This window comes from Amblyomma maculatum, chromosome 1 (assembly GCF_055883805.1).
Source record: "Amblyomma maculatum isolate TAMU_Amacu chromosome 1, ASM5588380v1, whole genome shotgun sequence".
Taxonomy (NCBI): domain Eukaryota; kingdom Metazoa; phylum Arthropoda; class Arachnida; order Ixodida; family Ixodidae; genus Amblyomma; species Amblyomma maculatum.
The window spans coordinates 265,826,882-265,898,970 of NC_139344.1; the positions used below are offsets into that span (position 1 = coordinate 265,826,882).

At 46.5% G+C, this 72,089-nt stretch overlaps 1 protein-coding gene across 1 annotated transcript; it reads right to left on the minus strand.

Moving 5' to 3' along the window:
• Positions 1-1,068: 1,068 nt before the first annotated feature.
• Positions 1,069-34,036, minus strand: LOC146206457 (oxytocin-neurophysin 1-like). Its single transcript, XM_084587032.1, has 3 exons — positions 33,923-34,036; positions 17,749-17,956; positions 1,069-1,239 (listed from the first exon to the last, which is right to left on the minus strand). Exons 1-3 carry the CDS (start codon positions 34,034-34,036, stop codon positions 1,142-1,144), a joined length of 420 nt encoding a protein of 139 aa, XP_084443158.1. The 3' UTR covers positions 1,069-1,141.
• Between the last annotated feature and the right edge of the window lie 38,053 nt (positions 34,037-72,089).

Sequence of the window (72,089 nt, forward strand, 5' to 3'; positions counted from 1 at the left end):
AGGCCCCGATCGGCATTGTGTAAGTGGGGTTAAACACGAAGTGAATGTCAATAGTAATGGGCGAAACAACAAGCAATGCATACTTCGAAACCATAACAAAATTAAAAAAAATTGCAGATTTTATACATGGTTACACCGAACAGAATACGTGACAATGCATACAAAATATAAGGAACACAACAAAAGGCTAGCACTGTACTACAATGATGTCGAAGGATTATCTCAACAGCACACGCTAAGCGTGTGCTCACGTAATGCAGCAAGATCAGACAATGAGGCAATTGATTCGGGGTGGTCATACCAGAGGGATATGGCGCGAATTACGGATGATTTGAAAGCTTTTGTCCGTCCAACGATGTGCGAAAATCTGAAATGATTGTGGAGTACGAAGTGGCAGCGGCGAAGGCTTATACAAACTTGTGCAGCAGATACAGAAGGGAAACTGAGCGCCGACTATCTATAAGGAAGGAGGTGTTCTTTTTTCATTTCAGACGCACTGAATTGGCGGCAATAGTTGGGGAGATAAATCTGGCGGCTCTTTTCGTATTGATTCGAACTATGTTTGCAGATAATTCTAATATTGTGATCATAATGCAGACGAAAATTCCAGTTGGGGGCGTACATAGGTTATGTAAGCAAGTTTATGGACATGAAAATGCGCTTTTTTGAGGTTGCGATGGAGGCAACCAAGTGAGCGAGATGCTTCAGCACAGATAGAAGTGATGTGTTCTGACCAGGAAAGGTTTGATGTTAAATAAAAACCTAGGCATCTGTAGGATGAAGTCTCAGCCACAGGTACATTATTTAAGAGGCAAGTAAGAGAACTTGGAGTTGGTTCGTTTACGGCTGAAAGTCATTAGTTTACATTTGGTGGTGTTAAGCGTCACAAGCCAATTTTCACACCGCTTATAAATAAAACTGAGGTCCTGTTGAAGAACGAGATGATCATCAGTAGATTTTATTTTAGTATATCTGATGCAATCATCAGCAAACAAACGCACGCAGGAAAAAGTATTAGTGGGAAGGTCATTAATATCGAAGGGAGACAGAGACGTGGGAACGTGGGAACGTGATATTTTATTTCCAATCACTACTTAGTAGCGGATGTGTCGACGGCTCCGTTGCCACGCCATTCAGTCAGTTACCTTCTGGATACACTGTACTCCAACATGTCGACGCTCGTTCCGAACTGGTCAGCGCTTGAGTCATTTGAGCAGGACTCGTCCCTCGAGCACCCATCTGGAGAAGAAAATCATACGACACGTGATCCACACGGCCTACCTAACTTGCTCCCAGTAGAAACAAATCACGGAACTCAACCTCAGGAGAAGGTACAGGCAGTATATTAAAAAAAAAAAACGAAACGTTTTTTTCTTTAGGCATGTAGCCAATGGTTGGCTTAAAGCATGAGTAGGAAGCATATTCGTTTTCTAAAAAAATATATATATTTATTTGTTGGTGTAACCCCTCTAATGTCTTTTAATGTTCGATGTAGAAAGGAAAACTTCATTTCTTGAGTGCAAGTTCCCTTTGAAGTGGTTCGTACCCCATGCAGAGCTTCAGCAGGGACAGCGGGTAGTTACCACGCTAACCACCCAAGAGGGTAACTCCTCTGAGGGCATTCGCCCGGGGCGGTAACCTTTACACGGAGGGAAGAGGCAATGCGAGCCATGCCGACATCACTGAGATTCTAACAAGGCCTTTACATCACCTTCTCTCCCATCAGCGAACGTCACGACAAGCGGATGAGCGATAAGGTGTCAGCCACTGAATCTGCGCGTACAGGCTTGGGTAAAGGGGCGAGATGACATCATGTGACTAGACTCAGATTCGCGCTCGCACCTTCATTTGCTGGTACTTTATCGCCATCCGCCTGTCGTGACGTAGGCTGCTGGGGTGCGCAGGCCTTGTCAAGATCTCGGTGGTGTCGGACATGCGCGCGCGACTTCAGAGCCGAGGAGCAGCGATCCGACTCGCGCAGCAGGCTAGTGCCCATTGGCAACAGGAGGGAAAAGCTCTCGCCAACCGCCGCCGAAGACAGGATCCTGCCGTGCGTGCGACCACAGAAAAGAAGGCCAACCGACGCCGTGCGGAGACCGAGCACCGTGGGCAGATGAAGGCTGCGCTGCGCATGAATGGCGCAAGCGACAGCGGGGAGATGTGGGCTTGGCCATTTCCAGGCCTTCGACGAACAACTTGGGCGCATTGGGAAGCACAGCGCGCAATTTAACCGCTCGCTCCGAATAATGCGCCCTTCACCTAAGCTTCGCACGGCCGAATTTCCTACACCAAGTGCTCTTGTGCAAGTCCTACAAAATGAGAGTGGTTACACCGATGAAACGCTAGCAACGAATGTGACATATCTCTCTCTCAAAAAAAAAAAAAAAAAAAAAAAGAGAAAATAAAGAAAAACGAAAATTCGCACGCAATGGTAAAGAAAAAATGACAAACGATTTAGCGTAATTCATCGCGTATATCGCGCAGTAGCACCGCTTGCCCTGGTTAAGCATTCATTTGCTCTATTGAGCCATGACCTTACGATCTGTTTCCTCCCACTGTCGCCGTCGTCTTGCCCGCTGCTACTCTCTAGTGAAGCACGGCGATATACTCTGTTTCAGATAATCCGTGCGAGCCCAAATTAGCCTTCATAGTAATTCGAGAAAGCAGACACACCCTGTTCGGACACGTGTAGGCTGCGCTATGGCGCAGGTTTGTCCTTGGCAGCTATCGATACGGCAGGAAAATTGGGCGTTCGCAGAGAAAACTAGCGCGTGAGACCCCAACGTCTAGCTAATCAAGCAGCATCGGGAGATCACTTATCAAAAAAGAGCCATACATTCAAAATTAGTGCTGTTCATTCCGGTCTTTAGTGAAGCTTTTCCAGAGGAGATGAAAGCGATGAAGACGACGGCTTCCGAAGCGTAGCGTAAAAGTCTAGCAATTTAGCACGTGAATAGACAGGGTACTGAGATGACGCACTTCACCGACCGTGGTGCAAATAAGCTTTTTTTCCTCAACCATGGTTAAACAGGTAATGTACCACTGTGTAAAAGAAAGGAGAAAGTTTTGCTTACGATTGCACTGGCATCTTTTTAACTCTTTTTAAGACATCCTTACTTTCCCCTTCACAGTGTAATGAATGACACACAAGCACTGACAACATTACGTCAACCAAGTCCTTGTATAGATGTTTTTTGTGTTACAGCATTTAGGTACTCTAGTGAGAATCTCACTTTTAAAGTATTAAAAGAAGCCACCAGCTCTCGCAAAAAAAAAAAAAAAAAGAAAAGAATGAAAGATGGCTTAGCTCTGCTATGCTTGGATATACGTAGCGAAAAGCAGTGACTACCTCGGGATCAGAAGGAGTTAATTTCTCCAGTCTTCTGCGTTGTTTCCCAGCAGCTAAACTCTCCTTGGCTTCCATGTCGAGTGCGTCTAAGTTCACCGGAGTTCTATCATTCGTTTACAGGAAAGGAAAGGCGCAGCATCTGTCACTCGCGGAAGGCAAGAAGCGCCGCCCGGCGGCGTTGAAGCGCACTCGTTCCCGCTTGGTCCTCATAGCTGACGGCAGATGGGTGACGTCACATCCTTGACATCACCCTAATTGAGTGACTTAACCAATTTAGTCCTTGGTACTTTCAAATTGCTCGCCATTCGCAGTATCTGTCACTCGCGGAATCCCGCTGTCATTCTCACGGTAGACTAGCGAAATCATGAAGGGGCGTGGCACAATGGTGAAGCGCTCGGCTGGGGATCTAAGGGACGGAGGTTCGATTCCCGGATGGAGACTAATTTATTATTTTTTAATCACGGCATACGGCATACGCGAAGCTCGGCCCCGACCCTCGTAGTGAAACTTTTCGCTTCAACAACAAAAAAAAAAAAAAAAAAAGTACATTCAGCATTTAGCGCTTGATGTCTTTAAACGACACCGAAAATTCGGGTAAGCAACGGCACAGTGGAACTTAGAAAACCATATGCTGAAAAGGAGAAAAGTAGACCACTTGGTTTGGCATAAACCAGAAACCATATATAATATATTTCTCTTGGCTACTGCGATGCAGTATTTCTCTGGGATATCTTGCAGGCACTTTACGAAAGGACCTGTCAACCACGCCGTATATATGGTATACGGTTCTTGCCTGTCCATAATCAAGAGGATGTGCCATAAAACTTGTATTGCTTTGCCTCCACAGTGTGTGGAAAACGAGAATGGCTGTGAGACAAGCAGACGTGGATGTTCGCTCAGCGAGGGAGTATTTTATTGAAAGTATTATCTCAAAGCGAGCTATAATGTCCAAAGTGAGAAACCTGAATGGATGTCAGTTTTGATTAACATGGCTAACCTAAAACGTTTTTGAAACACTGTGCAGCCTTAGTTTTCACTGTTGCTCTTCGTGGTATTATAATTGGAGACTTCTATCTCTGTGTCCTTTATAGTGAACAGGAAACGAAGAAAAAAGGACTGAGGTGGCGCAGCGGTCTAACGCAGTGGCCTGAGAAGCCAAGCTTTCCGCCTCGGTATGGGTTAGAAACCTATACTGGCGGCGAAGAAGTTTGTTTATTTATTTGTCAGGATGAAATCGGCTTCAGAGCGAGATCGGTTTTTGCTGAAAAATCAACCTGTAGTATTGGCACGGAACTGAAACTTTAAACCGTGGGTCAAGTTTTCTTCGAACCCTTGTAAAATAGGGGTCCTGGGGATTCCACTTTATTGTAGGCGTAGATATAGGCCTACTGGCCGAGTATTCTCCGTTTGAACGACCGGCTTGGAAAACACAGTGCATTCATTTCAAGCATTCTTTCATTGGCCTTTTCCTGCTCGACCAGAAGTTCCGGCAAAGAGGCTACACCAGGTCGTTTGCATTTCTGCAGCACAAGAATTTGAGGGGAGGTAACAGCTACAATGCGCTCCACCGCATACGTGATGTGCATCATACAGAGCGAGTCGCTCCAGGAAGCAATTGTTATGCAATGAAACAGTTTCCTTTCCTTTCCCACTCGCACGCCCACCTTCTGAATAGCCAGCCCCGCGTTCAATATATCCGTGACAGGTAGAGCTAAGAGTGGGGATTTTGCAGTTCCGATTTTCAGTAACTTATGCGAATCCTTCTCATGCGTATCTCTTACTTGGAACCAGTAAGGGTTTTGAGCAAATCACAGCTGGAGAACCATACGTCGTTGAGCCTTCCCTTGACTGCACAGGTTCCGTTTCTCTCCTCACCTTTTCAAGATTCTTAAATGCCAGCAGTAGCTGTGAGTGCTATTGTAATATTGCACTCACAGATTGTGGCAAGCTCTCCAAGAGATGGGAGTTCCAATTCACCTCATCTGTCTCCTCAGGAACCTGTATGAAGGGCAAGAGGCCACAGTCAGAACTGGGCATGGTCTTACTGATTGGTTTCCGATCGAGAAAGGAGTGAGGCAAGGCTGCATACTGTCGCCCTGCCTATTTAACCTATATGCAGAGTGCATCATGAGGAAGGCCGGTCTGGACGAGTCTTCAGCTGGAGTGAAGATTGCTGCAAAACGTATTAACAACAAGCTTAGATATGCGGATAATACCACTTTAATGGCAGAAAGTGAAGTGGAACTCAAGAGACTTCTGATGCGCGTACAAGAAGAGAGTGAGAAGTTTGGGCTTAAACTGAACATTAAAAAGACAAAGATCATGGCGTCTTGCCCTATCAAGTCCTGGAGCATCAATGGACAAGAAGTGGAAGCTGTGACAGATTTTCTGTTATTGGGCTCCAAGATTACCTCGGAAGGAGACTGCAGCCATGAAATTAGGAGACGCCTTCTTCTGGGAAAGAGAGCAATGGTTAGCCTTGACCGCCTAGTAAAGAGCAGGAACATTAGTCTGCCAACCAAGATCCGTATAACTCGTGCTATGGTCTTTCTAGTTGTGATGTATGGATGCGAGAGTTGGACTGTGAAAAAGGCTGACCGCCGAAGAATTGACGCGTTTGAATTGTGGTGCTGGCGAAGACTCTTGAGAGTTCCTTGGACTGCCAGAAGATCAAATCAGTCGATATTTTCGACCATAAACCCTGACTGCTCATTGAAGGGTCAAATTCTAAAGCTAAAGCTCAGCTACTTTGGTCATCTGATGAGAAGAGAGGAGTCGCTGGAGAAAGATTTGATGTTGGGAAAGGTTGAGGGTCGCCGGAGAAGGGGTAGGCAGCGAACGCGATGGTTAGATGGCATCCTCGAGGCGCTGCAGATGAAGTGTGATGTTAGGAAGATAGTGAGAGACCGGAAAGCGTGGCGTGATAGGGTCCATAGGGTCACGAAGAGTCGGACACGACTGAACGACTGAACTGAATTGAAATATAAATAAAACAAAATTGGAGGGAGGATATAGGTGCATGCCGTGGAAGCGGCTACCCACCGTTTTAAAGATCTCATCTGCAGCCAGGTAAACAAGCCACAGTGAAGCAAAAAGAAGACACGAGAGGTATCCAGAAAGTTCTGGGCAAACTTGATGATATTGTTTTGCAAGTCATGTTGGGTCATAAAAACCAGTTCTGTTGCAGCTGAAAGCCGGTGTTCCGAGCCTTTTTTTTACAGAGCCCGCATCAGGGCGCTCTGGTCTAGCACAAGTGCTCGCGAGGAACTTCAAACAAAAACTAGCGCGTTATCATGCATTCCCTGCCGAAAGAAAAACACAACCGGATAGCCCAGCTAAAGTGGCGTTATGCTCGCAAGCTGCAAGGCTTCAAATGTTTCACCGACTCCATCGTTTCCTAAATTTTGTTTTTCAGTACTTTGCGCAGAGGCATACACGTGTATTATGCCACCTGCTGCGGAGCCTGAATCTGTTGCCGGCTGTTGCGAAAGACCGCAACAGTGACAGCACATAAAACCCTCCTTTTAGCAGCGAGCACAGGGGGGTGTCATCAACTAAGTGACGGCTACACCTGGAACTGAAAAAAAAAAAAAGTGTTTCCACCTGCGAACTAGGAAAAAAAATGACCCCAAATGGATGCCTCAAGCGTGCCATAAAGACAACGCAGTCAAGCGTGTACGATCAGATGAAAAATATAGGTAATCATGTCTGAATACTAACATGCGATAGCTTCGTTTTCGCTGCTGTCAACACGGAGAGAAACAGAAAATTAATGACGACCACTTCTTTCAACAAAGCAATAGAGACAACCGCATGAGCCGTATGCGCGCCCTCAAAGGCTGGAATAACTACAGCAGCAAAAATGCACGTGGAAGATTACGAAGCCATACCAAAGAAGCTGAGCTCTTTTCTCGGTAAAGAATGGGTGGTCAAGTGGCGCAGTTACTTCCAAGTGATGTTATTTTTCGTGATTCAATGATCTCTCGCGTCAGTTGATCTCGGCTTCTTCCTGTGACACGACGCTGATATAGTAACGGAGCATGGTCGCGATGCTTCTCGCAGTGAATGGCCAAGAAAGAACCAAACGAATTTCTTACATTATTTCTGTGCTCGCGGAGCTAGTCATTGAGACTGACTCCTTGCTACAAGGCTGTTGGACACGATAAGCGCGGGCATCTTCGCACGTATGATGTTCAATGTTTTATATCGCATTTTCGTTGAAAGGAGCATAGGGCTTCTTGAGCATGCAAACTTTACTAAGCTTGTGAGGAGCAGTGACACAACCTTCACGCCGGATCAGCAATAAAGACCAGCGGCGTTTTTTTTTTTTTTTTCTATCATGTTGTCTGCTCTCATTCCTGCGTAGTACCAAGTGGGTTATCGTTCAAGGCTCGAATGTACACTAGATTAGAAGGGAATCGTGATACAAAAGCTAGGGACAGGATAGATTCACGAGCTCTATGTACCAGCGCACAGCTGTACACCTAAGAAAACAGATGCTGGTTTGCTTAGGGGATTTAACGTCTAAAAGCGATTCAGGCCATGAGGGACACAGCAGTGGAGGGCTCTGGACAATTTCGACCATCTGGTATTCTTTAATGTGCAATTACATAGAAAAATGCACACGTGTCTTCAGTGAACCGAGGTCCTCTAATTCATAGTCGATCACCTCAACCACTGAACCACCACCGCAGGGCAGAAAGAAATGCGCAGAACATTGATTTATGTCCAGAGAGGGTCGCATGTCAATGCCAGTGCTTTGCACCTGGGGATTAGCTTTTTGGTCACGCTACTGCTAGCTTGCTAAGTGTATGGATCAGCGGACCTGCAGGAACAGTATCAAGGCGTAGACTGGCATTTCCCCGAGGTGAGCTACAACTTCGTATGCAAGCGATTCCACTTGTCGGCATAGTGACTAAACAACTAGCAAATGTGGAACGTGGAGCGCCTTAAAAAAAAAAAAAAGAAGAAAAAAAAACCTATGGCGACGGAACGGGTTTGGCCGATGAAAAAGGCGTCTTTGAAGATTTTTTCAGTTCGACCAATTCACCGGCTAAAGTGTTTTTGTGACATTTTGAGTGATCTAGCGCTGCAAAACACTTCGCACCTACATTTTATTTATTTATTATTATTTTTTTTGTGTGAGAGTCAGGAAAAGGGTTGGGTTGGGTTGGGTTTTTTGGCACATATATGGCAACTATGACCATCATGCGCCAAACACTAGGTTGCTGAGCTTCTTTATGAGTGAAAATGAAAAGTTTAGAAAATTACAGCTGATTTAGAATCCGTAACTCTTTAAGTAAACTAAAAACAGATGAAATTTCAACAAGCGGGTTGTCTCCTAATAGTAAACAGGGGTGGAATGGGATGCGTTCATTATAGAATGGAGTAAAATATTTTTTCCTTAACTGTTCAAGTTCTGTGCACGAGATCAAAATGTGGTTCACGGTGAACTCACCTCCACATTCTTCGCATAATGGTTTTTGCTCTTTTCTCAGTAAGAAATTGTGTGTCAAGTGTGCATGTCCGATTCGAAGACGGCACAAAATCACCTCACAGAAGCGTTTGTTCTGTGTACATGATTTTCATTCTCCTACTATGGGTTTTACTGTGTGTAGTTTATTTTGCTCTTCGTTATTCCATTTTTTCTGCCATTTATCTATCAGGCTTCTTTTTACTAACTTAATACAATCTTTGTAGGGAATTGGTATTTCTTTTATTTCCTTAGTTCGAGCTTGTGCAGCACATGAGTCGGCTACTTCGTTACCATCTATCCCGACATGGCTAGGAACGCAGCAAAAGATTATGGTTTGGCCTTGCGTTGTGATTTTTTCTATGCCGTGAATGATGTTCCCTACTATAGGCTCAACTGCATTTTTAGAATGTAATGCCGTAAGCACACTTAAAGAATCGGTATAGATTATGCTCTTTACACAGTTCTGTTGCATAATTTTATTTACAGCTACATAGACAGCGTAACATTCTGCAGTAAATATTGAGACACTGTTAGGTAGCATTGTCCAATAAAGAGTGCAATTCTTGTTCGTTCTTGAGCAGATTTTCGTTTTGGTCATTTTTTTTTTTCGGGATGCCACTTCCTCAAGGGCCTTTTTTCCGCTAAGTGTTCACTCGGGGGCCGTATCTTCCGATGTCGTTTCCTTCTCTCTCTCTCTCTCTCTCTCTCTCTCTCTCTCTCTCTCTCTCTCTCTCTCTCTCTCTCTCTCTCTCTCTCTCTCTCTCTCTCTCTCTCTCTCTCTCTCTCTCTCTCTCTCTCTCTCTCTCTCTCTCTCTCTCTCTCTCTCCTCGCGCGCGCGCGCGCGGTCGTTTTTTCCTGCATTAACCTGCAGGGCGGCGGCAGGGAAAAGCTATGCGCCGTGGCTTTACATGTATCTGTATTCTTGCTTCTCTGCAAGTTATGGAACACTATAAGTTTTTTTGTGAGCCTTTAAGCCTCTTCGAACATATGAAATAATGAAATGAGCAAGATCACAAGCAAAACTGAGCCAGTTCGATCTGTTTCAGAGCGTTTGCTATAATGCGCTTATTCCTCAGTTTCTCGCCATCATTGTCGTCTGCTTCTGCTGCGCACCTGCAAGGTTAGCAGGTGGCAAAGCGGATAGAGAGAGAGAAAGAGAGAGCAACGTCTTTTTTCAATTCTGGGGAGATGAGGAAGAGTGAAGTGGGAATGGGAAGAGGTAGATATGGAGGGAAGCACCGAGTAGCTTGAGAGACTGTAGGCAACCTTCGCAAGTTTGCTCCATCGACCTTATCGCCGCAACACACAGTCTAATACAAGTAGTTTCGGTGCACTGTTCGTACTTTTTCATGCCACCTATTTGTGCTTATAGGCACGATGCTCCGCTCGCCTCTAATAGGACTGAAAGTGCCCTCGAATTTGTTGCGACTGAAACAGCTGGCGGCAGCAGTTTCCATGGACGCACTAGAGTATTTTCATCGCCGTCATGGCCCTGCAGGTTGCCTATGGGGAGAGCGGAAGAATGCACAACCGGGAGGTGGCTGCCGTAAGCAGAACTCGAAGGGCGACTACCATGGAAGGGAGGTCGGAGGAAAGCGCAACCGGAGGGTTGCATCACGGGAAGAACGCAGAGGTTGTCTTTTGTGGAAAAAAGGTGGTTATAGCGTGGGCGGAGGAATGAGCAGTTCGAGGAGAGAGATATAGAGAATTTTAGGATTCCAGTAGATGTTTGCATGACTGTTAACATGAGGATGAAAGAGTATAATATGAAGCGAAATTTAAGCATACATAGCACTGGAGAACTTACAAACACAACAAGATTGACAAAGGTGTGTATCAAACCCATGTTCATATGTACATTAGCCGAGCTTTTGTCCCACGCGCAATCGGAGTCGAATCACACCAGGGTCCAACAGCACGCTCCAAGCACAGGGCATTGCGCTTGCCCTAAAGTAGCTTGTAATGCCTTGCGGTGTGTATTAAAACTCAGGCAGCAGCAAACCAAGTGTCCAATCTCTTTGCGCAAACCACATGCCTGGCTGCTGGATACACCAATTTTGTTATTGTACAGGAAACGTCCACCGAATCCGGCGCAGTTAGTGACGGTAACGCCTATCTATACTGCGCAACTAGACGGTATTCGCTAGGGAACAACCATGGGGTTCGCTACCATAGAAAGAAAAGGTTTTGGCGAGAGTGAAGTACGGAGCACTCGTCCACCAGCCCGTTTAAACTGGTGTATATGATAACAGTCGCTGCTGTAAGCAATCTTTCTGTAGAGTTCTTTTCAGTGTATTACTCCAATCTTGGGCAAGTCCGGATTCGGGCTGTTTCACTTTGCGAGAGAGAGAGAGAAAAAAATGACCAGAACATATCTGAAAAATTATTTGCTGTCACAGCACAGCTAAAGCTCAAACATTCGCGTTAGGCACTCCGAATACTCCTGCGATTTTTTATAAGATAAATAAAAGGGCCGCATAAAGTTCTCTTTTTCTGTAAGACAGAAACCTTCGTGATTGGGCCGGCCACTGTCCGAGACCATCACTCCAATCATCATCATCATCATCATTAGCCGGATTATGCAGACTACAGGGCGAAGGCCTCTCCCATATTCCTCCAATTAATCCCCTTCAATAGTAACCACTGATGTAAATGGTTTGATGCGACTGTGTAAGGCGCTCGATCATTCCAGAGCAGCCGAGTCTGTGTGTAAACGCCTTCCGTGTCCTTGGGTAATGGATGCATGTGACACTTCGAGCAAGAAATAAAAAAGAAAGATAGGGGAACGCTTAAGTTTCGCCTCAAGAGTGGAACGCGAAGCAGCTTTTCACTGCGTGAATTTTTGAAATTTTTTCTTGCTTAAATTATTTCAATTTTAGCATTACTATTACTGTAACATGAATGTTCATCCCAAACACCCGTTAGTAAGTCATGCGCACCACTAGGCGTTCACAAGGTGTGCCTCTAACACGCAGGGGTAACAACGACCCTTCGTGGCCTATGCGCTGCGTGCCCGTCTGTGATGCAGAAAAGGCCTGGATTCGCACCCGAATGACGACAGATTTATTGCATTGAATTATTTTTAATTTCTGAAATACCTAAATTAGAGGAACCCCATCGCCAATTTTGGCTTCATTTGGACCCTTCCCCAATGCGGTATATAGCGGTAATTGGAATGTGGGCTGTTTGAAATTCCCGCACGAGGTCGTGCGATTGTGACGTACGTCATGGCCCTGTCCACCAATCAAGATTTTTCCGCACGAATATCTCCGCCACGCGATGCCGACTCCGCCGATGGATTTTTGGCCGAACGAGCTGCATTCGCTTCGCGTAAAAGTAATACGATCTTTTGACTTTCATGCAGTTGAAGAGACAATGAGTAAAAATCGCAGTTAGCTCATACCGACAATTGCTCTCATGGTAACTCAGCTTTTGTAAACTATGAACTACCAAAAAACGAAACACAAGTGTCGTCACCGGCAGGTTTGGCAACTGCCGTGCGTCGACAGTTGTATATAGAGTTCTTTTTTGTGCGGATCACATAGGTCATGCTGCATCACTTCAGAACGGCTCATTCCAAACAGTGATCCCTAATTCATTTTCAGTTCAGACGACAATAGTCTCAGTTTAGAAGCGCAAAATTTTAAATTAAATTTTAGGATTTAATAATCGCGCCTTTCGGTGCCGGACAAACGTGAACGTTGCCACAAAGCGCCATTGAGGCGACTTTTATCAGCAATAAAAATTGCAGTTGCCCTCATCGTCCTTTTAAGCTTTTCAAAACCAGGTTTTGGAGCGCAGCAGAGAGTCCGGTGAATTGCAGCGTTGGCATGCTGGGGGACCCCTTAACATGCAACATTGCGTCCTGCGCTTAAAGGCGAAGCTTAAGTGCACCCGGGATAGGGCGCCCCGGGTAGTCACCCTGTAGCAAGTATTGCAAGCTATTGCAGGCATTGTGAACAGTACTGCTGTGGCGCCTGGAGTGGGCGGAAGAGGGGAAGGTGGAAGAGTAAGGGGGAAAGCAGAGGAGGAGAAGGAGGTTAGAGCGTTGGCAGCTGGCAAGGATTGCAGGCATAGGGGTGATATAGAAAGCTGTCGGATGGGAAGGTGACATGAGAATCTAACCCAGGAATATTGGACCTCGAGTCGGACATTCAGCCCCGAGGACACGCAGGGGTGTTCGGAAGGCTTGATTAAAGCGGGGCTTTGTAACTGCGTCGGGTGGGTATCGCATAATGTGATAGCCGACGACTATAAGCTATGTATGTACGTTTGAGGCGACGTCTGACATAACAGGGGCACCAATTAAGACAGTACATTTTAGCGAGTATCGAAGTGCATGAACGCGAACGTAGTCGGAGGGTGGAACCGAGACGGGGGCCGACAACGCGGTCGCATCAAGGCGAAGCTCATAGGATATGCACATCACCCAATACGTTTGCACTGAAGATAAACCCACCTACGTCGCCCACGGACCGCTCGGGACGAAGCCGTCGGAACATGGCGGGAAGATAGCGCTCCTGTATGACAATCGAGAACTGGGAAAGGATTGAGAGCTAATTAAAGGATGGTTATGGGGGACAATATAGAGCAGGCTCAAAATGATATACAAATAAATTTCTCCCAAATTGTTTCCCTTAGTATATTGCAAAAAAAATTACAGGATTGCACTTAGCCTTTGCTTAAGAGCTTAATGGCGAGAGCCTTTCTTTCTTTCTTCCTTTTCTTTTTTTTTTTTTTTTTTTTTTTGCTGGAGGCCAAGCGCGGGAAGACAGGACAACAGAAACACTGAAAACAAGACAGGACACAGCGCTACTAACAACGCCTGTCCTGTCTTCTTTTCAGTGTTTCTGTCTTCTCGTCTTCCCGCGCTTAGCCTCCAGCAAGATCCATGCACCAACTAGCCTGCAAGAATGTTCTGTCTTTCTTCCTTCTTCTCTTCTATCTCTTCTCTCTACCTATTTTTCTATTTTCTTTTTCCCTTATCTTACGCGTTCGTGTACATGTCCTCATTTCATTGCTTTCTTTTCTTTGGCTTCGTCGTCGGCGACATCGGACTCTCAGGACTGCTCTCCTCGACACGTGTGAGGATCCTTGGTAGAACGGAAAAAAGAAGACGGCTGCAAAGTATGAAAGAGCACTGAACAGGGGTTGAGAGTTAGCCTCAATTCGCAAGCCAAGCCAAAGTTTTGACAAGGGGTTACACGTGAACCTACGGGACTTTTTATAGGAATTAAGCCTATAACTGCCCGAAGGGGGAAATTACGGCGACGTCAGAACCTATTGCGACATCTGGCGGTCACATATCGCGGAATCTCGCCAACACATTTTGCAAAAAAATCTCGCGGAATCTCGCGGACAAGAGATTTTCACTATGAACCTAAAAGGGCGTCCGAGGCTGAGTTCCGTCTTAAACATCATATAACTTGGAAGGCTGTGCGCAAATTTCGCATTACCGAATATTGCCGTCATCGACCAACTTTTTTTTTTAATTATAGAGGGACGAATAAAAATCGCCTACACTTTTCGTTCAACAAGTTAATGAGTAGTTAATCAGACTAGTTGTGCACCACCTATTTTCTATGCACTTCGTTATTCGGCCACTAGATTGCGTATTCCTTCGTTTGTTTGGTGGCGAAGCCATGTTTACATCACTTTCCGCGGGTCTGTAGGTGCACCTCGCGAAGCATCCTTGAACGGCCGAAATATATGAAAATCGGAGGGAGCGAGATCCGGACAGCAGGAATGTGTTGTTCCAGTGCGATATAAGTCTATGATGGATTTCAGTCCCTTCACATCTTTCGACCAGACATTGGATCACTGTTTGCTGTTCCTCATCGGTGATGGAGCGGGCATGTTTACTCAGTGACACTTGAAAGTAATGCGATCGAGATAAAAGTGAGCGGGCATGGATGGATGGATGGATGGATGGATGGATGGATGGATGGATGGATGGATGGATGGATGGAATATAGGAGCGTCCCCTTTGAAACGGGGTGGTAGCAGTAGCTATCATGCTCATTTTTCTCCCTATATCTTAATTATTGATTTAGAATGGTTAACTAAACCATCATTCTATTCATTAAATTTTGCTCCTACATTACTAACATTATGTCACCTCTCTGCTTTTAAGCCACCAATCTTCCAGCCGTCTTTTGCTAGTTTCCACCGCCAGTTTATTCACCCGGCCACTGTTATCTCTAAACCCCAGAGCTTCAGTAACAGTGATTGCGCCTGCATCAACTTCCGGATGGATACCATTGCATTCGAGTATAATATGGTCAATTGTTTCACTGGAGTTTCCACATACAGCACATGCGTCATCTCCATTGTTAAACTTCTTTTTGTAGCTGCGTGTTCTAAGGCACCCTGATCTAGCTTCAAAAAGTAGGGCACTGCCTCTTGAGTTATCAAAGAAATCTTCCTTCCTGATCTGCATTTTCCACTTTCGGTACAATTCCACACTCTGTTTTTTTTTTTTTTTTTTTTTTCCATCGAATTTATCCACGGCGACGGCGCGTTACAGAGACGTGCGGGTAGTGGCACAAAAAATGGCTTCACAACCGACCGAAACGCCCTCTTCGAAGGGATGCGCAAGCTTGTCGCCAGAGGCTCATATGAATTGAAATGGGAGGAAACCACATAAAAAAATAATAATAATGTGCATGTTGGGCACCTGCCATTGTGTTGTGTTGTGTTGCCTTTGTGTTGTAAATTTTAAATGAGTAGTATAGATCATTTTAGTCTTATACAACCCTCGTAGATGTTCGAAAGAAGTTTGTAGAATCGCACGCTAAAAACGACGATTTTTCACAAATATTTCCGGGCACAAAATGTGCGACTAGAAAAAAAAAAAAGCTTAAGGCTCCTTAACATTCGTCTCGGGAAAAGTTATCCTGCAATCATAAAAAACAGAGAGCAAAAACACTTTATTGAGCGAGATGACGCGTTTACAACATTTGCTGCTCTGATTTTGTGAACCAGGCGTGATTGCAAAGCAAGCTGAGCACATTTCCTATCATTCGTACTCGAAAGGGTTCATCAAAGGAAACTTAGCTGGGGGCGCAGTTTATTTGTCATGATGGCTTTTCGCTTTTTCTCAGCATAAGTAGTTTGCCGGAAGCCTCTGGGGTAGGCTCAGCAGATCAAGGACAGAGCAGGCGATCATAGGCCAATTATGTGGGCCTGCGTCTTTTACCTTGTTTTCTCACGACGAGCCCAGGAAAACGCACGCACGCACGTGCACTCACACGTCCAAAAATAAATAAAAAGGCCTCTGCGATGGAATTTTACTTTCAATTCCTCGAATAGAGCATCCTGACACCTTCGCGCGCCTTGAAGTATATGTGATGATGGAGTGAAATAAACCCACTTTCTGGCGAACATAGGTGCTGCAAAAGGACTCCCTTTAAAATGTTGCTCTGATCTATGCGAGTCACAATGGCTTATAACGGCTATTACATTCGATTAATGAGCCCCAAAACGTGGGACCGAATCTTGGCCGCTGCGGTCACATTTCGATGGCAGTGAAACGGAAAGCACCACAGTGTGCTTTGCGGCGTCAGTGTATGTTAAATGACCCACATGGTCGGCATTGATCTGGAATCCTCCACTGCAGCGTCCCCTCATGGCCCATGTACAGCTTTTGGGCCTTAAATCTTGCATGAGATAGCTGTACAAGGACTCAACCTTTGTTTCGAATGCCAGCGATAAACTCTTCTTTCCCTTTTCCTTTCTTTTCGAGTCTACGTGCCGCGTTTCTGTCGAACGCAAATCGTGTGTGACCCTCAGTTGCTGGCCTTGGTTTCTCGTCTGCATACCGCTCTTTTCGAGGTAGATCAGACCTTCAGTGGACGTATGCAAGCAAGGTAAGACGTGCGCCGTGGCCATCATCGTTCTATTTAGGGTCAAGGTGGACAAAACAAAGCTCGACATACACCTTCACAGCTTAAAGTCAGATTCCCTTGCCCCCTCTCCGACTGACCATCTGCGGCGGCACTATCCAGCGACGACAGTTGCAGCGCAGCTAACATTTTCGATTCGGTTTTAGGATAAGAAAACAGCTGAAGGTTTGGGTTGAGGGAGAAAGGCGGTGTTACTAATTGTTATCATGAATATAATAAATTTCCTTGGTCGTGCTCTCTGCAGACCGTAGTAGACAATCAGATGTTTCTAGTTTTGAGAAACCAACTATACTAGATGGAATAACCTGCGCATTAAAAGCTTATGGCCAACTAAACAGGCTTACCAAAGCGCATTTCCGACGCTAGATGTTTCGAACCCCAATGTGCATTCAGAAAACTCAAAAACTGCTCTCGACTTCACAGTTGACGGCCTTCAACTTCGCTTTATAATCTCGCGCCTTAAAACCAAAATGGATAAATTGATTAGGTCCCTCTTGATCAGCTTTATCAAGTACAAAATGTACGCTTTGCTGGCAGCTCGCGCGTACAGATCGCACCGGCGTATTAATTAATACTTCTAAAACAATTAGTAACAATTAAATATAGGTCCCCTGATATATTAATTTAAGCCAGTCCGTAATACGCTGTGCACAGTTTTTGTCAAAATTTCATTGCACACTACGATAAGGGCAGGGCGGTCGGCAGGGACCTGGCTGCGCTCGCTAATAAGGCCGCTCGCTCTCCTTACACTAAACCTCTCCAGCAGCAAAAGTACGAGAGCGAGAGAGACCTGACTCATGGTTAGCGTACCTTCGTGACGGCAAGCGACAACCGCGACGACGCTCGGCAATGCTTCGACCACCCTCCCGGTGGGCTTAGAAATTCCAAAAACGAAAGGGCTACATGTTGCGTCAAGATGACCGTTCTTGGTTTCTAAGTATAGCGGGCTGGGTGGGAGCAAAGCGTCGTTGAAATCCCTCTGCTGGCGCAGCGAGGGTGGGACGTGTTGAGGTATATACCTGCTCCGCAGCAGAATCCCCGCATTGCGCAGCGTCCCTGTGCGGCGGCCCCGCAGCGTTTTCCGGGGACCTGGCAGGCGTGGCTGTGCAGGCTCTCGGCTCGGCACGGCAGCGCCAGGAGAGGGTCGTTGATGACGCACGCGCTGCTCGTGCAGCACACGTCCGCGCTGTAGCACACCCCTCGGCCTCCGGGACCGCAACGGGGACACTGTGCATGTAGGATATATCAGATTGGAGGCTGGGGCTTTGTAACAGGAGCACTTGCAAAACCACTGAGGGTTATCCCGACCCCTCATTCCTCCGCACAAAATGAACATCAATTCTGAAACTTTCCTACGTCTGAAAGCATTAAAAATTTTGATGTGTTTCTAGATATCCATCATGATTTTGAGCAGAAAAGAAGGATTTGGTTTGGTTTGGTTTATGGGATCTGACGTCCCAAAGTGACACAGGCTATTAAAGTGGAAGGCTCCGGAAATTTCGAATGCCTAGGGCTCTTTAACGTGCACTGACATCGCACAGCATACGGGAGCCTTGCTTTTCGCCTCCATCGAAAAGCGACCACGGGATTCGATCCCGTATCCTTGGGCACAGTAGTCGAGCGCTTTACCATTGCACCCCCGCGGCGGGCAGAAGAAAGAGAATGAGCAAAAAAGATCCCGGTAAAAGGCGGGTGTTATGCCACGTGGAGTTCAACGCCCAGAAACGACACACGTGACTGTGCGGAATGCCGTAGGGGAGGGGTCCGGAATAATTTAGACTACGTGGGGTTCTTTAACATGCGCTCACCTATCGCACAGCGCGCAAATACTTTTGCGTTTCTTATCTATCGAAATCTCCCCAGCGCAGGAGGGATTAGACTTTAGGATCAGTAGCTGAGTCCCATAGCCACTGAACCGTGCAAAAAAGCGGGTGGGAAGGGTGGGGAAATAAATAAAAAGCGATAAGACACCAAAATGGCTTCAGTGCGTATTTCCTGCAGGCACTGTTGGTATAGCATTGTGCATACAGATGACTTTCTACAAGCGAGCACAAAAATGTGCTGTATAGAGATAAGCAGCAAACGTGCCGTTCAGCCCATCAGTACAAATGCTTAATTTCGGTGCTTTCCGACTGAATCGTTCTTTTTTTTTTTTTCTTACAGGTGCCAACAGCCAACAGGAAGTCATAACAACTGGACTCTACGAACATATCTTACGAGATAATTAGTGCACTCCGGGCAAAGCCAAAGTAAACGCCTCTAATCAGATCTGCAAAAAGGCCAATACACTTTCAAGTCTGCGAACAATATATGCCCTTATGACCAGCACAGTAACTAGGCATTTTGCTACTGAGCCAAAGTACCTCGGTGTTATACCCGCGTGCGAAACGCAAAGGGTGTCCGTGTTCTGTGCAATGTCAGTGTAAGTTAAAGATCCCCAGGTGGTCGAATTGATACGGGGTCCTCCATTACAGCGTCCTCCAAGGCCGATGTTGCTTCGGAACGTTAAACCCCTAAATTACTTAATAAATATAATGCCGTGCCAAATACTCAAACCACCCACAGTTATTTTATCCCAGAGTGCTCACAGTTTTCATTAAGATGGTTATGAGCACTTGTAGCTATTTAAATAGGCTGTTTAAACACTGTTATAACTAGTATTATGTCCTGGTTGTGAAAGCACAAACCCATCGCACTGTTATCGCTCATTTTGGCTAATATTTGCTCGGTGTTTCTTAGTTGTTTTAACACTAAGTGTTACGAAAGGAAGCACTATTTATTTTCTTTCTCTACCATACCACGGCGGCTCAATGGTGAGGCACTCGCCAACTGAGCGCGAGGACTCGAGTGCACCTGACTATCACAATCGCTTATCCTTAAAAAAAAAAAAAAAATCTAGAGGGCACTTTGGGTTATTAAGTGTGATGAGGTGAAAACCATTACAGCGCAGTGGATCGCAGCCCTCCACTACGGCACCTCTACCTCCCTCTCTTCTTTCATTCCCACCTTCCTCCCTTCCTTTGCGGCGCGGTTCAGGTGTCCGCGGAACAAGTGTGATAGATACTACGCCTTTTAAGGCGCAAGCCTTTCTAGGCTCATGAAACGAAATCCCGCGAGCGAGAGTTCTGCACGAGATTTGTGCGCGAGATCTGTCAAATTCCGCGTGGTTCCTCAAGATGTGTTCTTGTCTGGCGTTCTTGCCATCTGCAGACCTACACTTGAACGTGAGCCAAGGAACGCCACGCGACAGGAACGATATTGTCCCGTCAAAAGTCCCATTTGCCGGAGAAAGCGTGACAGATACAGCGCCTTTCCTTTCCTGTAAACCAATTATAATGATATGTAGCACTGCAACTAACGGAAATAAGAGGCAAACGAGGGGAAACAGATGATAGGAGAGGAGGGGTAGGCTTTCGCCAGTCTCCTCGATCTTAAGAGACATTTAAGAGACACTCTAATTTTTTTCCTATCTGTAAACCAATTTGAAACACCGCTGATGCCTGTACTGGGTCTGCTTCTGTTTGCTGTGTGGTGCTGCATTCGAGGAAGCGCCAAATTAAAGGCGCCGCGCGGACGCCTGAATAGGACGCCCGGCGAAACCAGCTTCGTATATGCGTGAATCGTCTGGTGGCGTCATGACCAGTCGTGCCAGTACATCGCGCGCCCCTTGTCGAACACAATCAGCCTTCCGCTGAACGCATCAAGGTTCAACGGCGTTGTATGATTGGTTTACAGGAAAGAAGAGGCCCAGTGTCTCACTCGCTCAATTCCGCTGCTATCATCCTCATGGTAGACAAGCAGAATCATGATGCATGTTCCACGATCTCGGGCGTGGCGCAGTTGGTCAAAACGCTCGGCTGGAGACCCGAGAGATGAAGGTTCGATTCCCGGTGGAGACACGATTTGTTTATTTTTATTTAACTGTGGAAATTAGCGGAAATTAAGAAGAAGAAATGGGCATGGGCAGGACATGTAGTGCGAAGAGAGGATAACCGATGGTCGCTTAGGGTAACAAACTGGATTCCAAGGGAAGGAAAAGCAGGGGGCGGCAGAAAGTTAGGTGGGCGGATGAGGTTAAGAAGTTCGCAGGGGTCAAGTGGATGCAGCTAGCACAGAACCGGTTTAACTGGAGAAATATGGGAGAGGCCTTCGCCCTGCAGTGGGTATAATCAGGCTGATGATGATAATGATGATGATGATGATGATGATGATGATGATTTAACTATATTCCTCATGATAAACAAGGAGAATTGTGATGTGCATTTCACAATCCCGAGCTTCATGGCCGATGACGTCACAATCTCGCGGTATCCGGCGGAATCTCGCAAAGAAGTATGACACTTCTGGTGGCCGGACGGACAGGGTCGTGGCCGCGAGTATGAGTCATTGAAGGTTTTCACCTTAAAAAACGCATACTTGAAGATGAAAGAGAAGCTGCGTTGTTAGCCGCCTCCTGTTTATGGCAACTGACGTCCATCTGAACTTACGGCAGAATAGGGGACTCTGTGTCTCTTATCATTTCTGCAAATATCGCATGCCGTCTAAGGGTCAGGCCTTTTAGTTGATGTTAGTCGGGAAATTACTGTGGTGGTGAAGTTGATACATGAAGCTGATTTCGTTACAAAGGCTGAAATTTTCTGAGGCGGCGGGCCGCACCGCATAGCTCCGGGGTCTCGGCTCACGTGCCGCGTGTTTGAAACTCTTACTAAAAAAAAAAAAACAAAAACAAACAACTTCCTTTCTCTGTTTTTCCTGTTTTACATTTCAACCTGGTAGGAAATTATAAAAGAGTAAAAGGTAATAAATGCTTGCCTCTGACTCTGCTGCAGTTCTCTGATCGATTCATTGCCATGGTGGAGCACCTCTGTCTACCTTGACGCCATAATGCAGCTCTAAGAATGTTGCACAGTCTTCTTGCGTGGCCCCGGGAAAGGATGGATCCCGGATGAAGTTATCGCACTCTTCGGACCAGTCAAGCCTTCCTGGGGCCACGCAAGAAGAGTGCAAGATTCTTAGAGCTGAATTATGGCGTCAAGGTAGACTTTTTCAGGACTGGTAGCGTTCGTGTTTGTGTCCCTTCCTTCGTGCTCGCCCTTTTTGCGCTACCTTTTATTCTAAGAATGTATCACCTCTGTCACTCTTCCCCTCCATCCGAGGAAAAATAACTCTTGCGTGAAAGTCCCAACGCAGTCACCTTGGTGAGCTCTCCTCAAAGGTCTTTGCATTCCAACGACGAGGATGAGCTTCTGCATAAGGTAACGCAGGCAGGAAATATTGCAAATTCCTTAAACATGAAATCGCATGCGGTGCGAGATTGATTAAACGCATACCGAACAGAAGACGAGACGTAATGAAATAATTTTTTTTCGTCTATTTCTTGACTCTCTCTTTACATCTTGCTTCTGCCTTTTCTCCACTGTTTATCGTGCTCGAAATCAATTTTTACTATTCTTTTTTAAAAAGCAGGAGCGGTACACAAAGCCCGTTTTTTTAAAATGAGTTATGCGGTCAGGTGAACACGAGCTGTGGCAAAACGTTTCATCATGAACTCAGTAATTAACTAAAATTCAAGAAAAAGAATTTTAATCGCAGTAGCTAGCATGCATGTTTAAAATGAAAACTTAAATGCCGTGGCATTCGATACTTATTCTACTTAGTACAGTTTTATCAACGCGCCGGTCTACTCAGGAATGCACGTCTAAAATTTCATCCGCTGCCGTCTAATTACGCATCCAATAATATGGCACTCGACAGAATATACAAAGATTATATAGTACATAGCTCTTCGTCTGACGGGAATAATAATAATAATAATTGGTTCACAGGAAGGGAAAGGCGCAGTATCTGTCACACTTGTTTCTGTGGACACCTGAACCGCGCCGTAAGGGAAGCGAGGGATGTGGGAGGGAAAGTGAAAAGAGAGAAATAGGAGCCGTAGTGGAGGGCTACGGAGTAATTTCGACCACCTGGGGATCTTTAACGTGCGCTGACATCGCACAGCACACGGGCACCTTTTCGTTTCGTCTCCATCGAAACACAGCCGCCGAGGTCGGGATCGCACCCGGGTATTCCGGCACAGGCGTTAGGGTAGCTACATTTGACGGTGATAACTTCTCGTTCTTGACGGGCGAAACTGAAAAACCTTGGGGCGAGCGTGACTTCGCGTGAAGTCAAGCGTAGCCATTCCATACCGCTGGTGAACAGTGAAAAAGTTATCGTCGTCTGTGACTCCACGTACCCAGAACAGCGGCGAAACGATGGCAACACAAGAGAGAAACACAACACCAGCGCTCACTACCAACCGTAATACAAACAACGGAACCTGAACTTCCTCTTTCACACCCAAGCACAACTTCCACCTCTACACTCAAGCCCATCACACTAGCACACCTCGTTGCGATGCTGTTCTAGGTATCATGCACCAACTCGCCCCGCAAGCTGTTATTCTGTGACTTCGCATTCTTCTCAGGCGAAGCCCCATACGCAACAGTTGGGTCACATCAGGGACGAGATTCAAGCCGAGTGCCGTAGACTCGTTCTCGGAAATGGAAAATTTAGATGTGCATATCTCAGTACACACGCGCATTACTGACATCTTATAATATTGAATGGTCTTCGAATTTAACTGCTTCTAATATTTCATTATAAACATGCACACTGAGTGCTGTGAGAAAAATGGTAATTCCTAATTTTTATTATTTGCACAGTTCAGAATGAACGTTTTTCTCGAAGTTTTGTGTCTGTCTGGTCGCATAACTCTTTTATAAAAATGCATATTGTGTACTGCTCTTCGTATACGAAAACAAAAAATCAGAAACGTTAATTTTGATTTGTATATGACATGTGGATTTCTAAATTCTACAATATTTCGTCATTTTCCAGGTATTAGTCAGTCGTTAATTTTTATTTTGAAGTTGTTGAGGAAATCACGGCAGAAAAAAAAAAAAAAGGCAAGAAGCATATGGCAACATGTCGGTGCGATGAAAGAAAACAAAGACCCTATGGACAGTACGAAGTAGGAGTTTTACCGTACTGTCTAAAATGGAGTTCTAAGTTGATGCTGCCGGTGTGCGAGTGATAATTACCGTCTAAGAACACTATGAACTACACGTAACATGCAGCAGAGAATCCGAGTTCAGAACCTGATATTAGCCGTACGATGAACAACGCTGTGAAGTCTAGGAATCCGCGCTTACTTTCGGGCTCCCTTGCGACTAGTCTCTCAAAACCGTACTGACTTGAGCCTAAAGCCTCAAGAAGCTACGGCTACGTACGAGAGGGACTGTTGTTCGTAGTTCCATTTGACTGCGACTGCGTACGAGAGGGACTGTTGTTCGTAGTTCCATTTGACTGCGAGAAAAAGAAATCTAGAATGTGTGTTGGGCCCCAGGCCGGCCCAGTCTCCTTAGGAAACCTTTTCGAGCGCATCGGGCACCGACCACCCGCAGCCTTCGCAAGAGCAACGCACTCGCAGCTCTCGCAGACCTCGGAATCAATGAGCGGTGGATAAGAGCTATTTTCAGGCTCCCCCGTCCTTGAAAGCCGCGTCCTCGCTGGCCTCCCTCGGCTGTTGCCGCGCGTGCCCGCGTCCTGATTGCGTATGCAGCGGGCCGGCTGCGATCATCGCCTCGCCGGCAAGGAGCCTACGCGCCACGACGCATATACGTGGCACACACTTCGGGCGAACGACGCGTAATGAGAACGCAAGCTCGGATGCACTCAGAGAGCCGTTTCCTCGTTTTCGCCCGCGCGGTGCGTTGCTGGCGCGTCTCCACACGCAGCAGGAAAGCTGCTATGTAATGAAGCGCAAGTACCTGGCTGTGTTACTAAGCAGGCTTGACCCGTTTCAGTCTCCGAGCAGTGCGCTAGTACAATTGCCACTTGCATCAGCTATACGCATTGGACATGACCGGTAAACTGCATTTCTAGTGCGAAAACATTTCTTGCCTCAAGAGTGCGCGAGCACGCGGGTTGCCACCACGTCATCTCGTAAGGAAACATCAGCGAAGTGAGTGAATTGTGTTCACGCCAGGACTCGAACTGCTATCCTTTCGTTCCCCAGCCGAGCGCTCAAATCACTGCTCTGCGCCAAGTTCCTTTGTACCAGTCCACAATTCTCCTTTCTTGCCAATTAAAGGACGCCGGAGGGCGCCGAGGAAGAAACGAACAGCGTCAGTAAATGAAAGAAGATACAAACGGGCTAAAATGAAAGAAACAATACTAAAAAGAAAACAAAAGAAACAAAAATGAAGATAAAAAGAAATAAATACTGATGAAACAAGTAAAGTAGCTAAAATAATTAAGCAATGCAAAAGTAATTTCGTTGACGTCGGAAAAGCGACAACACACAGAACGATCTGATAACAGAACTTGCATTGCTTTCGCGTTTCCGTACGTAAGCAGACTTCGTTAAGTGCATTCTTGTAATTTTTTTTTCTCCCCATTTGAGGAGTCTAGGAGAGAAACGAGAGGAGCCATTTTTTTCCCAGAATCCGCAAGCGTCCCTTCGGCTGACAGTATAGCGCAATGTAACTCCTCATCGGCTCATTTGGCTGGTACGGCCGAAAGCGGGGATGGCGGCTTGGGACTCAATTCACAAAACTGTCGGCATGTAAGATTGGCTGGAGATTGGCCAGCGCACTTTGCTTCCTTGGCTGTCAAGCACTGCGAAATCACGAACGCGACTCACTTACGAAGAGTGTTGTGAGTCTGAGATCAAGAAAGGGGCCAGCGCTTCGGTGAGGGAAAATGCCATGGTCGGGGGAGGAGAGGGCTTTCTCGGTTAAAACGCAATGGCGCCGTCTCTGGAGGCTGCACTTGCGGTTTTCGCTACCTAGAGGGGAAGCCTCCAGTAATACATCATGGTGGCATTACATAATGGAGGACTCCTCCTGCAGGCACCCTACTACGCTTGTTTTGAAATTTCTTGATTGCTTGCGCTTGCTTGTCAATGGTGGTGATCTGGTGTGAGCCAGGCTCTCGTTGTCTATAGGCCTAGGGTATCAAGACCCCAATAAACGAAAGACAAAAAATCAATCAAAACGAACAAGTGAATGACGAAGCTAGAAACGCAATTTTCTGTCTTTATCATTATGTGCAAGCACAACGCAGCGGATGCAAGCGACTTGTTTTACGCTTGCACTGTAAGCAAGCTAGAGAGGTTTTCCAGTCACTGTCGCTATAGAGCTTCAACCGATGATTGAAAGCGTCCTTTGCGTTCATTCACGGTCGTTAACTTATTTAACAACGTGCTGCTTTTTACGTTTCTGAACATGAGCACAGATGGAAAGCAGGAACAATGAAGTCGCGTTTTCCGCGCTCTATTTTGTAAGCGGTAGATGTGATTTAAGGCCCCCACACGACACAATTCTTTTCGTTCCATTTCATTTGATGCTTGCCTTCACCTCCTTTTAGTGGCCAATTCCAGCAACAGCGAGGGAACTTGACTACAACAAAGATTGATGCTTAATTGCAGTTAAATCGTCCATATCACACCCCTCCCCCCTCTCCTTTTTTTTAAAGTAGATAAAACACATTACCATCATACACACGTGATGTAATAAGGACTACTACTGCAGTAACAGCCGTGCGCGACACTGTTCGCGCTTGGCTGAACAATATGCTCCATAAATTTACGTATGCGCTTCTAGTTCACGCAAACCGCTTTTTTTTTTTTTTTCTTTCTATAGAAGTACAGGCACAATGTACCTGGTGAGAACTACACCGTCATGATCGTGAAACCGTTCTATAACATGCGGCGGAAAAAAATATCGGGGACACTGAAAGGTATAACGCGACCGCGTATGCTATACCACCCCACATAATAAAGCCCCGCTTTAACCAAGCCATATGAACGTGCCTGCAGTGTCTAGGGGTGAGGTGAAGGCTTATTCTGACGTCATCCTCCCCTATCAAAGGTGAGCCTCGAGTCGGCAGCTCCTGCCAGGCGTATAATGGCGGGAGACCCCACGTCCAGTGCTCAGCCATGTCAGCTGCCAGCTGTTGCTTCCCTATTCCATGTTCGCGATTTTTCGCTCGAAAAGCCAACGCCGACGGATGGCCGCCGACGCCGAACTACGACGCTGAATTTTCAATTTTCGGTGAATGGTGACTTTAACTCTATCGCGTTAAAATATGTGGCTCCCATGCTTTCTTCCGGTATTGCAAGTAGCTGAAAAGTTATGCAATGACATTTAGCGACTCTTTTATCTAGTTAGCGGGCGAATGTTAGCTGTAGCAGTTGTCCTAGATATATATTTATAGGAAAACTGGGACAGTAACGTCCGTCTCTGCTGGTGAAGTGATCACAAATGAGTAAACGTTGTTCCGCCGATCCTAGATTAGTGCGCGGTACCGCCACAGTGTGGCATGTACGTCGTGAAAATCGCCAATATTTCTAACTCGAGTGGCAGGAAGAAACGTAAACCCACTTGCACGGGGCTCATCACCGACGAGGCGAAAAGTCTCGAGTATCGAAGCTTAACCAGAGTCACGCTCGAAAATTCCAGATAAGCACATTCTTTCAAGGAGCAGTGACAATTAGTTTACCTGCAGATCTATCCTCCCTCGGTACACGGGGAGTTTTCCTGTTTTCTATTATAAAAATGACCCCAGGTGGTTTACCATAGCATCTTACTACTCGGTGAAAGTGCAGGGCCAAGTTTTAAAGTAATTAAGACTTTCAGACTCATGGAAGGGTCAGTACATTTTTATCAATATGTTAATAAATTTACCTTACAATATTCCACAGCTCCTCACAATTAAAGGCGACATCATAAAAAGCTGAACTTCTTTCTTTCTTTCTATACTGGTGGCGCGATGTATCTGTGACTTACAGGGATTTCAGAAGCGCAGTAGGCCGCAGGACGACGCTGTTCATTTATAGAAACTGTTGCAGCAATTGTTGGGGTGTAACCATAAGCATGGCTAACAATCTACTCGTCCATGTTGCTGAAAAAAACCTTCGAAGCTTAATTAGGTGATGTAGCCAGAAGAACTGTATCGAGCAGTTAACGATACCTTTGCATGCCACGTGGTCAGTGAGTTTCAGCTTTGTGCCCCGTGTTCTTTCGAATCGCACTCCCTCTATTCACACTTTCTTGCTCTTAGTCTTGACGGAGACTAATGTTAGGGTGTTTTCTATTGTTGTCGTTTGTTCCTCATTAGGCAACTTCTTTTTTACATCAGGCGGAATTGCAGAAAATCGAGTTGTGTTTAGTGGATTTTAGTGGTGATTTAACGGAGCAGAACAAAATTAAGCACCAATTTTTAAAATGATTATTCTGGCATATTCATAATGCTGCCATGCCATTACACTGTCGGTATGGTTAGGCCGACGAGGTGGCAGGTGGCGTGGGACGAGCTCCTCCATCTCCCCCAGTGCCCAAGGACAGTGGGACGTAGGATTATGTAGATACGCAGGGACATTCAGGCGGACGCAAGACTGAGGTTTTTGATTATCGAGCCAGGCCTATACCGAGCACTCCTTCCGCGCCAACAGCCGCTTCATCGTCGTTACGGTTCAGCACTTATATAACCGCGTGGTGCTAGGCATCTAGCAGTGTAACATTCTTAAACTCAGAAATAAAAAGTTGGTTTCTAATTTTATTTAATTAAACGGCTAAATTACACTCTATAGCGTGCATAATGCCCGTCTTGCTGTACAACCCATCTACATAGATGCGCATCTGGAAACAGTAAAAAGAAAAAAAGGCGGCATATTGCAATCGGTGTATAATCTCGGCTTCCAGTTCCAACATTTTTAAAATCTTGGTGTGCAAAATACTTCCAAACTACTCGGCGCACGAGAGCCGCAAGTCAAGCAAACAAAAAGAATGGAATACGCAGGTAATTAATAGATTAAAAGCTTTAGAAAAGCCGTTCGAACCTTCCGCTCTAGATTCAGAAGACCTATTTTCTGAAAGGCAACGGCCAGCGCGCTAGTTCTAGCCTATCAGACTGACCAAGAGGACGCCACTGATCAATAGCAGATTACTAATACAAGAGTAGAGGTATACCTGATTAGCCCGTCACTTTTACAAATGTTCTCTCGAATACGAGCTCCGCTAGCTTGATGCACGTGCGAGCATGATAGCCAACGATGCATGCGCCGGACAATCACGAAATGCACTTCCGCAATGGATTGCAATCCATGAGCGTCGATCAGGGCTGCATTGATGCGATAGCGTTAAAAGTTCCGTTACACTGAAAGCGGGCTTCGGCGTGGCGAGCGATAAAACACGGCGATAGCGCTGACAGGTGGTAGCTGACAGCAGACACGGCCGAGCACTGATTCCTCGAAGGTATGTGCGACTGAACGAGACCACGTGACATCAGAAATTTGGGAGGAACTGGGGTTGCTCGTTTGAGGTGGGAAGGTGGAATAACAATCAACCTTTCAGTGCTCTTGTGTGCCGAGTCAGGCACGTTACCCCTATAGGCCACGAAGGCATGTTCGTGTCATTATGCCCTTAAAGGCAGAGCTTAAGTGTTCCTCATTTTAAGGCGAAAGCCTTTAATACCTCATTCTTGTCGACAGAAGGTTGTCAGCTGAGGTGTCACACTTTCGATAATGAGAGTTAAAAAAAATTAATAAACCTTGTCTCCACCTCCATTCTTTGGATCCCCAGCCCAGCGCTTTACCAATTGCGCCACGCCCCGGATCGTGAAACACTCTTCATAATTCCCCTTGTCTACCGTGAGGATGATAGCGGGATTCCGCGAGTGATAGATACTGCGCCTTTGCTTTCCTGTAGACGAATTATAGAACGCCGGTGAACTTTGATGCCTTCAATGAAATGATGGTTGTGTTCGATTCATGCATATACGAAGCTGACCCCACCGGACGTCCGATCCAGACCTCCGTGCGGCGCTTTTCATTTGCCGCTTCCTCGAACGCCGCACCACAGACCCAGATGTCTGGGAGGCGTTGGTACAGCAGGCATCAGTGGCGTTTTAAATTGATTTACAGGATAGGAAAGGCGCAGTATCTGTCACAATTCTCCGCCGACACATGTACCTCGCCGTAAAGGAAGGGGGGCAGGTGGGAGTGAAAGAAGAGAGGGATATAGAGGTGCCGTAGTGGAAGGCTACGATCCACCGCGCTATAATGGCTTTCGCCTCATCGCACTTTAGTGGTCCAAAGAGCCTTCTAGATTTTTTTTTTGTAATGTCTAGTTTTGTTTTCGCTTGAAGTAACAGGAAGTGAGGAAGGAAACGACTGATCACAAGCTCAACAGTTCTGGTAGCGGCACCTACCACATACTGCCGCCGCATCGGCTTTGGTCAACCGCAGCACAATTCCTCCCTCCCGGTGGATGTATATAGCGTTGAAAAAACTCGTCAGGAGCTGCAGAGGTATTGTCGTATATTTACCTCCGTCGTATACTTCGTTATTCGTCAGAGTTCGCGTGTTTCCGCTTGTGCGACGTGAGCATGGGACGCATTTATGCAGTGAAATAGACAGCATGTGTTTCCGACACGATCAGCGTGACTCCAGCCTTCACAGGCTAAGTCACCAGGAGCAACGACCATTCACAGGAGGTCAAACAAAAGTAGTACAAAGCGAAACTTTACACTGGACGTAAAACTATGGGCCGCATTGTATCCCTGATTGGCAGGTTAACTTCAGCGGTTCGTTCGTTCCGGGAAAACGGTCAACCGTGGTGGGCTTCAGAATTAAGCCCCTCGCCTACGAAGACTGCGCCTGATTCACTTGAATTTTTTTAACATTATTGACAAGGCCCATTTGGGGCGCTGATTTAGGTATAAGAAGTCGAAGAATAACTAGTGGATAAAATGTAACAACTGGTGGAAGAAAAAAAAATATCAGCGTTTCAACTGAAGTTCAACCAAGTTAGATGTGCGGAAGCCCGGTTTACTTCGGTTTAGCTGTTGGTCGGCGTTTCTTTTTTTTTTTTTTTTTTGCTCTTAGCTTCGATTTGGTTACGCTCTAGGATAAACATAATACATTAGGCAACGTGTTCACGTTTAAGGCGTCTTTTCTCCCCTTCCAAATCAGCCCGCCCGACACGGCGCGCTTCATCGGCCGAGGCAGTAGAAGGGTCCGGCTCGCTCCCCATCCTGGCGTTGTCTGACGGGCTAAGAAATTGCGCACTACTCTCCGGAGTTCCCGGGTTCGAACCCGACCACGGCGGCTGCGTTTCGATGAAGGCGAAATGAAGTGGCGTCCGTGTGCTGTGCGATGTCAGCGCACGTTAAAGATCCCCAGCTGGTCGAAATTACTCCGTAGCCCTCCACTACGGCTACTCTTTCTCTCTTTCCACTTTCGCTCCCACCTTCATCCCTTCCCTTACGGCGCGGTTCAGGTGTCCACATAGCAAGTGTGACAGATACTGCGCCTTTCCCTTCCTGTGAACCAATTATAATTAAGAAATTGCGCGATGCGCCTATGCAGGTAACCATGGCGCGCAGCAAGATGCTATTAAAGGGAAAGCTTTACTAGACCCATTACACGAAAACCGGTCGACGGCGTGTGGATCGATGGTATACCCCAAAACGACTTCAGGTGTCCGCAGAAACAAGTGTGACAGTTACTGCGCCTTCGCCTTCCTGTGAATCAATTATTAAGGCGAAATCTATTCTTGGCTCATGGTGAAGATCTCGTGTCGGTGAGATTTGTTCGCGAGATGTGCGAAACCAATTATGATTTCAACTAAAAGCTCCTCTCAGATGCGCAAAAATTTGGGGTGGCCTCTATTGCAAGACAGACGCGAATACCATAGACTTAAGCTATTTTACAATATTTTTATAGGCGCAACAGGTTTGTCTAAAGATTCATACATAAAAGCTCCCAGCTATATATCCTCCCGTTTAGATCATTCTTTAAAGGTTCAAGAATACCAGTGCCGTATAAATGTCTTTAAAACTTTTTTTTTTTCTAAAACAGTGCATGACTGGAATAAATTGCCAGAAGAAGTTGTCTTAGCCCCGCAATCTTCATTTGAAAATGCTCTGTCGCGCCTTTTGTTGAATTAACCTTTATTTTTTTTTTATGTGCTATGCTGCTGTGCGTTTTCTAATGTTTTTTTGTATACGATTGCTTAATGTTACAATATGCCATTTTTTACTTCTTTCTTGCTTACATGATTGTTCAATTTTGGAATGCGTTGTTTTTATTGTTTTTTTTTTGTTTTTTTTTGTTTTTTTTTTTTTGCAAGTTGTCACCTGCAGGACGATGTATGCTTTGATATTGTATTTCCCCTATAAAAATGCCCTCAACGGGCGCTGTAGGTGCATGAATAAATATATAAATAGAATGCCGGTGAACTTCGATGCGTTCAACGGAACACTGGTTGTGTTCCACAAGGAGCGCGCGATATACCGTGTGTAACAGCAACGCTCAGGCTTACGCATTTCTCCGCGGCAGATTCCGCAGTGCTCTCGGAAGTTCTTTATTTATTTTTGTTGTTATTTTAAATTTTTATTATATACATTTATCCCTCCAATTATCATGAATTATTATTTTATTAGTATTTGTAATTAATTACCAGCATCATTATTTAAATTTTTGCATGCCCTACTAATGATTTCATTAGTAATTGATTTACAGGAAAAGAAAGGAGCAGTATCTGTCACGCACATCCTGAAGGCCCGGTTAGACCGTGAAAAAGTGCATTCGCACAAAAAGAGAAGAGCGCGAACCAGGCCAGAAGGGACAAATGACCACGCCTGAATCCCCAAAACACACCACAGAAGCCACGCATACACAGATTTTGAAGCACGAAACAATGAGCTTATCCTGTAGTGTTATATATGATGCAAAAACTGAGCTCTAACGATTAAAAACTATTTTGATTAGGTTCGGGCCTGAGGTAAGTTTGTCGCTAAGAAGCATCCGGACGAAGCCACCAGTTCTTCATGGTGGCTTCATATATTCCCCAAAGATTACGCGAGAATGAGTGCAGAGAAACCTGTTTAGCAGATAAGCCCGACACGCCTTGACTGTAGCGGGTGTATGCTTCTCAACAAAAGGTTATTGCGCTCTGGGCTCGCTCTCAGTGTCACCTACCCCTACAATGTATTTTTATCATCCTCCAGGAACGTCATGAGAACGTGCTTCTACCGAAATACCTCTTCGCGTTGTTTCTGGTGTACGGGCCTCTCAGCAGGTTTAACTCGTTTTGACCTCGGCTCTTCAAAATCCTATCCCAACTACCTTCCTTCCTTAGCACCATATTCCGAACGCAGAACTCGTTGAGTGTGCTAAACTCATTCCAGCGGTGCTGATGGCAATCATACATCTGGCTAAGAACTTTTGCTTTGCTTCTTGTGCTGTCCGTGTTCATTTCAGTATCCAACGTCTGCCTGCAAGCACGAGCATTGACAAAGCATGGAGGATTGCAAACCATTCACCTGTAAGCAATTCGTGAATGCACTTGGCAGACAAGCAGCCCACTAGGTTACTTTGACTGTTTGCAATCCTAACTGTATTCTTTTTTCTAGCACCTGCAATAATTCACAATGCGAGATCGACTCCCGGCCACGGCGGCCGCTTTGCGATGGAGGCGAAAAGCAAGGCGCCCGTGTGTTGTGTCAGTGCACGTCAAAAAACATCACGTGATCGAAGTTAGCAACCACTTCGTTTCTCATAGCCTGTGTCATTTTAAGAAGTTAATCCCCATAAACCAAACCTTTATCGAAGATATTCGCCTGATAAAAACCTTGCAGAAACTACGTAAAAAAGCGCGGGCGTTTTCAAGCACACATTTATCGCGCGGAAACGCCTTACGCGACGAGCTGGTCGAGTCTATGCACTGCTCCGAATTGCTTGCGCGCCTGTGCCGTTGCTCCAGGTAGTCAAAAGCTGTTTGTCTGCAAACACCCTATCGTCACCTTTTAGACCAATGAATTTCCTTTTTCCTCTCCAATAAACAACCCCTTAATACGCACTGACACTTATGTAATGTGTGTTTGACCGGTTGAAATGTTATAGTCAGCTGGGGTTTGTACACAATGAGGCTTAACTTCGCGCAAGCGAGTGTTGCGGCGGGATCAAATTGCCGTAACGTGTACGCATCCTATTACAAATTTAATCACTGACGATTGACAGAGCAAGCTAGTTAGCTGCGCTGTCAAAACACCAGAGAGAGTAAGCGAAAAGCAGGAACTTCGCGCTTGTGCAGGTGGCCGCACCAGCGGGAAATCCCTAACCTCTGGAGAGGTGCCACTCACCATTCTGACTGCCGACGGTTCGGACGATCGCTTGCCTCCTGGAGGGCAGTTTGTGATGAAGCACGCGCTGGTGACACCCACCACACTCAGCAGGAAAATGCCCAAAGGTGCCATCTGCACAAGAAATTCAATGCACAGGCAGGTTTAAGAAGCAGAGGTGGATAGTACCCACTGGTTGCAAAATGGCCTGGAACGCAGTCCACACCAGGAAAATAGCGGCGGTTTAGCCACAGCTGTGCGCAAGTTTTAGGAAACCTACAAGTGCTTTCAAATTAGTGGGCTTAGTTAGGTCAATTATGCTTAGCTAAGCCTCAATTACCAAGTTTAAACAGGATTAGGAAAGCGTAATTACGGTCAGTGTGTGTCCAGACAGCATTGTACTAGTTTAAAGCGATCTTAGAGACCTTAGAGGCCTTGGTAGACTAAAATAAGGCTAACACGCTCATTTGGACTTAATTACGACTTAATTTCATAACGTGTGCTTCCCACAGGTTTCACTGGTGTTTATTAGGCCTACTTAGATTTGACGCTGACGTCGACCTTCGTCGTGGTACTCATGGTTTTCATGATCACTCATAGCAAGTCATAATACAACTGTACAGCAAAGCTAGACTAGGTTGTCGTCATAGCAACCCTCAGTTAGGCGGACGGAAACTAGAATCCGGAAATCGGCGATATCCATCAGGCTAGGCTAAATCTACTTGCGCACTAAAAGCGGCTATAGTCGGATACAATTCACGTCATCACACAAAATTCCTCTATGAGAGATTGGAGTCCGCTGTTAAAGCTTTTATGTCGTCGGGCTGCATATGCTCTCAATACAAAGCCAGCCTTAAAACGCTCACAACGATCCACACTACTTGGTCGCTCTGTCCACCGTTAAGGGCCGACGAATAGGAGCGGTGCATTGTGAGCTTTTCGAGATTAGGTTTGCACTCACAGTGGGACATAATCCTGTCGGTGGTTACCCAGATAACAATTAAAACATCTGACCAAATTATAAGCGCATGAATGCATGCCTCTGGCTTGTTTTATTTGAACCAAATATAAAACGATTTTGTTTGCTGTTCAGCTTAGTAATACACTCGCCACATACTGTGGCTCAGAGTTTAAAGCTGATTTTTTTTTTTTTTTCAATTGTATCCTACTATAGTGGTCCACCGTGCAGGCAACGAAAGTGCTCTCGTGTCACTGTGGAGTCAAGTCGCTCGAGTTCTGCCATGTAGGTAACTGCGTCGAGAGCGAGCTCCGTAGAGAGAAGCTAGCTAACAAGGCTTCGGGGTATGGCTCTTCATTATGGTTTGATAGCGCCACCTCAAAGTTGGCACAAACGTCAACGAAGTCAAAAATAAATGTGCACATTTTCGAGCTGCCATTGTTGGGTGCTACATCAGTTAAAATTACCACCGTATTCTGAAAGCCTCGCACAATTGGTGCTACTCTGCCGCACGCACAAAAAAAATATGAACCTGTCAACAGCTAACGTACGAAAAAGAAGTTTTTAAGAACTCAAGAAACTGCGTGCTCTGCCATTCAGCCATTTTTCCGCAGAACTTGTGCAGAGGCCGAACGTGAGTCGGCGGTTTGCGGAAAATAACTGTAGCTACAAAACGAAGAAAACCACAGTCTTTACGAACACGGTTTAGACTTCAGTAAGAGTTTTAGTTCGTGGGCTAGTTGGTATTCTTGATTTAATCTACCGTGCTACAGCTGCATACAGTGCTTGCAGGCAGTCTAGTGTTTTCGCTGCAGCCATGGGCGCACCTATAGGCAGGCCTCAATGCGGCATGAGCATAAGTGTTCATCGAGAGAGCCCAGCTGTATCATCTACTTCGATCGACTGCTCAGCCTGCGTGCAGTTCGCCAAGGCAGCTTGGTTGTAAATCTCAAGTATAACAAGGGAACTGCCCAGTCTGGAAATAGCTCCGCCGTGGTCCCTACGCACTTTAGAGAGCGTCGTCACCGAGGCATCTGTCTTCCTCGCACGCGAAAGAAATTATCGCCACGTGTTCATCCTTGAAGAAGAACAACACCACACACGCACTTCGGGGCCACGCGCTGCTGCGTTGCATCGCGGAAGGGTCACTTCTCTCGGAATACCCACTTCGCGTCCATCTAAGCCGGTTGGCGTTATTTTGCTTTCCTTATTTCGTGCTCAATCTACCTCGATGGCGGTATAATCGCCCAGTGGCTATCACCCGCCACTATTACTAATAAATTTGCAATATGAAAGGATCGAAACTAGAATTATGCGAAGATCAAGCTAACATGAGTCGTTTTGGTACACTTTACTTTCGCGGGATCAAAGCGCCACATGTAATAAATTGCAAATTGAATTAAGCGAAATGAAGCTAGCGAGATTTGGCTGTATAAATGGAGGCATGCCGTATGGGTAACGCGCATGTGTGGTGATTACTTTAATTATCTCTCTTCGTTTCGAACCATCTTTTCCCCAGTGCAGCGTAGACATCCGAAACAACCATCGTGGTTAACTTCCCTGCCTTCTTGTTCATCTCTTGTAGGGTTAAAACCGCTGAGAGAGTGCGCATCATCTAAGGGCAATTATTCGGCAAAAGCGCGAGCTAGGGTTTAAAAGAGATAATGGAGTCGAGCATGGAGGGCGACTGCATCCTTGGCGAAACGGCTTACGGCCTTCCAGAGCCGATGCTGGGCCGTGCAGCGCTGTTGGTGTCGTACACTGAGTGCACCAAATTTCCGGAGGGCATCAGCTCTCATCCTCGCTGCTTCGGAGCTAGAGGACCTCCGCAGAAGCTCCACTACGCGTTCAAACAGGAAACCGAGTCCGAAGAACGTTTGAACAATACTGCACGGATCTTTTTCCTTCATGCTGGCTTCGGAATCGCAAAGTTCGACTTCTTGAGGCTAAGGTCTGTGCATTGTCTCTTCTTCGAGTTACATGAAAGGAATTTGATCGCAATTTTCGACATTCGCTGGCTGCGGGCGTCCGCAATGACCTGGTCACGTGGCTTGTTAGAGGAACACTGAACGATAAATGAGTGTAAAGCAGCGCCAACCGGACGCCCCACCAAGTTTCGCATACGGAAATAAGAGGACGGTTGCGTCTGCTATTTTTCCTTAGCGCACCTCGTGTCGACCGCACGGCGTCGCCGCTTACCTCGGAGAGCAGCGTCGGTTGCACGTGTGTCCCCTCGCGAGCGGAGGACGTTCCTGGTCGAGAGGCTGGACGGGACGCCGGAGCCGGCGCCTTTATACGAGAGCCTTAGCCGCGAAATCCCATCGGGAGCATCCATCAGGGGAGAGCGTCTGAATCGGGCCCGGTGCGAGTGACAAGTGCACAAGGAAACCCTTCCTTTTCACCTCACTTCGCAGCACTACAAGTGGGGGACATTTTTTGCCGACAACCGAGTTTACGGTTTTCCCACTTGGCGAAACCGTCACAGTGAAAAATTGAATGCGCCTTCCCACTGTGCGCTGTGCGTTGGCCATGCTTGTCGAGTGATTGATTTCGTCGCGTCGGCATTTCGAGCCGTTTATCCCCCGCAGAGCGCGCAGCACTCGGATTAGGACAGCGAGTGCTCCCGCTTCCTTTTCTTTCCCTTTTCGCTCCTATTTTTTATTTTTTGAGTTCGCGGCTGGCTCTTCATTGCGCTTTGGCACAGTGCGGAAAACAGCACGTTCTTCGATCTTCGCCCCTTCAACCGTTCTTGGTCGAGACGGCAGATCAACTGAGAGAAAAATCTGGCATTCACATCCTCCCACATCCTCCCACATCCTCCCACAAACGCACACTGTTTTTCTTGGTGAAAAAAAAAGGTGAAAATAAAATAAAAGAAACGCCAGTGCTCCAGCGACTACCGATAACGCTATTTCATCTCCCCGTTTCATTTATTCTCAATATAACTTGGTTCACAAACGCTGCGCCCGAGCGCTTGGTGGGAGGAGTTTTCAAATATTCACGAATTCCAACGTTACCGGCATGGCATTCGACGTACGCCGTTCAACCCTTCCTTCTCGCGACGCTCGCGAATCTCATGTTGCTCAGGCAGCGTGCAACTGAAAATTTATCCAATGATATTGAAGTCATCCTGCGGTGACATAACCGAGGTTCAGAATGACGTGCGGACATACCCGATGGATGGGGAGAAAATTGACACACTTGTCTTACAGAGCTACAGAGAACATGCCAATAATTTATTTACACTGTAAGAAAGGAACAGAGCACATCCTGTCGTTAAAGTGACAACACCGCGGCCTTTGATCGAAGACACATTTAAATGCTGGCATACCTGTCTGAATCCGCTGTGCCGGCCTTTAAAAAAAAATGAAAAAACGTGAGCATTTGGAACATTACTGAAACGTAGAAGATTGCAATATTTTTTTTTTCTTTCTAAAGCCTCCGATCTGTCAGAGGCCCGTAACGCTTACCACTTGTGTCAAGTCAAATTTCAAACTTCTGGCTATAATTTGTCTTTGAAGCTCGTGGAATGTTAGAGGTTCATATTTACGCTTAAAAAAAAAAAAAAAAAAAAAAAACGCACTCGAGTCAATATCTGGTTGACCTCAAAAGTACATTCCGGAACCATCTATACATATGTAAGATATATAGAGGGATGGCGTGAAAAAGTGTTCCGTTTGGCTATCCAGCCCTGGAAAAGATAGACGAGTAGAAGTAGAAAGGGAAAGGAAAAAATCGGTTGAGACATTTAAGACTGCTTAGGTGTGACAATGCGAAAGGATTACTGCTGCTTGTCGTTGTCTCAATTCTTCGTCCTCCTCACGTTTGCGACATTTCGCCTCTGCCTCTGGTTGCCGCTCCTTTGAGATTTGCTGGCGCTTACGTCATATCGTCTCGGCCTCTCGTAGTCGAAGCTCTTTGTTGGCATGTCAACGGGCCCGTTGAAGGCTCGCATTTCCGCCGGCTGTGTCACATCCGCACGCACGTTCGCTTCTGTACTAGTTTATCTCCACACTTATGGCACAACCGACCGTGTGCTTGTCTTCACTGGCCTCTCGTGCTAAACTGATTATTTTATTTCTCTTTCCTTTTTGTCTCCCGCGCGAACTAATAATAGTTCTTTCAAACCAACGTGTACAGTTGTGCGTCGTGCAATGCGAACAAGGTTTGCAGGATTCATGTTTTTAATTTAATTATTGCGATGCTCTCTTAGCCTTATGTTGAGGTATACGTGCCAGTTCCGCCTTTGTAACCCACACTGCATCATGAGGGACTATTATAAACAGTGTGATGGCTAAATTGCCTGTGCCGGAACTTGGGATAGGGGTTGCGCGGAGTTCCGGGAAACCTCGACCTCTCCACAATTTTTCCTGCTCATGTCGTCTTTGGTCCGAAAACCGAATACGAAGAAGGGTCGCTGAACGACACGCTGGAATGCGGGGACGACGCGCTAATGACTGCTACACGTGCGCTGTTGCGGGGATAGCGAGGGTTCCGGGAACGGGAAGAAAGGACCCGAGGTGACAAGGCAAGCAGCAGAAGGACGGTGGGGCAGAGATGAACGAGAGACGCTCTAAAGCCGGGCAACCCAGCCTCGTCTCCCGAGGGACGACTGCTATTCCTAGAACCAATGCCATAGTCACCTATTGCCTGGTCTCCTGCCTGCTTTTTCCCTACCTTGGCATTGAAGTCGTCCATTAGTACAGTATACTGCGCCTTTACTTTTCCCATTGCCGTTTCTACATCTTCGTAGAAGCTTTCAACTGCCTGGTCATCATAACTACATGCCTGAAGATACGGAGACGGCCCGCTAGTCCTGGCGGTGCGTATATTGAGCTCGCCGTGTAAACCGTCACCATCAACGCTGCCTGCAGCTATGGCCATCATCTCCCACCTCAAGCATCGGATCACCGCATTGGCGTCCAGACGCAGCCTCAAGACGAGCGGGGGCATCCAGCTCTGATTAAATCTGTTACTAGCCCTATTTAGTGTGTGATTCCTGATCTCCACCCCGAAAAGATCCCTATAACCGGGACTTCACAACAATATCTGTATCGCAGTGCACAGATTTGTCTCGGTGAGTAATTTCACAAGAATTAATTCTTTTCTTCATGCCTTTGATGTTTTATAGCAGAGCCTCAGCACATTTCTGGTTGCGGTTAACACCAGTGGAACGTCATACCTACTTGTTACTTTTTTAAGGCTTGGGAAACATTATCTTCAATCATGTTGTTGTTTGTGGGGTTTAAAGTCCCAAAGCAATTTAGGCTATGAGAATTTGAGAAACGCCGTAGTGGAGGACTTTGTCATGAGCAAAAGTGATATACAACATGCAGCCGGTAGTGGGGCTTAGATGGATGGACGAACGGACGGACGGACGGACAGACGGACGTATGTATGTATGTATGTATGTATGTATGTATGTATGTATGTATGTATGTATGTATGTATGTATGTATGTATGTATGTATGTATGTATGTATGTATGTATGTATGTATGTATGTATGTATGTATGTATGTATGTATGTATGTATGTATGTATGTATGTATGTATGTATGTATGTATGTATGTATGTATGTATGTATGTATGTATGTATGTATGTATGTATGTATGTATGTATGTATGTATGTACGGTTTGTGGAGTTTAACATCCCAAAGCGACTAAGGCTATGAAAGACGCTGTAGTGGAGGGTTAGACCACCTGGGGCTCTTTAACGTTCACTGACATCGCACAGCACACGGGCGCCTTGCTTGTCGCCTTCATCGAAAAGCGGCCACCGAGGTCGGGATTCGATATTGCGTCCTTGGGCACAGTAGTCGTATGTATGTAAGTATGTATGTATGTATGTATGTATGTATGTATGTATGTATGTATGTATGTATGTATGTATGTATGTATGTATGTATGTATGTATGTATGTATGTATGTATGTATGTATGTATGTATGTATGTATGTATGTATGTATGTATGTATGTATGTATGTATGTATGTATGTATGTTAGGAGCGTTCCCTTTGAAACCATTGCATCTAAACGCCATCTAGCGACAGGGACAGCGGCAGCAACGCATGCATGTCAGTAAAATGGAGCACCGCCTCGATTATCTCGATCCCGGATAGCTGTTGTTAAATGACGTTTAGATTCAGTTTTCCTGAGCTCCATCACCTACTGCGTGTTGTATACCACTCTTGCCCCTGACTGTACATATGGGATGACGACCCCACCTGTAGCCTGCCTTTGCAAGATTTTAAGGGCTGAAAGTTGAAGGAAAATCCGGCTCTTTGGGCTAGCAATCAAGTGCCCTGAAGCACGTTTCCGAACCATGAAAGACGATCGAGCATCCCGTCTCAATACTTAATTGATATGGCAGAGTCGCTGGGAGAAGACCTATAGAAGACCGCGTTCTCACGCCCACCAAGCAAAAGACAGCGCACGATAGCAGACGACCATCTGAACTTGTCTGGACTGCAACCACCAATGAAGGTGAGAATTATAGGCGCGACAAAGGGCCAAAATTCGCTACTCCCATTCCGCCCTCGACAGAACAACATTTGAGTACGGCACATGTAATTACGGCTAAGTTTCCACAGCAACAGAAAGCTGCATGTGAGCTCAAGGTGTGCGGTGTGTCATGAGGTACCCTCGTCTAAAACAAGAGAGTATGCCCGCTGGATTTTCTGGAGAGCAACTTAGTGTTACTACTGTTGAACAAACCGGAGGGGCTGGTGGTGATGAAAGATGGTGACTGGAAAGGCATGTCGCTAATAGCGCTGGGCAAGACTTTTGCCAAGACAAAAACTTCAAGAAAATATACTGAAACGATGAAGGCAGCCAGCAGCAGACCTTTGTGCAAGTCTAGATCTGGTAAAAGGCTAAACCGACAGATGTCTGAATATAAGGTTAAAAAAGCATAGCAATAATCAAGGTAAAGTCTCGAATCCTGGAAGCATTGCCCGGGAAAACAGCATCACGACAAAGACAAAGAAATGTCTGATAGTACAGATTGGTTTGGTTTGCTGGGTTTAACGTCCCAAAGCGACCTAGGTTATGAGAGACGCCGTAGTGGAGGACTGCGGAAATTTCAACCACCTGGGGTTCTTTAACGTGCACTGACATCGCACAGCATACGGGCGCCTAGCTTTTCACCTCCATCGAAAAGCGGCCGCCGTGGCCGGGATTCAATCTCGCATCGTTAGGCACAGTATAGTTGAGTACCTATACTACTGCACCACTCCGGTTTGTACAGAACGCTCGAGCAGTCTGTTGCAGAACAAATAAAGAAAAATATTTTCGGGGATTCTTTGAATTTGGCAAGGAGAATGTGGATGTGCTTTTCAGAGGTCTATTTAGCTGGCCGCGAGCGCAAGTAATATAAGTGAAAGCCAGCAGCTGCTTTAAAATATTACTTCAAATCGTCCGCATAACACCGCGCAAGCGCTTAGACAAGTGTGACCGACTCTGTACTGCTGCTGACATAGGCGGCAGTCCACTGACCATGGCACGTACCTACGTCCCCTTACATCTACGTTTACACAGGTAAGGTAGATGTGCAAAATTTAATTAATAAAACATATACGGAAGATTGAGCCCCCCCATTCGTTACACGAGTTTAATGTACTCTTGTCTATAAAGGCGAGGTAAGACTGGCAGTACAATGGCGCAAGAAATAACGTTTCAATCGTAACCTTTGCCATGTGTTTTTCGGAGAGACTGTACAGTTATTTACGGAAAAGCGTACAGTAAAGAAATGGAATCTATCGGCAACTTTCCTAAGAAAACCCCACATATTCATGGTCTAAGAGAACAGCTAAATGTGTGCTTAATCGTCTTTTAAGACAGCAACGGGAAAGGGTCGTTCGCCATATTAAAGTAAACATCTTAAAGAAGTTGGTGGACGGACAAGTGTATGCGAAGATATTTGGGATAAGGTCTGATAATTTACGTTAAAAAGGCATATGTTTCGGTAGTTACACAGCGGTATACCGTGAACCCAAAAACGGCTGTTACAAACTGCTTTGCTTTTAATGTCGGCAAAGATATGAAGGGCTTGAACAAATACAAGATCGCATACGTGACCTCCTTAGTTGTTCTTCACATAAGCTAATAAATAGACACAAGAAAAATTTATATAACTTTGCTGCATGGCACTTCACTACTTGCACACTTACCTACTCATCCACTTCGTCCTGTGTGTTTCTTTCGTCTCGTGTGTGTTTTGCGCTAAATGATTTTGTTACCAATCCACTTCACTACTTACTCAGGAACGTTTTGTTTGAGTGCATACGCTGTACCCTCGCTAAAGTATCAGGCATGCACTCGAACAAAACATCGATGGATGAAAAACAAACCCAACACAAACACACGCACGCACACGCAGACACACACACACGCACGCACACACAAATACTGATATTTCATGCACCACGTGTCTTTACCGAAGTCCATGTTCATGTGCTTTGATCATTCACCCTTCCACGCAGATATTCGTTTTGCTCGTGAACACACACCAAACACAAAAACGGGGCCTTGATTTGCACTCGCGGGAGCCCCCTCACTTGTGTACGTTCGAGCCACAATGTGTCGGAACCATCACGACAAGTGCCTAACGATTACTGATTTCATTAGGCCGCCGCCACAACGGGGCGAAAATTTAACAGCATTTGCCCTCCAGGATCAAAGACGTCCTGGTCGAACACTTGGGCGAACTATACACCTCCGCGACTGCCACTTTTCGATGCAGGCGAAACGCAGGGAACCTGTGAGCTGTGCGATGCCAGTGAACGGTAAAAAACCACAGGTAGTCAGAATTTCCGGAGCCATCCACTACAGCGTCTCTCATAGCGTGAGTCGCTTAGGGGCGTTAAAACCCCATAAACCAAACGCAACCGAACAATGCACCTCAGGGTCCACTCTGCCAGTTGCGGTGGCGAAAAGATTAGGCATTCGTGTGCTGTGTAATGTCAGTGTACGTTAAAGAACCCCAGGTGGTCGAAATTTCCGGAGCCGTCAACTATGGCGTCGCTTATAGCATGAGTCCCTTTGGAAAGTTCAACCCCACAAACCAAACCAAGCACTACATGTACAGAGCGAAAAGCTCTGCTGGATGATCGGACGCGGCCTGACAGCGCCGACGACGAGTTTACACAGTCGGTCCGGCGCACCTCATCCAAGGCGAAATAGGAGGAGAAACCGCCGGCTAATCAATTGTTATTTCACCCTCTACTAGTTGCAAGGTATCACAGCAGCGGAGCAGGACGAGTGCGGCCATAGAATACTAGAGCTTTTCACTATGAAAATTTGGCATGAAGGCGAAGAAGTGAGTGTCACAGGCTCCGCACACCGCATCTGCGATCACACGTGCGCTCCGCCGGCTCAAGGTCAAACGATCGTCAAACTTGACCTTGGCAGACACGAAGTGGTGGAGATTTTCGCTCTGAAATAAAAAAATAATAAAAAAAGCGCTTGAACACATTTTACCAGCCGCATTTGACCTCTATACTCAGGAAGCTGTGTAAAATGAACAATAACATCAGGAGCACAGTGTGCAAAACCAAGAAAGCGAATTTACATTCTTTCATTAGGCTACGTGGCAGCAAGAACAAAATAGCTTTGCGAGGTCTGTAGCTAGTTAATGGGTGCTTAATGTGATCGAAAATATAAATGCTTAATACACACTCAGGAGCACACACTCGAAAACTAGCACCATTGCCTCCCGTGTATTTTCAGGAATTCGTCTCTTTCTGCACTCTTTTCATTTTTTTAAAGGTCTAAATTGCATAAACGTTTAAAACGAAATGCCATTCGTTTTTTAGCCATCAGAGAAGAAAAGATTTTAGTAAAAAACTGATTTTACTTTATGTTTGCTGTTTTAATTCGCAGATTTAGTTTACCTCGCAAAAATAAGCTTCCAACGCACGAAACCAAAATTATGTGCTCCTGTACGGTAATTACTTTAGACGACTTCTGCAAAACGCTTCGCTAAGACTTCGTTCAAACTTCCCCTTTCACTCACATTAAGTTTAATTTCAGCAAATAACATCATCTGGATCATGTCCTAACTTCTAAAGAAATAAAGCGTCGAAAGAGTGAAAGATGCAGGCACCAAGAATTTTGCGACTAAATGGACCAACTGGGAATTGAATGGCACATCAGATGGAAACGTTTTCATGAAACATAAACTAAAGAGGTAAAGAAATTCACATTGCATTTTCCCCTGCATTTTTCAGGCAAACACACATGCTCGGCAAGAGAACTAAAACCCTTCTGTTGAAAGTTTTATTACATCCCCGCTCCCTTTAAAAAGCAGTTACCGGCTGCAGTGCAGTAATCACATAAAAACACAATGCTTTGCAGGTTGTTAGTTTGTTTGTTTTATGGGGTTAAACATCCCAAAGCGACTCAGGGACCCCGTAGTGTACGGATCCTGAAGTTTCGACCACCTGGGGTCCTTTAAGATGTGCTTGCATAACACAATACACGAGAGCCTTGCTTTTCGTCGAAATTAAAAAGTGGCCGCCGTGGCCAGGATTTCATCTCCGCGTTCAGAAGTCGGGTGCCGTAACCACTAAGCCACAGCGGTGAGGCACGAGGAGTTGCATTGATGCGTGTAGGTCAGAATAGCACAGTCGAATCAAGTAGTGAAATCTCGTTACTACGAACACCCCATTAACGAATTTTTCAAATTAGCGAATTTTTTAATAATCCCCGGCAGATTTGCTATGTTTTCATATTTCAGAATTACGAATTTCAAAATAGCGTATATTTCAGAATAACAAACGTATCATTATTTCTTCTTCTATAATTTTGGAACATCAGTATTACAAATTCAGCTAAAATTAACAGCGCCGCGGCTTGCAACTCTCGCGTGAAACAGAAACCACCGTTTCTGTGTGTATGGTCCATGGGCTGTAGCTATCATCATCAGCACATCTAGTACCAGCTCCTAGCGCCACCACAAAGCTATGGTTTATTACGCAGTAGCCAGCAGGCCTAGCCGCCTGCGTTTTTTTCTTGTGTCGTACGCGGGTCGGTAGTTCGTGCGTTCGAGCGTGCTGGAAGATTATTTTTTTTTTTTTATGCCGCGGATTAACTTATTACGAAGTTTGTGCGAGAGCGATGATATTAGCCAGCGAAGTGCCAAGAAGATATGAACGCAGCTGCTTTCACTGCAATAAATCGACACAGTGAAAAAGCGGTTCGGCCTCTACAGACAGGTAGCATTGCCCCATCGACTGCCGCAATCATTTTGAAAGAGCGAGACAAGATTTTCAAACTTCAGGGAGCATTGAAGATGAGGTCATATCGAACTCTTATGTTTTTATTGCTTATTTTTTGCACATGGACAAAGTCCGTACTTTCATTGCTCAGTGCAATCACGCATGCGACGAGGTGTTCCGCCAAGTGGAAGGTGTATGTGCTGTAGTGGTGTAATGCAGTGCACGGTCGTGTTTGCTGCACGCGGCAGAAGAAAATAATTGATTTCTTCAAATAAATCAGCTTTGGAGTTAGTGCAACATTTTCAATTGAGGCTCTGCTTGTCTACGCACGTGCCCACTGCCAAGGTACGTCATTTGCATACGTAGGTTTGACCACTGGCTTATAATCGCAGATTTTTCATTACAACGATATTTCAAAACAACGAATGATTTTTTGCGGTCCCACGTGATTCGTTATATCGTGATTTGACTTATGATTGCTGCATCTGCTAAAAATATTCTTATTAGTGATGATGCCTCAATTTCAGCCCATTGTTAGTCCCAGTTCAACCTCACCATGAAAGCATTTTATCCTTCGCATATCAGTTCTGGCATGTACACCGGTGCAGAATAAGAAAATCAGGGTGCAAAGGCCGAGCTGAGCACAAGCTTACACGCACAAAAATTCTCGAATCGCGCTACTTACCAACGCTGCAAACATAATTCTTCACGCTGTTTTACACCATGCAAAAAAAAAAAATACTCAGGGCATTTGATATCAGTTTTCTAGAGGCGAAAACACTGACTACTTTTAATCTATCGAAATCTCCCACTATTCGCCACGGAATCCATATTAATTCACCGTTATCATCGTGCCCAAACTAATTCATTCTAATCCACTCGTAGTGAACCATGACCCACCGAAATCTAGTGTAGTACAACTTAATTCACATAAATATATAATCTGCCTGCATATGTGATCAACCTCACATTAACCTCAGTTTCCCCTAATCTGGTTTGTTTCAACGTAATTTACGGCTATCTACTCCTATCTACCCTTAGTGCACCGCAATAGAACTGAATTCAACGTAATCCACCCTACGGTTACTTAATCCACGTAATCCTATATTGATCCACGAGAATCTACCTATAATCTACAGTAATCCAACTTATTCCCACAAAACCAAGCCTCTATGCTTTCACCGCAATCTTCCATCGAAATGCACCTTAGTCCAACATACTTTACCGGTTATCTATCATTAAAGTGAGATTCACATGAAGTTTTCGTGGACTGGGTTTGAGGGCGTCGTCGGCCACAAAATCCAATCTCCTCTCCCGCGTTCGCAAGGGGCGGGCGGATCGAATCACGAGATGGATGTCACCGTTGCCAGACAACCGAGATTTGGTGCGTGCCAGATAGAGCCCGTCTCCATTGCCTGCCTCGCGCTTTCGCAGTAACCGGGTTCAACCATTCTGACTTGTTGTGAGACTTGTGTAGAGTGGTTTGGCCGGAGAAGGAACGAGGAATTCGGAGATAGATTTACGGTGAACTAGCGAAGAAACTTTACACAAAATATTTAGATAAGTGCCACTTCAAGTCAAAATAAGAGCATATAGAGACAAGATATTTGCATTAGAGCCACAACAGCTAGCAACAGTCTAGTACACATATATCCGCACTTTTTAAAACTTTTATTGTCGCTAGGTGCGTAGATGGAGACTGCAATTTCCTCACAAAGAAAATCAAACCAATGTATTTTATTTATCTTCTTCAGTAGTACAAATATGGGACAATGGACACGAAAGAAAAAGCTGCCCGGCGCAGCTTAAAAAACTCCGTGTCTATTCCTACATGGCAACCATGGCTGAGGCCTGCGGTATTACACTAACGAGTTATAGACAAACACGATTTCTCAGAACACTATAAATGCAAGCAGCATATATCAATTGCGTTTGATCTGTTTAGTAGTATAGTATACCAAGTGCGAAGACTGTACGTACGTGATAAATTGGAGAAGAAAGCGCTGTAGATTAAAATTGTATTGTCGTTGGAAGACTGCACCTGTGGCAGCATATACCTATTTTATTTATTTTCGTGTTAACAATCCTTACTTCTGTGTTGCACAAATAAGGAAAAACGGTCGGCCAATGTGCATCGCGATTACCTTTCACATCGACGTCTTCAATTTTGTTTGATTGTACTCTACGCGACCGGCATGCCAACATAGTGAGCACTGCTCAACAAGAGCAAAGAAAAAGAAATGCTTCTTCGTCTTTCATAACTTTTCCCATAGCGGCGAAGCACGCAACCGCCCCAAGCTACCGACCATAAAATAAAACCAAGTGATTTCCGCAGAGCGTGACCCCTCGAAGTTGGCAGGTGCGTGGATAAAATACCGCTATAGCCCCTTCCGACCTGGGGAGCTTTTGTGCCAGCCGCGAAAAAGCGCTTTACCACGAGGGGCCTTCATGCATACTTAACGAAGTTCGAGAGACTTCGCGCACTCCGCGCCAGCCACCAAAGTCATTTCGTTTTGATGATGTTTACACAAAACCTCACGCGGAAGGGGGGGAGCTGGAGTTCCTCAGCGCATGTATACCGAATTAACTGCATTTCCTCTTATCATTTTCATTTCCTCTTGAATTATACGCCGATTGCAATGCTGCTGACATCACAACATGATTGATCAATCTGAAGTTTTGGTACCATTCCTTGCACGCATCAACGCTTCCGGCTTCCTCTACTAATGGGACCAGTAAGGCTTTCCGTCACTCAGCCAACACGCGGACTCGCACGTCTCGTAATCCAGGCTGTTGACGCTGTTTGCTAAACGACCAAGACCGCGCACAATTGCGGACTTGGCAAATGCACGTCAACATTCCCACATTCGCAGTAATCTGCCGGTGAAGGAGTGTTTCACACATTCCAGTGAGAAATGCAGGAGAAGCTAGCCTGGACGTATGACACACAGTACATCATGGATATGTCGAACTTGAAGGGCATTGTAAAATAGCTCGATATATCGATAATGCTATACATAGAAAAAGCAGATCAAAATGTAAACTGCGCGAAAAAACGGGACAATAAGCGAAGGAACACAAACAAGACAACACGGGCGCAGACTTCCAACTGTTTATTGGTGAACGAAAGCACATGCTATATACATGAGGGAACTCAGGCGCGTAGCCACTGCTATTTTTAACACGAGGCGTGATAAACATAAGACGGTAAAATTTTATCGTAAACTTCTTTCACACTATGAGAAAACATATTGCATATTGCAAGATAAAAGGTCAAGCACTCAGACGCCATGTTCCAAAAAGGCAAACCACAATCAGACGGAGTTTAAACCAGAAGAAACAAAAAAGTTTTGGAAAGGCTATGAAACAATGTATAGGTGTATGGAAAAAGAACGGTGGCGTGAAAAATTTGACAGAGATGAAAAGAAACGGCGAGCATTAAAGGAGGAAGAAGCTTTTGCGAAAAGACAACAGGGGTAAACGGAAAAGAGGGTACAATTATGGAAGTGAAGATTAAAACCAGCTAAAAGAATCATGTGAAAAAATGACTGGGTGGAAAAACAAGAAACAGTTGTAAAGGTGAACCTAAAACCATTAAAATCAGTTAAAAGAATCATTAGAAAAGAAAATTAAGAAGTAAAGGTGAACGTAAAACCATTAAAACCAGGTAAAAGAACCAGGTGAAAGAATCATGTGCAACAATGACAGGATGGAAAACAAAACACAGCAGTAAGGGTGAACAATAAAGCTATGCAACAAATTGCATTTTAGAAAACTGAAAACCGTTTATGACAAGATTAGTACATGAAAAGGCACCAGAAAATCTACAGGTGGCCTTCCAAAAACGCAATTTCACTCGATGAAAGCAAAATAGATGGTGTTTTTGGAAGTCCACCTGTAAGTTTGCTGGTGCCTTTTCATGTACTAATCTTGTCATAAACGGTTTTCAGTTTTCCAAAATGCAATTTCCAAGCAGGAAGAGGGGGGGGGGGGGGGGTATAAGCAGCGGCGAACGGGGGAGCGCACGCAGCAATCAGATAACACGCGCGGTCGGCGCCACGCAGGAAGAGGGGGCTGAGCTGGGGGGCTGAAAGGGGGGCGGAGCTGGTTACGAGGCCAACGCCGACGCAAAACCCAGGAACGGGTGCCAAAGAGCTGCTAAACGTAGTAATGATACAGGTGAAATAGTGTACAATTGATTGATTCGTCTCTTTCAGCACCGCCGCAGTCCTTCTGCCACCAAGTCTAGTGCATAGAACTCCGGCTTCCCCACATGGCAGCATTGTCGCGTTGAAAACTATAATGCCAGACAGAAAGTCACTTTCAATCGGACCTGACGTTCACCTCATCCAACGATTTTACAGCGTTAACTCCACCCGCAGGCGCCCAAGGCTGCACAGCCGAACCGGTTCCCTGCGCGAAAAGGGATTGTGGGAATGCCACTAGGAGAAGCGCCCCATCCAGGCGCACGGCACGGTTTGAGATATCGAATGTTCCACTAAACACAAGCACTCACACATGGTGCACTTCGGCCCACCGCAAATCATGTACGTTCTTTACCTCGGCTGCTTCGGCGGCGGAGCTAGCGACCGGCGAGACGTTTTTGTTTCAGCTGAGCTCTGTTTTCGTTATATCACTATCAACGGTGATGTCCATCATGATAAGTTGCCCTTTTTTGACAACCAGTCGTTAGAGCGTTCGGCTGCTGAATTCAACGGCAGTACATCGGTTGCATTTGAAGGGTCATGTCATAATATATATATATATATATATATATATATATATATATATATATATATATATATATATATATATATATATATATATATATATATATATATTGCCGCATAGAAGACGACGCAAAAGATGACGACTATGGCAACACAAGCGCGAGCTGAAAGAAGAAGGAGGAAGCTTGATCGCAAGACTCGTTCTAGGCCAATAATCAAACCGTCTTATATTTCGACCCTCCTTGGCGTTCTGTCGAGACGTGACACTGGTGGAGGTGCTGGGTAACTGTTGAAATAAGAAGTATACATGAAGATGTCCCCTCGCCTCCATCAAAGGTCTTCAAGCATTTTCTCGCTATTCGTCCCGTGGAGTGAGAAAACGGCAGCAAGAATGGCATGCCTCGGCTTCTGGTCAATGACCCAGGAAGAACTGCTCACTGGTAGAAGGTCATTGATCTCGGACAGCCGCCGCAGTGAGCTAACCTCCCCTGTCCGTTGTCAAAATGAGTCAATTAGGCTAAGTTAGTGGTAGGTTCATTTTGTGCCATTGTCGACGATATTGTCACGTCTCGTGACAATATCGCGGTGGAGCGCGCTGGGGTATGCATAAGACTCCTTCCGGCAGTCCACAGCGGATCCCAGACATCGACACTCCTGTCCATCGCACTAGCCGCCGCCTTCTAGGCCTAGCCCCGGAGTACAGCCATCTGCCGAACGACTCTTCTTCAAACGCCCAAGTTCGTCAGGTCCCCCAAGCCATGGCACATACCAACCTAACGCCGGTGACTCTTCAGAACACCAAGGTACCAGAGTGCTTTCGCGGGGACGCTTTTGAAGATGTCGAGGACTGGCTTGACCAGTTTGAGCGAGTGGCCAAAATCAATCAATGGAGCGCAGACCAGAAGCTGTCCAATGTTTATTTTGCCCTTCAGGATAATGCTAGAACGTGGTTTGAAAACCACGAGACCAGCTTATCCACATGGAATGACTTCCGCCGCCAGCTGGTAGATACTTTTGCGAGAACGGATCGACGAGACAATGCGCTGCGCCTGCTTGAAGTGCGCATCCAGAAGCCGAATGAGAGCGTGGCTATGTTTGCGGAAGACATGGCTCGCCTTTTTCGCCGTGCCGACCCTGATATGAGTGAACCAAAGAAGCTACGGCATCTCATGCATGGCGTCAAAGAACAGGTGTTTGCCGGCTTGGTCCGCAACCCCCCTAAAACCGTGAGTGAGTTCGTTAAGGACGCTACGGCTATATCGAACGAGCCCTCCAAGACCGGTGCCGCCAGTACAACCGACCGGTCAACTGTGCCCCGACGACTGCGGCGGCGCTGACTGCAACAGATACGACCACTCTTCGAGACATCATTAGAGGCATTGTCCTTGAGGAGCTGCAGCGAATTACGACTACGAAGGCTCAGTCGTCAGGGGCCCTCATGGAAACAGTGAGGAATGAAATTCGATACGCCCTATCACCGTCTACACCATGCAACGAGTCTCATCCAGTCGAAAACGCGGCACCCCTTTCCGAACCATACCACGCTCCAAAACCGATCAGCTGCACGGCCAACATTCCTGCAGCTTACCTCGAGCCGCAGCCCGAGAGCTATGCTGCGGTCCTTCGTCGCCCACCGCCAGACCACGCCCCACCGAGCTCACCGAACCGTCAGGAGATTCGGTTCCTCCAGGGGCCTCAGTGGGCGCCTCCCAGGCGCTCTCAACTGCGCCGAACTGACAGGTGGCGCAGTTATGACAGCCGACCACTTTGTTTCTACTGCGGACAACCTGGTCATGTGTATCGGTACTGCCGCCACCGCGAAGAGGGGCAGTCCTTTCCGCTTGCTTCTGCTCGCCGCCGCTTCGACACTGATTCTGCCCAAATCGACGACGACCCTCCGGTCAGCAGGGAAACCGAATCCCCGGGCTTCCGCCGCCGCTCCTCCCCATCGCCACAGCGTTATTCGCCGACGCGTCGCAACACTACTGGCGTTAGCGCACGGCGGTCTCCTAGCCCTCACCGGGGAAACTAAGAGCTGCAACCTCGCGAGGGGAGGTTGCAACCAGTCTAAAAGTGTCGAAACCCTCACCACCGCCGCAATTGCCGACAACCCGGGCTTCTGACGCCGCCGCTAACATTGACATTTCCGCACTACCGCCGAAAATGCCGTACCAGATGATCAGCCATGACGACGAAGCTGACAGCGCCGACCTTGCCGCGCTTCCGCCGCAAATGCCGAAAGGGACGATCAACCCAGATAATTTTGTTAGCGCTGACCTCGCCGTTTCCATTGATGGGCTGGCGGTACATGCTCTGGTGGATACCGGGGCAGATTTTTCAATTATTAGCCAGAAACTGGCCGACACCCTGCGCAAAGTAAAAACTGAATGGACTGGGCCAGTAATAAGAAGTGCTGGGGGTCAGCTACTGGCACCGACAGGGAAATGCACTGCCCGGATAGGAATAGGAAACGCGGTGTTTGTTGGCAGCTTCGTTATTCTCCCTGACTGCTGCAAAGACCTCATCTTGGGCATGGACTTTCTGCGTCTTCATGGGGCTGTAATCAGCATCCGTGACAGCATCGTTGCCTTCACCAATAACCATGAAGACCTTGGTTATGCGCAAGTACCACTATTGCCCTTACGCGTCGCCAATGAGACGGTGACATTACCTCCGAGATCATGTTCTCTTGTTGAAGTGAAATGCGACGTGGCGCATACAGGCGATGGCGTCGCCGAACGGGCAGTTACCCTGGTACTCAGCCGAGGTGTTTCTATAGCTCGAGGGCTGGTCAACTTGACCAATGGGCATACCGAACTGCTGCTGACAAACTTCAGCGACGAGCGTCAGCAAATTCCGAAAGGCACAACTGTGGCCTTTTTCGACAGCCTCCCAAATGCGCAGCACTGTTGCTTACTGCAACAGAGAGGATCAGTGTGCAAGACACCCGTAACCATCGTTGATGTGAGCCCAAATCTGTCTTCTTCAGAGCGGGACCGCCTTTTGGATCTCATAGATCAATTTCGAGACTGTTTTGCTTCAGAATCGCGGATCGGCCAAACGCCTTTGACAAAACATCGAATTATCACGGATGACTCGATTCGCCCGATTCGACAAAATCCTTACCGTGTGGCTCCGAAAGAACGTGAAGCCATTCAGCGCCAGGTGGCCGAAATGCTTAGAGACGACGTTATCCAGCCGTCACAGAGTCCCTGGGCTTCCCCCGTGGTACTTGTTAAAAAGAAAGACGGCAGCTTACGATTTTGCATAGACTATCGCAAGCTCAACCAAGTGACCAAAAAAGACGTGTACCCTCTCCCTCGCATCGACGACTCCTTGGATCGCCTACGAAATGCACGTTACTTCTCGTCGATGGACTTGAAAAGTGGATATTGGCAAATCGAAGTGGATGAGAGGGATCGGGAGAAGACAGCATTCATCACTCCCGACGGATTGTATGAGTTTAAAGTCCTTCCGTTCGGTTTATGCTCGGCGCCAGCAACATTTCAGAGACTGATGGACACTGTGCTTTCGGGACTTAAGTGGCAAACATGCTTGGTGTATCTTGACGACGTGATAGTGTTTTCGGCTACATTTGAAGAGCATCTACTCCGTTTGCTAGCTGTGTTTCAGGCCATACAATCTGCGGGCCTCACATTAAAACCCGAGAAGTGCCACTTCGGTTACGAGGAGCTACAGTTCTTAGGCCACGTCGTCAGCCAAGAAGGTGTTCGGCCGGATCCTGAAAAGCTCTCCGCAGTCGCCAAGTTCCCAACACCTACGGACAAAAAGACATTGCGGCGCTTCTTGGGTCTTTGCGCATATTACCGTCGGTTTATTGCTGGCTTCTCACGAATAGCCTGGCCATTAACTTCACTGACTCGTGACAACGCTGTCTTTCGCTGGGGTGAAGAACAGCAACAAGATTTCAATGAGCTGAGGAGGCGTCTACAGACACCACCTGTCCTGGCGCACTATGATGACGACGCCCCTACACTGCTTCATACGGATGCCAGCAACGTGGGCTTAGGTGCTGTGTTAGTGCAGCGCCAGGATGGTGTGGAAAAGGTAATTGCTTACGCCAGCAGGACCCTATCTAAAGCAGAAGCGAACTACTCGGCAACCGAAAAAGAATGCCTTGCAGTGGTATGGGCGGTTATGAAATTCCGCCCTTATTTGTACGCTCGCCCCTTTCAAGTCGTCAGCGACCATCACTCTCTCTGTTGGCTGACGAACTTAAAGGACCCTTCAGGGAGACTCGCGCGTTGGAGCCTTCGATTGCAAGAATTTGACATGGCAGTTATTTACAAATCTGGAAAGAAGCACACAGATGCAGATTGCCTTTCGCGAGCGCCGGTCGAACCATCCACTATGACCGATGAAGACACTGCGTTTTTAGGTGTCATAGATGACGCAACTCTTTCCCAACAGCAGCGAGAGGATCAGGAATTGCTCCCTCTTATTGATTTCTTGGAGAAGCGAACTACGGTTGTTCCGAAGATTTTCGCCCGAGTAATCTCTTCATTTTTTATTCGCAACAACGTCCTTTACAAGAAGAACTTCCGTCCTGGGGGAAACAGTCTTCTGCTCGTCGTCCCATCGGTTCTCCGCACTGAAGTTTTGCAAGCGTGCCACGACGAGCCAACCGCCGGTCACCTAGGCTACACCCGCACGTTGGCTAGAGTACAGCACGGATACTACTGGCCAAAACTGCCGGCGACAGTGAAACGCTATGTACGTACGTGCATTGACTGCCAGCGCCGTAAATCACCCCCTGTAAAACCAGCTGGCCTACTCCACCCTCTTCAAGTGCCAACGACACCTTTTAAGCAAATTGGCATGGACCTCCTGGGACCATTTCCGACGTCTACAGCCGGGAATAAATGGATAATTGTCGCCACTGATTATCTGACCCGCTACGCGGAGACCAAGGCTCTGCCAAGGGGTACCGCCGCCGAAGCAGCTAGGTTCTTCGTTGAGAACATTGTCCTGAGGCATGGCGCTCCGGCACTTATTATAACTGACCGAGGAACTACATCTACGGCCGAACTTTTGGAAATCGTTCTTCGCCTCAGTGGTACCAGTCACCGTAAAACTACTGCCTATCACCCTCAAACCAATGGGTTGACGGAACGCCTCAATAAGACCCTCGCAGACATGCTTTGCATGTACGTCGACGTAAACCACAAGAATTGGGACGAAATACTTCCCTACGTTACGTTCGCCTACAATACGGCCCGCCAAGACACCACTCGCATGACACCATTCAGCCTCCTTCACGGGCGACCAGTAACAACTATGCTGGATGCAATGTTGCTCCCGAATGCCGACACCGATGATCTCGATCAGGACGCCGAGGAATTCGCTCAGCGTGCAGAGGAAGCTCGCCAACTAGCTCGTGTGCGGATTCAAAATCAGCAGGAGCACGATGCACAACGCTACAATCAGAGACACCGGCATGTAATGTACGAACCTGGCGACAAAGTGTGGGTCTGGACACCTATTCGCCGCCGTGGACTCTCCGAAAAACTATTGCGACGATACTTTGGACCCTATGTTGTTCAGCGACGTTTAACCGACGTCACTTATGAGGTGATCCCAGACGGGGTGTCGACATCAAAGCGACGCCAGCACCAAGCTGACGTCGTCCACGTCGTGCGTATGAAGCCATACCACTCAGCCTGACCTTAACCTCCTACTTCCTTTTTTTTTTTTTTTTTCACATCGGGACGATGCTTCCTAAGGAGGGGGGCAAATGCCGCATAGAAGACGACGCAAAAGATGACGACTATGGCAACACAAGCGCGAGCTGAAAGAAGAAGGAGGAAGCTTGATCGCAAGACTCGTTCTAGGCCAATAATCAAACCGTCTTATATTTCGACCCTCCTTGGCGTTCTGTCGAGACGTGACAATATATATATTGGAGGACATTTAAGCTTCGTGGTTAGAATAGACGCAATAGCGCCTTTAATACCGCGTTTTCATTCCGCGAAATTTTTTATATCTTATAGTCTAAGTTCGGGGAGAGGATGGGGCAATATCTACCTCACTTTTCGGCACAGCCTACACTTACAATGAATGGCATATACTCAGAGATTTGAATCCTTAACGCGAACTAGCCTCCAGTTTGACTAACAGATGACTGTAAACAGAAAACGAAATGCAATGACACCCCCCTGGATGCTGCTCAAAAGCGGTTTCGTCGTAACTTTTATATTAAATCCCGTGTGCGCTTTCTCCTACACGTTTTCCTCAAAAAAAAAAAAAAAAAAATGCCGGGGTTTAAGACTTGCGAAACTACTGTTTAGCATGGCTTCGCTTTAGCTGTTTATCATTAAGAAGCTTGCGCAGTGATGCCAGTGCATGTAAAGGTTCCTAGGTGGCGGAAATTATTCGCAGAGTTTGGGCAAACGCCTTATTTTCGCTTTCCCTTAGCGAATCGTAAAATATCTCCCGTCCCAAGTCATCATTATTACTGCCAGCAGTTTTAACGTTCCAGACATTTTTCCTACAGCTGATGAAACCATAGGACACGGCCGATTGGACAGATTCTGCAAACTCAGGCTTCGCCTTTGAGATGGGAAGATGTCATTATAATCCCGCCTTTCAGGAACCATATTGTCACGTGGTGGTGAACATGGTCGATGGCACAAATGCAGAGTCGGTGATTGCACTGAAGAAACTCTTTATTGGGCTGACTTGCGCCAGCAAAAGAACTAAGCAACTCGGCGGCGGTGATAGCAACAAACGTGCTCGTCGATCGTCGAACAAAGAATGCCCGTCGCACTCGTCAACGCTCAATTTAAAGGCTGCTCAGAACAATCTAGATAACGTCGCAATTGCTACCAGCACAAGCTGGAACATTGTAGAAAGACACACGAGTGGCCGGAATTTTCGGGACAGATCTCGGTGCATCTTGCGCTACAACGAAACTGATAAAAGGTGTGACTCGCGACATCGAGCATTAACAAACAAATAATACAGAACTGGTACGCGATCCAGAATCACAGTGATAACGCCGTATGCCGGCGGCTGTTAAAAAAAAATACAGTTTTGAAGGTTTCGCGGCAATATGATGAGGACGCTTTTTGTTTGTTTGTTTGCTATTTTGTGAAAATCAAATTTTTTTTTTTTTTTTTTGGGGGGGGGGGTTTGGTTTGGTTTGGTTTGGTTTGGTTTATGGTGCCTAACACCCCAAAGTGACTCAGGCTATGAGAGACGCCGTCGTGGAGGGCTCCGGAAATTCCGACCACCCGGGTTTCTTTCATGTGCACCGACATGACATCGCACAGCACATGGGCGCCTTGCTTTCCATCGAAAAGCAGCCGCTGTGGCCGGGATTCGATCCCGCATCCTCGGGCACAGCAGTCGAGCGCCCTAACCTCAGCTAACCTAACCTCAGTCGGCTGCGCCAACGCTCAGTCAGTTGGCAGCGTCTATCAAATCGTCCTTGTTATATGGCTTCGTAGTGACACACAACCCGACAACCAGCCAGTGCACAAATCAACTATACGAAAAATGACTGCAACGTTAAAACTCCTGAAAATGAGAGTAAAGACTGGGGACGGGGAATTATTTACGACTTGATGAAAGAAAAGCAAACAGAACGTTTGACCAAACTCTTACCACACTTGCGCACTCCGTCTGGTGTACGGGGTGGCTGTGCACAAATACACTCTATACATGGGAACTTACCTGTCAGGCCGTCTGTGGGGTGCACATAATCTGTGATAAAATAGTACTTTTGAGCTCTTAATTATGACTGCCTGTTTCGACGTGGTGTTAGTTACTTGGTTTGAATGACGCAATATGTATTATTTACTCTTTTTTGAAACCACGAGTGTGTAAATAACATGCTTGAATGCTTTGAGTTCACGGAGTCCCGACGTCCTCTCGGGAATCTGCTAGAGGTCATGTACACCGTCCCTGCGTGTTTATCATAAGAAAAAAAAAAAAAGAAACCCTTCTTACTTACATGCTGGAGCTCTCATATCAGAATTTCATTAACAGTCGTTATAGTGAAACTCAAAAGGAAAAGCGCTGAGAAGAACCCGCGCGGATTCTCGAACTTCCTTTTCTTCAGGCGACCATGACAGTAAACACAAAGGGAGCAGTGTTTTGCGACATTTGTTATTTGCAAGAGAGAAACATTGCTGCCTAAAATATGCATGATTTAGCGCTGCGAAAAGGGGGCGCCCCTATTTCCGCGGAAGCGCGATGGAAGCGGGGAATATATTGGTCGGCTACTCTGGAGGCCGTACGCGATCCAAGAAATGTTTTCTTTGTTATCATAGCAACCTAAATGGCAGTAGAACGGAAAGAGCCCGTCTAGCAGGCTTTGAGCGTTGCGTATATTGTACGATACAGTTCGCGACACGCACGATCCTTTCCACCTTCGATAAAAATGATACTCCGTACACGTATATGCACACCACGCATTAATCATAAACACAGCCATTCAGATGGAATGTCTGCGCGATACCCCTAGCTGAGAACACTGATTTTAACTTTCTTTTTATGTGATGGAAACAGTTGAGTTGGTTGTGAAATAGACGGAATGAGGCATCACTGATACAGGGTGTTTCGTAATTTTAAACAATAAATTCGCTTCGGGAAAACAAACGTCATATCGTTTCACGCCATGTAGCGCTCCTTGGAACATTTTTGGCGTCAGCGCAATCAGTGAATTAACTAGGATGATTAAAGAAAAATCTTTAATGGTCAGCTTGCGCCAAGTGGGTTTAGTCCTGTCGTGTAGGGGATTTTTCTACCAGTTTGCCCCTGACGTGGTCGATTTTAGCGACATTTGGAGAAAGCTTGCGAAATATGAAATAATTCCACGTGACTGCGCTCATGCACCACCATATTCGCTTACTCGCAGATGACTGCATGATTTATAGAGAAATAAAGAGCCACGAGGAACAATTGAATCTGAACAATGTCCTAAACCGCACCGCGTAATGGTGCCTGAAATGGGGCCTGAAATGGCAGATGGTTATTATTAGCGAAAAAAAAAAAACATGATAGTTACTAAAAAGTTTTGTATATCGCCTTAACAACGTCCCACTACGCAAAGTTCAAGAATATCGGTCTGATCATAGCTGATCAGCGCACGTTCGTAATGTCGCTAAAGAAGTTAAAAATAAATTATTCTTCTAGAAACGCGCACTGCGTCATTCTACACCCGCCAAAAAACAACTCGCATATGCTCCTCTTATTTGTCCCGTTCTCGAATACGCTAATGTAGTGTCGCTCCCGCAGCCCGCTCGTGAAAAACGATGTAGCTATCTTAGAACGCGTTCAGCGCAGGGCTATTCGATTTACATTTAACGGTTACCGTCGCACTGACTCGCTTACCGAATTACTAATAAGGGAGTCATTACTCATTGACGTCCACCCAAGCGCAGCCATACGGCTACAAAGAAAAGCTTTCTCAGAAACTCCGTGGTTAAAGAAAAATTCGTCCTGATCCGGGGAATTCCTCCCTTATTACATATCTACTCCCCCTTGGGAGATTACCATAAATATCCGACTTACCGAGTTACTACGTCACGCGTGCCTACCTACGTTGTCTGATCGAGCAAAGTTTCACTGCCTTAAGTTCTTATTCCCACTACTCCATAATACATTCAATATAGATCCTTCAGCTTTCATCAAGGTCAACCGTTCAAGATATACTCGTCATTGACACGCACTCACACTGCAGGAATTCTCGTGCGACAATAAAACGTTTTTTATTCTTTCTTTCTTTCCACTCGCAATGTGTGATTGGAACGAGCTTAACCCTGATATATAGCACAACAAACATCACCTGAAAAGTTTACACAGCTCCTAGAAAGATTGTTATTCTCATCAAATGTATAGTAAATCTTTGCTCCCGTAAGTATGTCTTTGTGCCTTTCTTTACCTTGCAGCGTTGCTGATTGTACTGCGTATGTGCCCATCTTATGCACCTATGTTGAAACTTGAAGCCTTGCATTTATTTTTCTTTGTATCTACATTTGGGCTCGGATTGTAGAAATTTGATGTATCGATCCTGCCGCCTTTTGTCCGCTTGAGTATTTGTCACTTTATTGTGTGCCATTCTTTTTTGTACCCATCGCTGCTACAATCCCTCTAGGCGTTGACAGTTAAGTTCAGTCGTTCAGTCGTGTCCGACTCTTCATGACCCTATAGACCATGTCACGCCACGCTTTCCGGTCTCTCACTATCTTCCTAACATTATAACTTCATCTGCAGTGCCTCGAGGATGCCATCTAACCATCGCGTTCGCTGCCTACCCCTTCTCCGGCGACCCTCAACCTTTCGCAACTTCTAATCTTTCTCCAGCGACTCCTCTCTTCTCATCAGATGACCAAAGTAGCTGAGCTTTAACTTTAGAATTTGACCCTCCAATGAGCAGTCAGGGTTTATGGTCGACAATATCGACTGATTTGATCTTCTGGCAGTCCAAGGAACTCTCAAGAGTCTTCGCCAGCACCACAATTCAAACGCGTCAATTCTTCGACGGTTAGCCCTTTTCACAGTCCAACTCTCACATCCATACATCACAACTGGAAAGACCATAGCACGAGTTATACGGATCTTGGTTGGCAGATTAATGTATCTGCTCTTTACTAGGCGGTCAAGGCTAACCATTGCTCTCTTTCCCAGAAGCAGGCGTCTCCTAATTTCATGGCTGCAGTCTCGTTCCGAGGTAATCTTGGAGCCCAAGAAGAGAAAATCTGTCACAGCTTCCACTTCTTGTCCCTTGATGCTCCAGGGCTTGATAGGGCAAGACGCCATGATCTTTGTCTTTTTAATGTTCAGTTTAAGCCCAAACTTCTCACTCTATTCTTGTACGCGCATCAGAAGTCTCTTGAATTCAACTTCACTTTCTGCCATTAAAGTGGTATCATCCGCATATATAAGGTTGTTGATACGTTTTCCAGCAATCTTCACTCCAGCTGAAGACTCGTCCAGACCGGCCTTCCTCATGATGCACTCTGCATATAGGTTAAATAGGCAGGGCGACAGTATGCAGCCTTGCCTCACTCCTTTCTCAGTCGGAAACCAATCAGTAAGACCATGCCCAATTCTGACTGTGGCCTCTTGCCCTTCATACAGGTTCCTGAGGAGACAGATGAGGTGAATTGGAACTCCCATCTCTTGGAGAGCTTGCCACACTCTGCTGTGATTTACGCAGTCAAATGCTTTCGCATAATCAATAAAGCAGAAATAGATGGGTTTCTGGAACTCTCTTGCTTTTTCCATGATCCAGCGAAGGTTGGAAATTTGGTCTCTAGTTCCTCTGCCCTTGCGAAACCCAGCTTGCACGTCCGGAAGCTCCCGATCCACATACTACTGCAGCCTACCTTGGAGGATTTTCAACACCCCCTTGCTAGCATGCGAAATAAGCGCGATCGTGCGGTAGTTGGAACAATCTTTGGCACTGCCTTTCTTTGGAATGGGGATGTAAACTGACCTCCTCCAATCCTGTGGCCACTGCAGGGTTGTCCAAATCTTCTGACATAAAGTATGCAGAATGTTAACAGCGTCATGGTTGAGGTTTTGAAGCAACTCGGCTGGAATGCCATCAATTCCGCTAGCTTTATTCTTAGCAAGGCTGGCTAAGGCCCATTCAACTTCACTCTTCAGGATGCCCGGCTCGAGATCAGTAATCACAACCGTCTTATGTTGGGTTTGCACATTCGGGTCCTTCTTGTACAGTTCTTCTGTGTATTCCTGCCACCTCTTCTTTATCTCTGAGGCTTCAGTGAGGTCCTTGCCTCGTTTGTCCTTTATCACGCCCAGCTTAGCACAGAAGCTTTCTTTGATATCTTTGATTGTCTTATACAGAGCTCTTGTGTTCCTTAATTGGCGGTTGTCCTCAACTGTTTGGCACTGTATGTTCAGAAAGGCATTCTTATCTCTCCTTGCTATTTTCTGAAAATCCGCATTGAGAACCTTGTATCTTTCTCTTTCCCCCATAACTTTTGCCATCCTCCTTTCCTCAGCTATTTGCAAAGCCTCTTCAGATAACCAGTTTGCTTTCTTGCATTTCTTTTGCTTTGGAACTACCTTATAGTAGCAACTTCTTGTATTATATCACGAACATCAGTCCACATCTCTTCGGGCTCTCTGTCTTATAGATCTAATTCTTGAAATCGATTCCTCTCTTCCACAGCATATTCTAATGGAATTTGATCCAGATAATACCTGAAAGGCCTTCTAGTTTTCTGCGTTTTCCTCAATCGAAGCTTAATTTTGGCAGCAAGAAGCTGATGATCGGTGCTACAATCGGCCCCAGGCCTTGCTTTTACTGCCTGTATAGCGCTGCTCCATCTCTGCCGGCAAATAATATAATCGATCTGATTCCTGTACAGACCGTCCGGTGAAGTCCATGTGTACAGGCGCCTCTTGTGCTGTTGAAAATGAGTATTCGCTATGGTCAGGTTGTTTTCTTGACAAAACTCTACTAGCCTCTGCCCAGCTTCATTTGGCTCGCCAAGACCGAACTTTCCTATAATTCCGGATATTTCTTCTCTCCCGACCTTAGCATTCCAGTCTCCTACGAGAAAAACGACGTCTAATGATGGGGTGCGGTCTAAAAGGCATTGTAGGTCCGCATAAAATCTCTCAACGTCAGCTTCTTCAGCAGTAGTGGTCGGTGCATAGACTTGGATAACTGTTATGTTGAAAGGGTGACCATGGATCCGAAGTGAAATCATTCTGTCGTTTTTGGGGTTGTACCCTAACACTGCTTTGCCCATTCTTCTGTTTACTATGAGAGCGACCCCATTCCTTCTCTTGGATTCGTGCCCACAATAAAAGACATAATGGTCGCCGGAGTTAAATTCTCCCATTCCGGTCCACTTGAGCTCGCTGATACCCAAGATATCAATGTTCAATCTGTCCATTTCTCGCTTGACGACATCCAGTTTACCTTGCGTCATAGATCTTACATTCCATGTTGCTATGTGATATATCTCCTTGCAACATCGGACTTTCCGGTCGCTTCCCGACACATCCACAACTGAGCGTCCTTTTGGCTTTAGCTCAGCCGCTTCATTCGTCCTGGAGCTACTAGGAATCGCCCTTTGTTCATCCCCAGTAACATGTGGGACGCCTTCCAACCTGGGGGGCTCATCTTCCGGCGCCATATCATTAATGGTATTGTGACTGGCCATAGGGTTTTCTTGGCAGGAAATACTGGAGTGGGTTGCCATTACCTTCTCCAGTGAATCACATTTTGCCAGAACTCTCTGACGTGACCTGTCTATCTTGTGTGGCCCTACACAGCAGAGCTCACGACTTCATCGAGTTTCGCAAGCCCCTCCGCCACGACAAGGTAGTGATCCATGAAGGGGCTAGGGGTTGACAGTATCTCGAAAAAAAAAAAAAAATATGGCATCGCTACCAACCGCGTATGGACGAACTAAAGCTTGCGCGCTCGTCACCAAGAGAAAGGTCGCCGCTGACGTAGCTGCACCGAGACACAAATGAATAAAACTGAGCTTGGCTTGAATTACGCGACTTCAGGGCTTTTTCTTCCCATTTTGTTTTGTCAGTTGATAGCCAGATAGAAACTCTGTCCGAGTTGGCAGTCCGTTGCCAGCCCGTACCATATCGCTGATCGTGGCTCGCACTTTCCATGTTCTAGCTGAAAGTGCTGACGTCAGCCGCTGATTTAGAGACTGCGAGCGCGCACGCCTCGATGATTCAAAAGCTTTTGGAAGCGCTACAATGCGATAGCGCAAGAACGCAATGACGTGGCTTTTTTTTTTTTTTTTTTCATATTTTGCGTGCTTGAATTGCTACAGAAGATGACCATGTAAGATGTACGATAGTAAAAAAAAAAAAAAAAAACGCCGTTTGTTTCCGACCGCCACCCACTATATATTAATGAAAAGCGTTTGGTCAAATCGAACATTAGAACAGATTTGGCATAATTCACTTTAGTTAACAGTTACATGGGGCATACAAGGAGAAAAATTACGAGGGACTTTAGCGACGAAAGTAGTGAAAGGCGAAAGCCTGAGTCCCGCATTCTGCTACGCAAGTGAGAACCAACCAGTAATTAATTAATTGGTGTTAACTATTAATATAGTAATTAATTAATTAGGCATTGATTAGTAGTTAAACATTGATTGTCATATGGCCATATAAGGCCGGCATTAGCGCATACTGTGGTGGTGCTCTGTGATTGGTCGAGACCATCAATGACGTCATCCCGCCTCGGCCAATCAGAGCCGCCGCAAAAGCGGGACACATTTTGTCCACGACAGCATGAACCATTAAAGGCTTTCGTCTTAAAAACAGTATGTCGTTGGTTTCAGCCTGCTGCAGTGCTCCGCTTTTTTTAAATGCTTTCTTCAAGTTACGTTAAACACCCTGTATAATGTGGTGGAGAAAAGGTACCTGGGACCACCCCGCCGCGATGGTGCAATGGTTAAGGCGCTCAACTATACTGAACCCAAAGTCCCGACATCGAATATCCCGGCCATCGCAGCCGCTTTTCAATGTAAGCGAAAAGCAAGACGCCCGTGTGTTGTGAGATTTCCCGAGCCCTTCACTACGGTGTCTCTCACAGCCTGAGTCGCTTCGGGGACGTTAATTCCTGCAAACCAAACCAAACGAGTACCCGAGATCAATATGCTTTCACAAAATCGTGCAGGCTGCTCTAATGAAGTCTTATATTGCTGTTCAATAAAGGCCTAGAAGCTTATAGAAAAGGGATTCAGGGTTTCAATTCCTAAAACAGACTTCCTGTTTCAAACCAAGTGTGTTACGAGTCTCGAGCGGCAAGACAGTTTGAATATTCCTTTCATGAAAGAGACAGCCGTGCGCGATGTAGACAGAGTAGCCGGTGGAATGGTTGAAGAGGGGTTGTTTAAGTTGAACTAGAAGGGGGGGGGGGGGGGGGGGGGGGGGCAGTTGAAGGGCGTAACATGCCCGTTTGCGTAACAATGCTTACAGGGATAAGAAGAATCGCTGAAGCTTACAGCCAATCACTGAGATTCCAGCGCTTCTGTACCGAGTGCAGCGACGCCGATAAAAAATGCCTGTGCAGACTCAGGAAAGCGAACATTGTGCTCTATTCCGAGCATGATATATAGCCGCTACCGGCAGTAGAGCGCAGAGAAGTGACCTCCTCTCCCCGAGAAGCTGAATGTGTGCACATGTCCCCTGGATTCAGGGAGAATGACGACTCGGCTACCAATGAAGCTTTCAGGAAGAAGCAAGATGAGTAATCAAACTCGCTCTTCTAGAAGTCATCAGGCTTTATGGGACGGCTCATGACTGACATTTAAATTGGATCAGTACGAAGCTTCAAGACCAACTGGATCTTGCTAGCGTTCATAAATTAAAAAAGTTGTAATGAGCATATACGTTGCCCGATGTCGTGACGCTGGGGCTATGGCGACCCGGCCTTCACTTGGTAGCGTGCAGAGACTCCGGGTTGAAGAAGGACTGAATCTTCGAAGTTGGTAAAATATGTACAAGCAGGTTTACTGGCACTTTGAGAAAACGTATTTACAAGAATATTTACATGAAGAAGAAGGGTACATCAGCAAAATGACAAGCGTTAAGAGTTCATAGCGAGAAGCGACTGGATGAGCCGTTTACCCAGGGCCCAGAGCGACATTTCGTGCTCTGCAGCGTCCTTAAAAACCCCCTATGTCCAGCCCCTCTCTGAAGATGCTGACCAACCAAATCCAGGGCACGCCCCTCAGGTATCGGCATCCAATCGAACACATCACTGCACTGATGGTCTGAAGCACTGACTGGTCCGGCATTCATTCGTTGGGCGTGATCACTTGTTGGCGGGAAAAGCTTGGGAACGGCGAGGAGAGGAGGTACATTTCTATTCTTCAGCAAAGAAACCACAGGCTGGTTCTGGGGGTTTTACTTCTCAGAAACCCGAGTGCACGTGGCGCCGCATAGGGCTCCCAACATGGTCCCTTTTCGACAATTGCAAATCTTTCCTGCATTCCCGGGAAATCACTTAATGGCCGTATGAGTCATGCTCTTCTCTTGTCCTGCACGTCAGCGGACATGTCACTCTGTCGTCTCCTTTGGATAGGAGGCATTCATCACTGGAGGATAGCACTTCTCGACTGGAAGGGTGAACAAAAGAAAGAAAGCACTTCCTGCTATTTCCCGCAGGGGGACGTTTCTTTGTGTTTTTCCAGACGTTCTCTTGACAGGGCCAATTTGGCATTTGCAGGTTGTCCACAAAGCAAAACATGCTTACAAAACAGGATTCCTGGAAACAGGCTCACTTAGAGCCATTGGACCATCACCACATATTCACAAAACTTATCCATGCCCACAGGCGAACAATAGAGCGCGCAATTGCGGATGCTTGGTCGTAACAGCCTCCTCCCCCGTCAGAAGAGTCTCGGAGGGCAGCAGTCCCAGCTGCTGCATGAAGAGACGACTTAATGGCCTGCACGTGAACGCTTGAAGCTCGCTGTTGCTTGTCGCGTTGTCTTGATTGTTGTAGGCCAAATTGCTCGAGCTGTCTGAAACTCAACCACATGTCGAAGCAAGCACTCGGCTCCCGTCTGAAGAGACCAGGTCAAAAGAAAACTGCCATTGTTGTTCGAGAAAAGCCCACACTCAAGACGTTAGGACCTACGTATTCCTAGAAAACCAAACGTGCTGCTTTACATAGTCACACATATACAAGCGCACGAAAAAAAAAAAAAACCTGATTATCAATTTGGATACATGGTGAGGAACATCTCGGACCGCTTAGAAAGAGCGGCTAAGCGCGTCCGCATTCCCATTTAACTTCCCTTTTTTGTATCTTATTTCAAAATTGTACTGCTGTAAAATCAAGCTCCACCTAAGAAGGCGACTGTTCTTCGATGTCGCAGTTTGCAGCCAAGCTAGGGGACAATGGTCCGTCTCTACGGTGAATTTGGCCCCTCCAAGATAGCACTGCAATTTTTGAATGGCCCATACAATGCAAGCGCATTCTTTCTCTGACGCGCAATAAGCCCTCTCTCTAGAACTCAGTTTTCTGCTCAAGTAGAGCACGGGGTGCTCATTACCGTCGTCATCTCTCTGGCAGAGAACAGCACCTAACCCTCGATCACTGGCATCACACTGGACCGTGAATTCTCGGCCATAGTCTGGAGCTCGCAATACCGGACGGCTAATCAGCACAGCCTTCAGGTTTACGAAGGAGGCTTCCTTTTGTTCGTCCCAGACTACATTTGTCGGTTCTGTCTTGCGGAGAGCGTCGGTCAGAGGGCTAGCCAAAGATGAATAGTTAGGGATGTAGTGATTGTAGTATCCCGTCAGACCTAGGAATGCTCGAATTTCCGTCTTCGTGCTCGGCCGCGGGTAGTCTGCTACCGCAGAAATCTTAATCTCGCTGGGTTTCCTGAAACCTTGACCTACATTGTGACCCAAGTAGTCCACGGTCGCCCTTGCCAGGCAACATTTCTCGGCCTTTACGGTTAGTCCAGCTTGACGCAAAAGGCTCAGTACAGCTCTTAGATGTACCATATGGTCCGCCCATGAGTCGGAAAAAACCGCAATGTCGTCTAAATAAGGCACCGCGAATGTTTCACACCCCTTTAAAACCCTATCCATGAGTCGTGAAAAACAAAATGGAGCATTTTTGAGCCCGAAACTCATCATTGTTGGCTGGTAGCTGCCCGTCGGAGTGACGAAAGCCGCGTATCTGCTGGCGCGTTCAGTGAGCGGTACTTGCCAATATCCTCGAGTAAGGTCCAGCGTAGTCACATATGCCGCTCTACTGACCTGTTCTACTCTCTCCTCAATATTCGGAATAGGATACACTTGATCCCTGGTGAGAGAATTTAGCTTTCGGTAGTCTACCACAGGCCTAGGGTCTTTACCTGGAGCTTCTACTAAGATCATAGGCGAAGCATAATCGCTTTCCGAGGGTTTTATTACTCCCAATTCCAGCATGCGAGTTACTTCCCTATCCAGAATTTCTCTTTGCCTTGGAGAAAATCGGTAGCACCTTGATCGCACTGGCACGTCTGAAGTCAGCTCAATATCGTGCTCAGTCAAATCAGTTCTGCCTGGCCTGTCCACGAAGCAGGCCTCAAACTCTGTTATTATCTCGCCCAGATCGGACAGCTGGGATTTCTTTAGTTCTCCTCTCTGCTCCGTCTTTTTGAGAAGCTCCTGAGCGTTGCTTCCTTTTCCGCTGAGGCAAATCAAGTTGTCCCCCATCTCCTCGGGAAGGTTTAACGTTAGATTTACCACGGCTTCCCTCTGCACATAAGGCTTCATAAGATTGCAATGATAAATGCGCACTTCTTTACGCCTACCGGGAATTTTCACTGCGTAGTTAGTGTTAGAAAGCTCTGCAACGACTTTAGCAGGTCCTTCCCACTGTACTTCGAGCTTATTCTTGGGATCATTGGCTTGCTCCATAGCTAAGTCCTCTCGGGTTCCACTTAAAAGTCTCGTGAGATTACTAGACACTGGCGGCAAGAGGTTACTTTCAAGAACGTCCTCATTCCGTGTCTTATCAAGCTCACTTTCATGTTGACTTATCTGAGATGCCTCGCTCTCAAAGTTTTCTGGCCCGCTATTTTCCGCATTTACCACTGTTTTAACTGCCGTTTCCTCCGCTGTTGATTTTTCTGAAATGAGCAGTGTAGCTAATTCTCGCGCCTTTGAACGTGTTAAGGCCTGCACATCTCTGTCTCCGAAAATCAGAAGGCAAGCTTTGACCTTCTCGTAGTTGTCCGCGTCCTCCTTGTTTAGCCGCGCGACAACCTCCGCTGCCTCGCAGGGCAGAACCGTCAATAATCTCTGAGACCACGTGTCTCGCTGGAAGGACAGTTCTTCGCAAGTTCGCTCAAAGTTACCCAGATACAGACCGATATCCCCTGATATCACATATGGCTGCATGTACTTTGACATCTTGAAATCTGCCTCCTTGTTGAGAAGAGGTACCGCTAGCTGGGGACAATTGCCCGACCTCTTGCTCAACTCTACTTCTAATTTCCGGAGCTCAATTTCTAGCTCCCGCTTTTTTGCTTCTCTCTCAAGCTTCTCACGTTCGTGCTCCCTTTCCTCTTTTTCCCTCTCAAGTTCACGCTCCCTTTCCTCTTTTTCCCTCTGACGTTCGCGCTCCCTTTCCTCTTTTTCCCGCTCTTTCTGCTGTCTGAGCTGTTCCTTTTTTTGCCCGATGAGGTTCCATGCTTCACTGAGCTCCTCATCATCGGTTCCCAGATCAGTGATTGCCTTTATAATCAAGGGTTTTCGTGCCAAACCACTTGTATTAATTCCCAATTCCTCACACAATAGCAACAGTTCCGGTTTCTGCAGCTTTTGTAGGTCCATGATCGCTCCGAGTGTCGGCTACTTCCAAAACAACAGTGCAAACTACCAAACCTAAAGGCGTTTCAACACTCTTTACCAGTTCTTAAAATCTAACCCTGTTCTAGAACCTGGTCCACATCAGAAGAAAAGCCAAGCACTCACCCACACATGCGATCGATGTTCCGAGCTGCCCTCTTGTTGGCCGATTGTTGCGCCTGCTTGTTGCTTGAGATGCCACCTCCGATCACCAGATGTTGTGGCTTGTAGCTTCAGATCCACCTCCAATCACCAGATGTTGTGGCTTGTAGATTCAGATCCCAACGCTGGTCACCAGTGTTGGGGCTTGTAGATTCAGATCCCACCGCTGATCACCAGTTGTCGTGACGCTGGGGCTATGGCGACCCGGCCTTCACTTGGTAGCGTGCAGAGACTCCGGGTTGAAGAAGGACTGAATCTTCGAAGTTGGTAAAATATGTACAAGCAGGTTTACTGGCACTTTGAGAAAACGTATTTACAAGAATATTTACATGAAGAAGAAGGGTACATCAGCAAAATGACAAGCGTTAAGAGTTCATAGCGAGAAGCGACTGGATGAGCCGTTTACCCAGGGCCCAGAGCGACATTTCGTGCTCTGCAGCGTCCTTAAAAACCCCCTATGTCCAGCCCCTCTCTGAAGATGCTGACCAACCAAATCCAGGGCACGCCCCTCAGGTATCGGCATCCAATCGAACACATCACTGCACTGATGGTCTGAAGCACTGACTGGTCCGGCATTCATTCGTTGGGCGTGATCACTTGTTGGCGGGAAAAGCTTGGGAACGGCGAGGAGAGGAGGTACATTTCTATTCTTCAGCAAAGAAACCACAGGCTGGTTCTGGGGGTTTTACTTCTCAGAAACCCGAGTGCACGTGGCGCCGCATAGGGCTCCCAACATGGTCCCTTTTCGACAATTGCAAATCTTTCCTGCATTCCCGGGAAATCACTTAATGGCCGTATGAGTCATGCTCTTCTCTTGTCCTGCACGTCAGCGGACATGTCACTCTGTCGTCTCCTTTGGATAGGAGGCATTCATCACTGGAGGATAGCACTTCTCGACTGGAAGGGTGAACAAAAGAAAGAAAGCACTTCCTGCTATTTCCCGCAGGGGGACGTTTCTTTGTGTTTTTCCAGACGTTCTCTTGACAGGGCCAATTTGGCATTTGCAGGTTGTCCACAAAGCAAAACATGCTTACAAAACAGGATTCCTGGAAACAGGCTCACTTAGAGCCATTGGACCATCACCACATATTCACAAAACTTATCCATGCCCACAGGCGAACAATAGAGCGCGCAATTGCGGATGCTTGGTCGTAACACCGAACATTGACGGCCTTTCAGTCATCTGTGAATATTTTAGCTGACTTTCGAAATGAGAGCTTCGGAAGAAGAAAAATTAACATAAAGAGCTCTATGATATATTTCGCTCGTTTCCACTCATACCTACTGCGTCAGCAAAGGATGCATAGTCGAGGCATCTTTTTATGATTAAGCTGTCAAGAACATCCGATGCCTGAATGACTGAAGGGTAAGCCAGGAATACAACACCGTCTTCAGGGTCGCCGTGAAGTTTTAGCACCGGTACTTGTGTCCCCCCTCCCCCCTTCATGGATCACTGCCTTGTCGTGGCGGAGGGGCTTGCGAAACTCGATGAAGTCGTGAGCTCTGCTGTGTAGGGCCACCCAAGATAGACAGGTCACGGCAGAGAGTTCTGACAAAATGTGATTCACTGGAGAAGGTAATGGCAACCCACTCCAGTATTTCCTGCCAAGAAAACCCTATGGCCAGTCACAATACCATTATCGATATGGCGCCGGAAGATGAGCCCCCCAGGTTGGAAGGCGTCCCACATGTTACTGGGGATGAACAAAGGGCGATTCCTAGTAGCTCCAGGACGAATGAAGCGGCTGGGATAAAGCCAAAAGGACGCTCAGTTGTGGAT

What these genes read in the sequence shown, in the direction of transcription:
- LOC146206457 (XM_084587032.1), bottom strand. Translation starts at nt 34,036, where the DNA reads ATGGCACCTTTGGGCATTTTCCTGCTGAGTGTGGTGGGTGTCACCAGC. An exon ending in AACCGTCGGCAGTCAGAATG is followed by an intron (nt 17,957 to 33,922) that starts GTGAGTGGCACC and finishes CTACATGCACAG; the next exon opens with TGTCCCCGTTGCGGTCCCGG. An exon ending in GGGATTCTGCTGCGGAGCAG is followed by an intron (nt 1,240 to 17,748) that starts GTATATACCTCA and finishes TTTCTTCTCCAG; the next exon opens with ATGGGTGCTCGAGGGACGAG.